This window comes from Trichosurus vulpecula, chromosome 3 (genome assembly GCF_011100635.1).
Source record: "Trichosurus vulpecula isolate mTriVul1 chromosome 3, mTriVul1.pri, whole genome shotgun sequence".
In the NCBI taxonomy this organism is placed as follows: domain Eukaryota; kingdom Metazoa; phylum Chordata; class Mammalia; order Diprotodontia; family Phalangeridae; genus Trichosurus; species Trichosurus vulpecula.
The window spans coordinates 369,844,190-369,916,278 of NC_050575.1; positions in this window are offsets into that span (position 1 = coordinate 369,844,190).

The window sequence follows — 72,089 nt, forward strand, 5'->3', positions numbered from 1 at the left end:
CAGTACAAGTCATTGACCCTGAGTTTTTTCATGAAGCAAAACCAGGTTAAAGGAGATGATAGGAGGGAGAGTATATAACATTACCTGATGTCTGGACTGGCACAGGAAGGAAAAATTGAGGAAAGGATAGACCTCTCAGTCCTTGAAAAAGCCATTACTTGCCTTATAAATTACTAGGGTGCCAACTCCAATGGGCTCATAACACATGACTGTTAGCTCTTTTAAAATTCAGGCCCTGCCAGTTGTACTTATTAAGATAGCTTATAAAAGCCATTAGACATTTAAGTCTGTCCTCTTGAACTGACTTAATGCCTCTGCTACTATTTGGTTTCTCCCAGTCCAACTTACTTGTGTTATGATCAGAAGATAACTTTTAATTTCTCTCACCCCCTGGAAAACCATCATCTGTTTGACCAAATTGCAAAGCAGCTTGGTGAAGTTATGGTGAGGAAAATCCTCCCGGTTCAATGCCTGCCCCCCATCATGACCTTCATATGCCATGCAAAATATAGAGGCTTGCCTGGGACTGAAGGACCTAAAGACTTTTGCCATTCTTTCTCCAATCAATACAGTCTCTGCCTTTTTACTATTATACTAGGAGTCAGAATAGTTTTTGAGTCCCAGGTCACATAATCACAGAGGTAGAAGTCTCTTTAAAAAACTTCTACCTTAGCCCCTTCATTTTTCAAATGAGGAAACAGGCCCAGCAAAGGGGAGGTGACTCACTTTTGGTTAAAAAGAAGCAATGTGCTCTTCCTGGGCAATTTCAGTCATATTTGCTTACAGAAAATAGTGAAACCAATGGTCTCTGCTGATTTTTAATTTTGTGTATCTCTAAATGAGAAGGGGTGAGTTGCTATGCCCCTGAGATAGAAGGGCAAATGTCTGAAGAAGTTAGATTGGGATCTAGTAAAGTCTATCCCCTCTACCTTTGCTTCCTTGTCCTCATTACAAGTAACAGGACTTGGAACTAGGTGTTCCAATTCTAAGGCCTGTGCCTTTCGTAGTGTATCACACTTCCTCTGTTAACTTCCTGGTGTAGACCTTGGACAAACTAAATGTCCTGATCCACAATTTTATTACCTGTAAAATAAAGGTATTGAGTTAGATGATCTTTGAGATTCTTTCCAGCTTTGAAATCTTATAACGCTATGGTTCTAGAGATAATAGTCAGTTGTGGTACAATGGAAAGCATATTATTGCATTTGTAGATGGATGGCAGCATGGCTTTATACCTTTTGCTTGATACATTGCCCTGTTGCAAATTATATTAACTTTCCTGAGAATGACTTTCTCCATTCATAAGAAGGGGCTAATAATAGTTTTCTTATCAATCTGATAGGGTTCTTAATAAAGTTCTTATGTTGTAATCGGCAAAATAATTTACAGACCATTCAGTGTTATATAAATGATAGCCGTGGTGCTTATCTTTGTGTCAGGTCTCTCCTCTATATACTTCGGTGTATTTCCCATGCTTCGGTATAGTCACCCACACCCCATACAATCATGCTGTCCTTGAAGCCCCAAAAGATAAATAGATTCTTATTATTTACAACAGAGTTTACAGAAAATCATGATAATGTGTTAGTCAGCTAGTCTACTTTCTGATACGGGCACTTCCCTTACTGAGGCTGCGGTGGGGATTCCTAGAGTTTGCTCCTTACTTGCTCCTCTTGGAGCCCTGTCTTTTTGCACCATTTTCTTCTGGTAGTTTTTGAGTCCAGTCCACCTCCGAAGATGTCACTTCTCCCTAGCCACTGCTACCAATTGTTGCCCACCCTAGAAGCTCCACTTCCTGCCACTTAGTCTCTTCATTTCGCTATAGGTGCCATCCTCCTCAAGCCTCCAGCAGATGCCAGTTGTACTTTTTTCTTGTTGTAAAAGACCAGGTCTCTAAGAACTGCCACATTGGTATAGAACACATCAGAGCCTCTGTGTTAGCTGGGTAAATTGAATCATCTCTGGACTAAATTGCCTCCCCTTTTCTCTGAAACACTTGCTCTATCTGTCTCTATGGCTTTCAGGTACTAGAGTTTCCCAAGAATTAGAAGTACTGTCTGATAGGTAACACTCTCTCCTGAATTTCATGTAGGCTCATGATGGCTTTGTTACCTTTTACATCTCCTTTTCTTGAGCATATGGGTCATATGTCTCCTGATTGCTGTTCTGTCTTGGTCCCCTTGCTTAGCTTCACTTCCTGACTTCCTTTAAGTCTCAGCTAAAATCTCACCTTCTGTAAGAAGCCTTTCCTGTTCCTGTTTAATGCTAATGTGCATTTATCTGCAATGCATTCTGGAATTATCTCCAAATTATCCAGTATATATCTTGTTTGCACATTGTTGTTGGCATGTTATCTACCCCATTCTACTATGAATTCCTTGAGGCCAGGTACTGTTTTGGGCCGGTTTTTTTTTTCTTTTGCTTTTTTTTCTTTCAGTGTTCTGCATTCTGCTTGGCACATAATAATAGATGCTTATTGATCTGAGTTGCCTCAATAGAACATGTGAATATCTGTCTGTGCAATGAGGCTTCCCTCAGGGCAGTTGGGTAGGGCTACTTACATTACCCCTGGGCAGTTTTCCAAAACAGCAGAAGTGATGATAGGAAGAAGTTACTTCTGTCATTTGTCACTAGCTGTTTTGAAGACCATGATGTGTAATCCTCCCTGAATTATAATTGCAGGTATTTTATTTTTAGTCAAAATCATATCTCATCTTCAAAAATAAGTATGCTAACAGCTGCTATAACTATTGTTCTGTTGTTGCTGCTACTACTAATAATTGTTATTATGATCACCAAGTCTGAAATAACCCATATTCCTCCAGTTTTGGGCCCTCGCTGTCAGGTGTTTGTAACTTGCCAACTCTGTGTATTGAGGTCCAGGCTACAACGCTAAGGTTTTTGGAGCGAATAGCTGAAATTATTAACAATCTGTATGAACACTTGCTGGGATTTGTAACAAGCTACCTAATCAAAGGGGAGACAAAGGGGATTCAGTGCTAAGGGAAATGGAACAGATGGTTAAAAACAAGCAATGTGCCGTTCCCGGACAATTTCAATTGTGGCAACATTTGCTTACAGGAAATAGTCAGTGAAGCCAGTGGTCTCTGCTGATTTTTAATTTTATGTATAAAGATTGCTAGGCGAGAAGGGGTGAGTTGTGCCACATGTGAAACAGAAGGGCAAATGTTTGAGGAAGTCAGGTTGGGGTCTAATAAAATCTACTTCCTCTGTCTTTTCTTCTTTATCACCATCAAAAGGAACAAGCTAAAAAAAAGAGTATTTTTAGTTTATTTTTTTCTCTTATTTGACTTGTTTGTTTGATTCTCCTTATTTGACTTACTGTAAGGAAAAACTTTTACCCAGGATAGATGTCTGGAAGTAGATCAGGCTGCCTTAATACATAATGAGTTCCCCATCACTGGATATGTTAAAGTCAAAGCTTGATCCCTCATCAGGGATGTTGTAGAGAGGTTACTAATTTTAATGTAGATTGGAGTTGATAGCCATGGAGGTACTGTCCAACTCTGTCTTAAAGAAGATTATGATTCTGTGACAAAGAAAAAAACTATTTCTGGGCATATTTTAAATATATTCTGGGCTTCTAGGAGATGAACAACCAATTATGCATTGAATTTATTCTGAACATTCAATTCCTAAATATTTACTTTTTTGCAGTAACAACCCATTTGATAGAAATTTTGCCACATACTCTTTGTAGAGCTGTAGATAGTGTTATGGAAATCCTAGACTGTCTCGGCTTCTATGGAACTCACAATCTGAAATAGTAATACTGAAAAGTAATAACTGTAACATCAAAGAGAATCTGTTCCAAGCTCTGCCATTAGTACCCACTATATAGCCCTGCACAAGTCACTGTTGTTCTTTGGACTGTTTTCTTTCATCCATAAAATGAAGGGTTTGGGCTCGATTACATACACAGTCCCTTCCAGGTCTAGATCTGTGAGCCGAGACTATAAAATTATGAAGATATTAAGTTAGATGATAATAACATACATTTATTAAGTTTCACAAAATGCCCTGTGAGAGGGTGCAGTGATGATTATCTACATTTTGCAAATGAGAAGAAGTTAAGTAATTTGCTCATGGTCTCACGCATAGTTCAGTGTCCAAGGTGGGCTTTCAAGGCCAGGTCATCTGAATCCACTTGTACTACCACACACTATTTTTAGTTACTTACAAAGGACCCTATCATTGTACATTCCAAAGTCCTGTTTAAATATACTATGTCCTACGGCTCTTTTTCACTTCCAACTTTCTATGAGATTTGGACAGTTATGCCCTGAATTCAAACTAATTATGGTCTCAAACATTTGTTTTCCCACAGTATAAGTAATTATGTTTGAATTATCTAGCTCATAGCCAAAATTCTTAATAAAACTATGTGTTTTTTTTCATTGCTGTTTTCAGAGGTATTGAATGATTTTCTTGTCATACAGCTACGTAGGGGTAGATGGGAAAATAATTCCTAAGTTTGAGTTCTTGATCTGTACCCCTTCAAATTTCTCAGAGTTCTTTATATCTTTCCTCCGCTCCCCTTTCCCTCTGTTAGATTGTAACCTCTTTGAGCTAGGTTTGTGTCATATTCTGAATCTCAAGACCACATCATAGTGCCTGGTACAGTAGGCACTTAGTAATTGTGGATCTCAAATAGAACCAGTTGATTCCCCTCCAAGAATATTTCTATATTACAGTAGTTAATATGGTTGCTTTACAACATGATAAGAGGAGAGCATCCCCACTGGATTGTCTAGAGTAACACTTCTCTCCTGTACTCTGGACCCTAGGTCTTAGGCCTATTTATGGGAGTAAAGGTGAGGAATAGCTTTTCACTCATGTTCCGTGGGATTGGAGCAATAATATACTTTGTAAAATTTACAACATTTAGCATTAGGAGGAAAGTGGTAGAGAAGGGAATGTCTCATTCTCTCTTTCTACTCAAGATATTTCTAGTAATTTTCTAGAATTCTGGGAGGATCTCTCATTTTGACAAACCAGTTGGTAAATGCATCCAAGTGAGTTGGATTTGGAGAGTAAAGAGATCTTGATATATCAAAATGTCACTTCTCTGTAACTATCTCCTTGTCATAGAATCTGTTTTGGGATGTTGTCTCCATGACACCCATATGCAAAACAAAAATGACACATGTTTAGATGTGTCTGGATGACCATCCCTGTTGAATTATAAAATCATTAGCAGAGCATCAATACTAATACTTGTCCTGATGAACCAAGTAGACTTGCTTTTTTTGCAGGAAATAAAGCCTTTCTAAGCTAGTCAACTTCATTCCTGACCCTAGATGCCGGATTTCTGTCAGTGCCTCTTCTCTCTGAAAGAGAATGACAGAATAGAGAATTATATGAATCTGAACATCCCCACATCAGTAAACAAAATATGTTTGCTCATGAATTTTTCATTTGGGTTGACAGATGTGATTCCCAAATAGTAAGGACAGAAGAAAGGGTGAAATTAAGATGATATCTTTGGGGGTCTGGGTGGAGATGTCATGTTGGAGACTCAAAGCACGTTTGGTGGGAAGAAAAAAGCCCGTCCCTACACAAAAACTGATGCAAGTTTTTGCTTAGTTGACTGATGGCTATTAAAAGAAATAAGAGTGTTGGTGTAGTCCTCTGTGGAAGACTGATAGGAAGACATAGTCTAAGAAGTGCTAAGAGGGAGGGGTTGTGATAGCCAGCAATAGCAGGCATACCCCAACTGATGAAATTCTAGATCCATTATCTGGGATGTTTTTCAATCAAGCAGTTGTTTGAATTGCCATCACACAAATAGATTTTTTTGTTTTAAATTCTTATTTTCAGGCTAAAATTCTCCTCCACCTATTGAAAATGCAGAAATACAATATTAATTGTACATAGGAAGTCATGTAAAACATTTCAATATGAGCTACATTGCCAAAACAAAGCAAGTAAAATAAAAGGAAAAATATGCTTCAATCAATTCTCAGAGTCTATCACTTCTCACAAACATCTGATGTTAAAGTTGTAACTTGAACATGAATCTGAACTTAAGTGCTCCTTCTACTAACCCACAAGGTCTTCGTGATGTATGAAGTATGGTGTTACTTTTGTACGCTTACTCTTGGTCAGAGCTTTCCAAGGGATGCAAGGTCAAAGAGCTTTCATTCTGATGGGAGTAGACAATACATAAAAGGGATCTGAGGAATGTATAGGTGGAGTCTGTGTGTGTGTGTGTGTGTGTGTGTGTGTGTGTAGAAGTGGTCTGGAGAGTTGACCTGAGCTGAGTTGGAAGTGAGCATGGCTGGCATGGTTACTTCCTCAAAAGAAGGTTCTGGGAAGGATCCCAACAGTCACAAGAGGAAGCCACAAGGATGGAGATGTCTTCTGAGTGAGAAGGCTGCTGGGTGGAGGTGGAAATGTAGTCCAAATAATCCAGGGCTGACCCTGGTTAGAAGATGAAGAAACTGAGGCCCAAAGAGATTCAGTGAATTTGCCAAGCTGAAATTCTAACCCAGCGGATCTGTCTCCAAACCCAGTTTTTTTTTAATATTTTTCTTTTGCCTCCCACCCATATCCAATCTTGCAACAATCTTAAATACATCTCCCTCCTTATTTTTTCATATTTTAATGGGTTCTGGGTCACAAATTAGTGAAGATAATATCCCACATTCATTGCCTAGCATTTCATTTGTCATTGACACAGTCATAAAAATTACAAAACTCTTATCAGAAATTCATTTTTCTTTTACTGATGGGAATCAGTACTGAGTCCCCATAAAGCATTCAATTAGAGATTTCGATGGACAACATTTATTCTCAGGAGTGCTGTTGAAGATTCTGGAGAAGTTGAAAATAATTCTTTAATTATTGTATGTGCGTGCGCAAGTACTTCTAGCCCTCTAATTCTCTTAGTTCATGATTTAGCCCTTGGATTGTGTTTTTGTCTTCCCCAGGGACCTGGCCTACTCCTTTTCAGAGCTCGAACGCTGAGACCCAAAGAACCAACTGGCTGTACTTCATAAGGCATAAGGTGTTGTACTGACCTGACTCAGTAACTCAATACCTGCCTACAATGTGGAATGCTCAATGAGAGACCTGGCTAGAGAGCCACAAATCAAAGCTTGAAGAAACATTAAAATGTCAGAACTGAACAGCTTGGAACTATTAATGTCCCTGTTTTACATTTAATTGGGATCCAAGCCTTAATTATTAATATCAGGGTTGTCAGTAGCTGCCCCCAGCATGCTTCCACCCCCCAGCACCCAGTACTGTTTTGGATCTTTGGAATAATTTGCATCAACAAGCCCTAATCTTGGGGGATGGGTCTCAAAGAGGAATGATGATAGGAATTGGAAAGGACCGTGGAAATGGAGATTGTTTTTCCTTTGTCAGTAAGTCTCAACTGGAGATGGACTGTGTATTTAGGAGTTTGAGAAGGGCTTACTGCCTGATGCTGAGGCTGGGAAGAGGTGAATGAAATTTAATTATCCTAACTGCTAAGATTGAGAGCAAGAGATTTCTGAGCTGGTATGGACATCTTTGTGGTTTCCCAAAGTGCCTTTTTGGAAGTGGACCTGTGAACCTGATAACAAAGTATCTGAAAATATGTTAGCTAGTCCAAAGACATTTTGACCCTGCCTTTGACTCTCTGGTTTTAAGACCTGTAACACTTGGATGAAGAAGATGTAGCACTCAGCAGAGAGCCTTGAGGGGGTGTTATGGCAATCAGTAAATGAGAAGATCTTTCCTGCCCATTCGAATAGGCTTAAGTTGGGGCCCCAGGTGGGGCCAAATAAGGGAGGTCTGATTAGATCTTTGTTCCTAAGTTTGCCCCAAACCCCTACCCCTGTTTAATAGGTGCTAAGCCAATGTGGGCGTGAAGCCCCCAGGGTCCTAAGGGAAGGTGCTAAAACCAGAGCCAATCATAGGAACTTAACTTCTGGTCACTCAGATGACTTTTTAGGATGGCTGAAACTGTACGAAAAGAGAGAAGACAGCTTGGAGATTTAGACCTGGTGAATGCAGGAGCAGCAGCAGAGGCCGAAGCAGAAAAAGCTGAAGGAGCAGCTGCTGCTGAGAGCAGGGCTGACCCCTGTGCTGACTGGAGAGTGCTGAGCAAGGGCTTGACTCCCGTGGGTAATCTTACCAGAGGGGGGAAGCACGAATATGATTTAGTTTAATGTCATAATGTTTTTCTGTAACCATCTGGTTACTCTTGTGAGGTGGACTTATTGGGCCTGGAAGCTTTTGGCCAGGATATCGAATTGGGGACACTGGTCCGTGGGTCTGCTACTTTGGAGCTTGAATAAATGCTTTAATTCTTCTGCCTTCTACTTAGAGAATTCCTTACATCCTGTGGTTCTGAACCATTCAGGCATGTATATGATTTTCTTTGATATCATGAATTCTGACTTCATGATATAGGGGGGTGGGGGTGGGGGCCTTTTTAAGGAATTTCTGGACTGGTGAAGAAGAGTTCCAAGGCCTGTTACTATATCAGGACCTATAAGAATTCAGGTCAGTGGCAGCAGCAGCAAAGTAGCAACAACAGAGTAAATTCATGAGTTTCTGAATCCAGTGGAAGAGTTCTTGGACTTAACCACATTTGGAAAAGAGAATGCTGTAGACAACAAGGATCTAGGCTCTGTTCAGTACCTACTGCTGGTCCAGGGACTGACCAGCATTTCCCTCCACCCCCTTTTCCCAGTCATAATGGAGGAAGATTACTACTAGTATAGTATCTAGATGATACAGACCCAGGTCCTATGTAGCACCTGTCTAGGCCATAGCATTGCCCTGATTCTTCCTCTTCTCTCTCAATCTCCCAGCCACATAGAAAGAGCAAGTCATAGTGTCTAAGGCCTTGTACCCTAGCCCTTGCCTAGCAATACAAACCTTGGAGACTGAACTGAGTTTATCCATTAGCCATCAATCCCTTTTCTTTGCCATCCTCCTTAACTCCATGCCAGGTCCCACTCCAACTGTACTGACGTATTCCACTGTGCCCTCTTTAGTTTTTGTTCCATATTGAATAAACTTCTCATCATTTAGACCTTTTTCACTCCTATCTACTAGCTCTTCTTCATAGGAGAATCAAATCCCTGAAAGTTGGATTCTCCTTGACAACTCTGGCCACCTTCCCCAGCAACTGTAACTTTGATCACCCAGCCCCACTCCAAGACATTCACTCTGGGAGGGGTAGTCAGAATACTCCTTGTTCCCCATCGCAACTTCCAGATTCTTTCTTTACTGCCATCACCAAGCATCCCTTTATCCTTTCAAGTTCACTTGATGACAGTTTTTCACCAAATCCAGGTTATGAGTGCTGTTATTTACTGGCCCTCAGATTATTCTTCTTCCCTTCTCAAGGTCTTCAGCACCTGGATCACTATCTTCCATCCCTCTCCAAATCCTTCCTTTATACTAGGTGACTTCAACACCCATAATGACACTCCCTTAAACATCCTAACCTCCAAGTCATTGTCTATTTTCAGCTCCTCTCTCATGCTTCCATGCTTATGAACTTCATATTATCCACTCCTTAAACACTTTGACATTCTTCTACCTGACCATAAAGATTCTCATCTCTGTCTTCCCACCCAAATCTATTTTTCCCTTGATCACACTTGCTGATTTTGCTACTCTTTAATATTTTCTCGGGCCATGACTTTAACATACCTCTTTTTACATTCTCTACCCTATACTTAGTCAATTCTGTTACATACTGTCTTCTACTCTCAAATTTCTCGCTCCCTGGTCCTATTACAAATCATTTCTTGTCAGCTCCCAATGACTTCCTTCATCCAACTCCTCTACTCCTATTGACACTATGTTGCACAGATCTGGAGGAGGTCACAAAACTATGCTGAATACATATGTATAAAAATCATGTTATACCCTGGGTCCTCACTGCAGCAAGGCAATCCTGTTAATTCCTCTCCAGCTGATGTCCTGTCTCATTTCCCACAAAAGCTGTCAAACTTTTCTGGCTTCAAGCCTCTCACGCTCTTCCCTCCTGTCTCATGTCTCAGTGAAGGGCCTTGCCCCATACTTCACTGAGGAAATTATTACCATTTGACAGGAAATCCATTTCTCTCCTTTTCTTTATCTCAGAATTCCCTTGACACCTTCCCCTTTCTTCTTTTGCCTTAGTCACTGACAACTCTTTCTTCATGTAGACTTCCTGTCCCCTCTTATCTTCTCCAATAGATTGTAACTCAATCCATGTCTTTCTCTCTCTCTCAACTTCTCCTTATATATTGTTTTTCTTTCTTGTTTTCAGAAATTCCCAAATGTTTCACATCCTTAAAAGGGGGAGGGAAAACACAAAACAAATTTACCAAATCCTACCACTCCCTCATTTTATTATTCCCTGCCCCACCCTCCTCAAGCTCCTGGAGGTAGGGCCACTATTTAAACACATTGTTGCCATTTTCTTCTGTCTTATTCATTCTTACCATTTTTGCAATCTAGCTTCTGACATGGGGTTGTCTAGAACTGATCTAAACCTGTCAAGTAATTCAGACTTTGGGATTCATGTAATAAGGCATTCATGGTCCTGAAAATGCATTAAAAACTATTTTGTTGATGAGAAATTAAAATAAGACAATTTCTAAATGCTAAAACTGTATTGATTCAAATGGAAGGCTATCCCCCCTGATTTCTTAGTCACCATAGCAACTGGCCGTATTAAGTCAGCAAAACATTTCCTAAAATTCTACAAGAGCTAAACTTCTAACAATTACTTCTAGTCTGGACTGTTTCATATACAAATCAGAAAAAGCCAAGTGACTTCCCTGACCTCCAATGGTCTAGTCTAGCCTATTGTATCAGTAATCAAGGTGGGACTGTTTTTCTACTGTTTTCTCTTTGATGGTTGGGCCTTTGTTTCTTTAATTAAATTAGGAGTCTTTGATGACCTCCTTGCCTCAAGGGAAAGCCTAGTTTACATGGGTTTAAGTCACATGTTGTGAAGCCCTTTGGTCCTGAACAGGGTGTACAAATTCAGAGATTGGCATTTTTCCTTTGGGAGCTCTCACTCACTGGAAGAGTGGCACATGACTCTGGGCAAGCTGTTGTAACTGCCCCCCCAGCTTTGCTAACCCAGATGTTGGTTTGTATTTGGTCTTTTTATAATGTATGTTTGTAATTTGTATTTGCTCTGAAATTCAGGTTGCTGGCTTTTTCTCCTGAACTAAGTGAATGATATTTGTGTGTTGGATTAAAGTGGGATTGTTAACCCCTTAAAGTTACTTTCCTTAGTAAAGCAGATCAAAAGAATCTGTGCTGGCAGCTCTTGTTGCTGGTCTTGTTGGGTCTTACTTACACACTACCGCAACTGCTAGCCGAATTGTTGTTATACCTACATGTCTTCTGAGCTACTATATGCTGTATACAAAAGAGGAAAGAAAAGGAAGAAAGAGTGGAAAGGATAAAAAGGGAAGAGAATGGGGCGGGGGTGGGGTGGGGGTTGAACGTGTTCTCCCATGCTCAGCATGGGCAGCTCCGTGTAGGCTGGTTACTCCTGAATGGTGGTCCAAGCACCCTACTTAACATTCTTGCAATTTCTCCAGAGTAGCCACTTAAGGAAATAGGATGAGCACAGCAGCAGTCAAAGCATGCAACAGGTTTGTCCTACAGCATGCTACTCCTTGGTGGCAAGGGGCATTTGTCACACAATTTTTTTTTCCAGTGTATCTTCCACTGAGGGTGATTATTCCACTAAAATAATCATAAAACCCTAGCATTAGTGGCATATATGACATGTAACAATATGAGCATGTTTTTAAAAGAGTAGGGAAATATCCAGGGTAATTTATATTTTCTGAAGTAAAAAGAATAACAATGGCCCAGGAGAAACATTCAACATGTTATACAGCATCTATAATGATACCTCCAACACTATCACTGATAACCATCTTAGGCCCAGTTCACTTGTTTCTTGGTAGCTTAAAATTTTCTTGCAAGTAACCTGTCTAGGGCTTTGGTTGATGCTGGGCATCTCCCCACATACACTCAGCATTCCCTGGTCCAGAAGCCGAAAATTTACCCTTTCCTAGACAGATCACCATAGATATCACATTTTGGCTCCTTAAGAAGTGTTTGCTGTGGGGATTCTCTATTCTGTCGAGGCTGAAAGGAAATCTCCATTCATCCAGAGACACAAAATTGTCACCAAATCACCTAAAGCATTCCTTTTTTTCCAAATGAATTCCCACTCTGCATGATTATAAAAAGACAACTTACTTTGTATTAAAAAGCACAATATTTTCTAATAGTTCCAATTCTTGGTGCACCCAAACCCTTTCTAGGAAGATGTTTTCTGAACCATGTTCAGTGGGGGAGGAAAAAGGGTGACTTTTATTTGGCCTAATGGCTCTGGATAAAGCAAAGATTTGTGTTTGAAGATTCATAGGAAATTGCTATGCAGGAAGCTAGTACAAGCAAGGGCTTTATTATGCAGGGCACAAAACAGGGGAAAAAACATTACATGGCAATATAGATAGAGATTTGTCTCAGCAGATGAAAGAAACTCACAGCATAAGGGTAAGGGAGTCATATTAGGAAATTACATGCCCAAAGTTGGGATTCAAAAAGGGAAGTTTTATAACGTCAAGATAGGTTGAATGGAGAACAGTAATTGGTGCCAGATGTGGGAGGAGGCCTTCCTAATCAGACATAGATGTGGTAGAGAATTGGGGGTGGAGTTACTTTCATATACCAGGCTCAGGTAAGGCTTAATAGAGGGAGTTATTTATTCAGACCAGAAATGAGAGAGTGTTTGAGTTGAGTGTCTGAAGCAGTAAAACAGAAGTGCCTCAGGCCAGGGGTTTTAGAAGCTGTGAGCATTAACTGCTTGACACAGGTCCTTACAGTGGAAAAGTACAAAAACTGTATTTGTCTATATGCTTTGTGGGCATCTGGACCACTTAGCCTAAGTGACTCCATACCACTTAGCCATGGCCACCTCCCAGGAATCAGTATAAATAAAAATTTGTTCTGCCCCAACTCTGGAGGCTCTCTCCCAAGCTAGCCATTCAGTCTGGCCCACTGGCAGGACTTGCCGGAATCCCATTCCTTAGGTTGTTTGTTCCTAGTTACTGGATTAACACCTGCTGAGGTCCAGTTGTGTATGCTTAAAATGAGCAGAGCAATGAGTGAATTAAACAGAATAATGTACTTCAAAATCTAGAACTTCCAGGGTAAGTTACCTGTTGGGCTAAGGTAGCTAAACTTTAGAACTGTGACTGGAGTGTCCTGTCTCCAGTAAAGTCACAGCATGTTCATGAAGTGCTCAAGTGAGAGCAATCTTGGAAGCATTATTTTCATTTAACAACTATTTTGATAAAATGCTTGGCTTAATGCTTACACTAGTCCCCAGAGAGCCTGTTTGGGTAGATAAATCTGTTTGCTCAGACTGCAACTAGGACTGCCTTGATCTCCCACCCAAACTTCAGCAATTACTGACACCTGGCTAGTAGTCTGGTAGGGACGGCTCATGGCCAAAGTCTGGCACATTTAGATGGCATCGTACCTAAAAAGCAAAAGAATCTAATTTCATCCAAAGCAGACTGGTCATAATGAGGGGAGTTCATAGGGGAGGGGCTATAAATGTAGTGCACCAAACCAATCTCTTTTTAAAATATCACACTTCCCCCTCACAACTTTCTGTCCTCCATCTGGGATATGGCATTGAGAGCATTTTTGTGGAAAAAAGTAAGCAGAACTCCCCATTTTATGTATCTGAAAAGGGACAAAAGGCAACAAACATCTGGAGCCTCCCAATTTATTCAGCTGACTTTGCAAGACCAAATCTCTAAGTTCTCTTAGGTGGTGTAACTGAACTGGAGAAAACAAGAACTCTCAATTACTTTTATTAGCTGCTGTTCTAATGATTCATATTTCCGCCCCCTGCAACTGCTTGTTTGTTGGTGGTAAAAGCCCACCTACCAAATGACCCTGTCTTAGAGAAAGTTAATCCTTGGTAAATAAGGGCCTGGGGATGGGATGAAGGTAGTAATAGGATAAGCCTGAGGATTTATTACCACCTGCTTGGGTTCCCTTCTTTGTATCCTGCCCTTAACCTTAGTTCTCACACTGTCTTCATCTTGGAAGAGTTTAATCAGAGATCCCTCTGTGACAGATACCATGCTTTCTACCTTTAGCTTATTAGTCCTTGCTTCCATTTACATTGCCCATTTCACCTCCTATGTTATTAACAGACGCATTAACCACTCTTGTGCCTTAAAGGCATAATTTTTAAAGATCAAAAACTCACTCACCCATGGTCTCTATTTGCTTCGTATGTAAGAACAGTTCATCTTCATTCTCCTTAGAGGCAATACAGCCTCTTCAAAATTACAAATAAAAGCAAGGGAATATTTTTACATTTAAGAAACTCAAGCAAGAGAGCAGGATTAACTTTTTTTTGAGATTTAATGCTCCGTTGAAAGAAAAATTTAAAAGTCCCTTTACCCTGGCTCTTTGGACATTTTCTGCCAATGTTTTCCAAATTATAAGTAATTTGAGTATCATCATGAGAGGAGTTGTGAGTGCTGAGGAAGATGATTTAATTGATAACTTGAAAGAAGTTCAGTATATTCATAGGCAAAAAAGTGGAACAAGCTTTCGGAACTATCAGTTGAGGAGATTACTATCTGGAAGGCTACAGGGACAGGGCTTACAAAGACTTAGTTTGGATTCATGGAAACATTCATTTATCAGCATCTTGTGTTAATTTTGAAGCATACCTATCAGAGTGAATGGGAGCTTTTTTATATCACATCACATATGACTCAAAAAATACTTCCTTCCATATAAAGTGCCAGATCTTCTCCTTGACTTCTCAGCTACACTTGACAACATCAGTTGCCCTCTATTTCTGTGTTGAGGATGTCAATTTTTAGGGCCTGAGACTGGGAAGAAAATGGTTTCTTCAGTTCCTTCCCCTGCTTGATAAAGGTAGTGGCCACCTGCACTGTAGTAATTTCAGATGTGATCTCAGACACTAGCTGCGTGACTCTGGGCAAGTCACTTAACTTCTCTCTGCCTTAGTTTCCTCAACTGTAAAATGAAACTAATAGGCCCTACCTCCCAGGGTTGTTGTGAGGATCAGATTTGTAAAAAGCTTTCCAAATATTAAAGTGCTATATAAATGTTATATATAGTAAAGCAACTAGGTGGCACAATGGGTAGAGCATTAGGCCTAGATTCAGAAAGATCTGAGTTAAAATGCAGTCTCAGATTCTTACTGGTTTGTGTGATCCTAGGCACGTGACTTAACCTCTGTTAGCCTCAGCACTTACTTCAGTTGTTGTGAGGATCAAATGTGATAATATTTATAAAGTACCTAGCACAGAGTAGTCACTATGTAAATGTTTATTCCCTTTCCCTTATTTCTTGGTGTTTCTAGGGTAAAATTTAAACTCTCTTGTTTAGCCTTTAAAGCTCTTCATAAGCCAGCCTCTTTGGATATTATTCTCCCTTCCATACTCTGTGATCCAGTCAAACCGGCCTTCTGTCCTTCATATAGGACCCTCTGTCTCCTGTCCATGCCTTTGCACTGGCCTTATCTCTTTCCTAGAGTGTACTACCTCCTCATCTCTGGCCCATCAAATTGCTTAACTTCCTTCAAGAGGCTGTTGAAACTCTACTTTCTCTATGGTGCTGTTCCTGCTTAACGGTTCTTGTCCTTCATTCTTGAAGAGGACCAAAATGACATCATTGTACTAGAGTTCTTTCATTGTGCCTGACTGTGGCTGATCAGACCAATACAAGCTTGGAATGCTCTACCACTGGTCAGGACAAATAGTCCTTGTGAACAATTGGGGTGGATACTCTAAATTTGAATTTGTGCATCCTGAATTTTCTTTGAGCTGTTTCAATTCTGCTTTGCTTGTAGAGCACAGCACCTTCTCTGATGTGGGCATGCCATGCTGAGGGGTCCTGTGCCAGTGTCTCCCATGTCACACAATCAGAAGTTCTTGAGATCTTGAGCGTGTCCCCGTATCGCTTCTTCTGACCACCATGTGGAAGCTTGCCCTGTGTGAGTTCTCCATAAAACAGTCTTTTCGGCAAGCATACATTTTGCTTTTGAAAAACATGACCCTCCCATTGGAGTTGTGCTCTCTGAAGCAGAGTTTGAATACTTGGCATTGTAGTTCAAGTAAAGACCTCAGTTTCTGGTACCTTATCCTGCCTGGTGATCTTCAGAATCTTCCTACGACAGTTCAAATGGAAGCGATTCAGTTTCCTGGCATGGCACTGGTAGACTGTCCAGGTTTCACAGGCATACAACAATGAGGTCAGCACCACAGCTCTGTAGACCATCAGTTTGGTAGTCAGTCTAATACCATTCCTCACCCTTACTTTCCTTTGGAGCTTCCCAAACACTGAGCTAGCTCTGGCAATGTGTATGTCAACCTCATTATCAATGTGTACATCTCTGGAAAGTACACTATCAAGGTAAGGGAACTTATCCACGACATTAAAAACTTCTCCATTTGCTGTAACTGTTAGTTCTACGTATGGATGGTGTGGTGGTGGCTGATGGAGCACCTGTGTTTTCTTGGTGTTAATTGTTAGATCAAAATTACCACAAGCAGCAGAGAATTGATCCATACTTTGTTGCATCTCAGCTTCAGAGGCTGCATTGAGTGCACAATTATCTGCAAACAGAAAATCATGCACCAGCACTCCCTCCACTTTAGTCTTGCCTTGTAGTCTTCTCAAGTTGAAGAATTTACCATCTGTCTGGTAGCTGACCTTGATGCTGTGTTCATCTTCATTGAATGCATTTGACAACATGGCTGAAAACAGCATGAGAGCAAGCACACAGCCTTGTTTCACTCCATTGGTGACTGGGAAAACATGAGAGCATTGTCCATTATTCAGAACCTGGGCAAGCATGCCATCATGAAAATGATGTTCAATGCTGATGAACTTCTCTGGGCAACCAAATTTTGACATAATTTTCCATAAGGCCTCATGACTAACAGATCTTGGTCAGGTCAACCAACGTTGTGTACAGACCTCTTATCTGCTCCTGGCATTTTTCCTGGAGTTGTGGGGCATCAAATACCATATCAACTGTTCCTTGGCCCTTTCTGAAGCCACATTGGCTCTCAGGTAGATGACCATCTTCCAATGGAAGGATCAGCCTATTAAGGAGGACTCTAGCAAGAATCTCTCCAGCACTGACTAAGAGAGAGACCCCCTGTGATTGTCACAGGGCAATCTATTTCCTTTACATTATAGAGAAGGACAATGAGTGCATCCTTGAGCTGCTGGGAGATAACCTCTTCTTGCCATATAATCCAGAAAATTTCAGTCAGTTTTGCATGAGCAATGGATCCCCCACCTTTTAAATCTCAGCTGCAATAGAATCAGCAGCAGGTACTTTGCTACATGAAAGGAGCCTAATGGCATTCAAAACCTTTTCTCCAGTTGGAACTTCAGCTAGGGAGGGATTGACTTTAACCTATGCTAAATGGTCAATGGCTTCAGCATTGATTGATGACAATCTGTTGAAAACACTATAGAAGTGTTCAGCCCATTTCTCTAGGATCATATCCTTATCATTAATCAATGTGGCTCCATTAACACTGAGTAGTTAAGATGCATCATAGGTCTTTGCCCCATAAATGGCCTTCAGGGCATCATAAAAGCACTTTGGATTGTTACTGTTGGCAAAACCTAAATTTCATCTGCCTTCTTACTGAGCCAAGAATCCTGCATCTCTCTAAACCTCTCTTGTACTTTACTTTTGATGGAATTAAATGCTGCCTTTTTAGAGATGGATGAACTATCCTGCTGGCAAACCTTGTGGATTTCTCGTTTTTCATTAGCGACTTCTGAATTTCCCCATCATTTTTATCAAACCAGTCTTGGTGTTTGCAAGTGTTCTGGCCCAGATGAGCAAATGAAGCGCTATACACCAGATCTCTGAAAACTGCCCACTCCTTTTCTGCTCCACTGTTGCCAACTGTGTGTTGGCTCAACGTTCTCTCCAAGTTAGCAACAAACTGTTCCCTCTCAGAGATGAGCTCTAATTTGTTGTCATTAATTCTTCTGGTAGTCATTTTGCCTTGGGGATGCTACTTTTGTTGAATGTGAATATTTAGCTTGGAGAGAGTAAGTCTATAATCAGTCCAGCACTCTACACCACACATCACCTTCATCACTCTCACATCCTGTCTCTTCTCCTTACAATCACATAGTCTAATAAATGCCAATGTTTGCTGTGAGGGTGCATCCATGAAGTTCTCTTGCATTTAGGTAAACAGAAGACAGTGTTTGTGATGAGGTCATGAGATGCAGAAGTCTTCACTAGTAAGTGATCATTGCTATTGCTGTTTCTAACTCCATTCCTCCTTAGGACTCCCTGCCAAGTCTGGTGCTCTGAGCCTACTCTAGCATTAAAGTCACCCAGAATTATAAGCTTGTCCTCTTTTGGCATATTGATGATAAGGGTCTCCAGGTCTTCATAAAAAATTTTCTTTGACCTTGTCAGGGTTCATCATGTTTGGAGCATAAGCATTGATGATGGCAGCATGGTGTTTTTCTGCAAGTGGTAATCACATTGTCATAAGCTTGTCATTCACTCCTTTTGGCAGGCAACCTTGTTGACTAGATTACTTTTGATCACAAAGCCTATACCAGCTTCATGGCGCTCCCCTTCACTGTGGCCACTCCAGAAAAACGTGTATCCAGCTCCAACATCAGTAAGCTGGCCTCCATTTGCCAGCCTTGTTTCACTCACGGCTGCTATTTGGATGTGATACCTGCTGGGTTCTCTTGTAACAAAAGCTGCTTGTTTTTCATGTCTACTGGATTTTGTGTTGTCTATAAGTGCACACACATCCCATGTACTGATGGTCAGTGGAATCTTCTTTGCAGGCATTTTTGTACATTTTTTTGTGTTTTGATTAGAGTGGGATTCCCTGCCTGCTGTGGTAATCAGGCTGGGGTTGTTTAAGCAGACAATTTTTAGGGCACCTTTTCTAGCCTCTTCCCCACACCAGGAGGTGAGCAGTGTGATCCTTAAAAGGCTGCTCGGACACCAGGGTGCTCCTGAATCTCACTGCTACTTCCAGTGAGAAACTGCCCTATGCCTGGGCCACCTGTGTGTAGGATTCGGAGTACAGTTCCCAGTGTATCTGCACCTGCTTCTTCAATACTTCCTGTTGCCACAGGACTTTGAGATAGGTATAATGGTAAAATGGTATGGGTGATGTTTTTTGCTTGGTGCATAAATTGTATTTCAGTGAAACAGAGTTGCACGAAGTCATCAGCCTCACTCTTTCCTCCAGCATTATCGCAGTCCAGTGGCAGGACAGAATCAAGATGACTGGAGATGGCTCAAGATGTAGTGGATGACCTTGGCATCTTTTATGTCTAACCAATCTCTAAGCACTCCACAGCACCTGCTTCAGCTGCCTTCATGGCCGTTGGAACAAATTGTTCTCATCCACCCATTCCACCCGGAGACGTCTTCATATATTTGGGATAGACACCCCCCTAACTCACCAATGGGTTTGAGACCCCTTGGTTATCCTCAGCCTGGTTTAGCCCATCTGCCAGACTGGTTTACCAGGGTGTGGCTTCTGTGCATGCTACAGCTTCTTGGAGCTACAGGTGAGAGTTGGGTGGAATAGGTGGACACCAAAGGGGTAGAGCAGCCCTGAAAAGGCCTTCATACCAGAGGTACTAGTCTTCCCTGAGCACACCTGTCATAACAAACTACACTGGTATATCCAGGATGGCTGCTAGTGCAGGTTCTTTAATCTACTTTACTAAGGAAAGATAGCTGCTTCAGGGGTCAACAATCTTTCTTTATAATCACATAAATACGAACACAGGAAATACAGAGAAGAGAATAAGGACCAATCAACAGGGCTGTACTTCCTGAATCAAAGCTTTACATCCACCACTGAATCAAGAGAGCCTTTACCTCTGAGGAGTCAGGGAGCTCTGAACATACAGCCACGCAGAGTCTCAACCAGGGAATCACAATATTTTTCTCATAATTGAGCCCCCAATGCAAAAGCTCACCTCTTAGAGTATATACTCTTTCAGTCAATAGGCTTAGTGCCTAATTAGAAATTAACAAAAGGTGCGTAAGCCTTCCTACAAGCAAGTTTCCCTTAATGGGCTACACATGAGGCATATTGATGGGTGGGGAAGATCTTATTCCCCATTAACCTTATAACACCCTACACCCCCTTTCCTGCTGCCTTCAAATGGGAATGCCCTCCTTCCTAAATTATACTTAACTACTTCATATTGTTTCTATTTTTTCTCTTCATTTTTATTTTGCATATATGTTTTGGGTTCCATATTGGAATGTAGGTGTTTTGAGAGTAGGTATTATTTAATTCTTTGTATTTCTATCTCCAGCTCTTAATATAGGCCCTGGTACATAATAGTTTCTTTAAAAAATACTTGTTGCATAGTAGTAGGTACTTAAAAATGCTTTTTTGCTTGTTTGTTTAAACCTGAGTCTTTCCTGGTTCAAGTTGAGAGCTGCTAGAGATAGAACCAAGAAACAATAAGATGTAGACGTGAAAGAAAATACTGACTGTTCTCTATACTGGTATTGTGAGTCCAATAGTCTTTTTTTTCCCAATAGTCTTTTTATGTAAGTTGGTAGGAAGGGAACAACTTTCTGTTGAACCTGAGTTCTTACCCTTCCTGGGCATGAGTGCCCAGTCCAAGGATACTGCTTTAAATCCAGAGTGACTGCATGACTCCTTGAACAAAGCGGGGTTCCCTAGAGGGGAAAGTTCCATAGGATTGTCTGTGAGCTTATATGTAAGTTCTCTCTGTATTCACTATTGTATATAATAAGCACTTTTTTATGTTCTATACCTCTTGACCTAGGTGCTTGCATAGGACTTGATGACTCCTAGACAAACCTAGAAAGAGATCAAATTTATATGTTCCTGTGGCAAACACCCATTTAGAATGTAAACAAGATATTTACGAGAAACACCCCCAATATTGAAACTGGTCTGTCAATGGGTGGAAGGGAGATAGGGAGCTAGAATTGAATTTTGACTTGCATATGAAAGAGGCCCATTAATTAGAGTTGTGGGCCTGTAATTAGAGTTCTGGGCCTGAAGTCAGGAAGACCTGAGTTTAAATCCAGCCTCGAATACTTATTAACTGTGACTCTGGGCAAATCACTACCCTGCTTGCCTCGATTTCCTCATTTGTAAAATGAGCTGGAGGAAGAAGTGGTAGACCACTCTAGTATCTTTGCCAGGAAAACCCCAAATGAGTTCATGAAGAGTTAGACATGACTGAAACAGTTGAATAATGGAAGAGGAGATTGAGGATCAGAGAATTTAAGTAATTTCCCCAATGTCACACAGCTAATATGTGGAAAATGTAGGATTTAGACCAATTTTTGTCTTGCTTAAAATCTACTGCTTTCCCCATTCAACCATACTGAGCAAATATGCAATGCTTATTAACTTTGTCGGGGCACAGATGATTGTATACCATGCAGTGTGTGGATTCCTTCCCTGCAATGCTTTCTATCTTCAGAGACAGGTCAAACTTAGAACTTGACAAAGTCTTAAAACTTGCTTTCTGTGGTAAAAACAAAAGAATCAACCTTACCCTCCCACCTCCCTCTTTCCCCTCCCCCCAATATTTTAGAAGCTAGACTTTAAAAATGTAACTGCACAGTGGCTAATGAAATGCCTGTTGTGCAGCCCCAGGCTAAATGGTTATTGCAGATTTGCCTTAAGTGATAAAATGTATAACCAATCCGCGTCTTTACAATTATGAACCAATGGGCCTTAGGCTATTCTGAAAATAAGTCTCAGAGCTGTGTTTAGAGCGCTCTGGCCAACCTTTATTTTCATAGATTTTAGATGTTCAATCCTCTCCCACCATGCGCCCCTCATCCCTTTACCACCATTTTTTTTTTTTGCTTCACTCTCCAGTTTGGGCGAGGCAGTTATTATTAAGGCAGAAGTGCCCCTTCCAAGAAGTAGTTTCCACATTTATAGACTTCATGTCCCAGGCCATATGTTCACCATGCCCCTGGAAACAGAGACTCATTGAATCTCAGAATTCTAAAGCGACTTCAACGTGTGCTTAGGCCAGTCTACACCTAAGCAATAGTCCCCTCTAAATTAGCCCATACTAGTAGTTCTTCAGCCTTTGCTTCAAGTCCCATGTTGCCATAAAATGTGCTATTTTTTGAACAGCCTATTCCAGTTTTCAACAGATACAATTGTTCGTAGCAACCCCAACCCTTGCATTAACCAAAAATCTGTTTTTCTTCTATTTCTCCTAGTTCTGTTCTCTGGGGCAGAATTTTATACATCTAAATATTATACATAAATATTTATATAGGTGGTACAGTGGATAGAGTGCCACGTCTGGAATCAGACATATCTTTGTGAGTTCAGATGTGGCCCCAGACACTAGTTGTGTGACCCTGGGCAAGTCATTTAACCCTGTTTGTCACATTTAGTAGAAAGGAATGGCAATCCGCTCCAGTATCTTTGTGAAGAAAACCCCAAATGGGGTCACAGAGTCAGATATGACTAAAATGACTAACAACATTTATAGATAAACAAGTATATATATTTAAATAAATACATTTGCATAAATATATATGTATATAAATCTCTATATATCTTATGTGTAATAGCTATCGTATTCCACCTTCTCCAACACCCCAGAACTAATCTTCTTTAGGCTAAATAGCTGGAGTTACTTCAACTGATCTTCATGTATGTAACATGTTTTCCAGACTCTTTATTGTCGTCTGTACCTTCTCCCACTTGTGGATATCCCTCCTAAGATTTCCTGACCAGAATGTAACGATATTACAGAGGAAGCTGGGTGGTGGCATAGTGGATAAAGTGCTGGATATGGAGTCAGGAAGGCCTGAGTTCAAGTCCAATTTCAGACACTTACACAGTTGTATGATCCTGAGCAAGCAATTTAACTTCACTTAGATTCAATTTCTGCATCTGTAAAATGGGATGATAATAGCATATTGCTCCCATGTTATTGTGAGATTCAAATGAGATCACATATATAAAGTGCTTTGCAGACTTTAGAGCACTAAATGAGTGTTAGGGATGGTGGTGATGGTGGTGGTGGTGGTGGTGGTGGTGGTGGTGGTGGTGGTGATGGTGGTGATGGTGATGGTGATGATGATGATGATGATGATGATGATCATGATCATGACAGGACCCGTCATCCTAGCCATTAAATAAATTCGATCTGTTTGCAGTAGTGGGTATTTGGAGAACCTGGCTTATTTCTGTTATGCCACTTAGTCTAAGCAGCTCCACCATAACTATGAATGCCTTCTGCTGCATATCAAATTCAGTGCAACAAAACCCTATTAAGTACCTACTATATATGAACCAACTGTACTCCTAGGTAGTTGGGAAGTTACAGAGTTTGGATGACATACGTCACTGTCCTTAAACATTCTCCTACTAGATTGCAGAATCTGGTAAGAGAATGAAATGGGAGCACAGGTAACTTTAATATACTATTTCACTAGTGTGGAGCAAAGTGCTTTTTCACGTTTCGAAGGAAAGGATATTGCTGCTGAGGGGTCAAGAAAGGCTTCTAAGAGGAGGTGAAACTTTAAAGGATGACTAAGAATTCAGTAGGTGAAAAAGGTGGAGGAAAATGGAGACATTTGAACAAAGACACAGAGAGGCAAGAGTTCAGGATGTGCTTCTGGGCAAAGTGTTGTCTAATTTGATTGGCTTATGATATTGATGGAAAGAGTAATATGTGATAAATTTGTAAAGGAGGGGTGAGATTCAGATTCAGCAAGGCTTAAATGCCAGCCAGATGACCTGGAACTTCACTAGGCAATGGAAAGTCACTTCATGCTTCCTTCCATGGGCCTTGGAGGTCAGGCCTTGAGTTAAAAATCAGGAGTCATCTGCATAAATATGGTAGTTGATGCCATGGGGTTGGATAAGACCTCAAAGGAAGAAATCAGGAAAAAGGGGAAGCCACAGGGAAGGGCTTTTTGAGAAATACCCACATTAAAAAGGTTAGGAGATGGTTAGGGACCTGTGGAAGGAAACAAAATGTGGTTAGTGAAGGAGAGTGTAGTACCTCTGAAAATGAGAGGGAACAGATTATGCACAGAATCACCAAATTTCTGAGTTTGAAGGGAACACAGAAACTATCTAAGCCAACTCAACTCAACAGACACCCCTGCTACTTGATCCCCAGCAGCTAGTTATCCACAATCTGAAGATATCTAGTGAGGAGAGAAAATCATGCTTTATGAGGCAACTGATTCCATAGGGTCTGAGTGTTGAAAGACACACAGACACACACACACACGCACACACACACACATTTATATCAAGTTAAAAGTTGTCTCTGAAACTTCTACCTCCTGTTCCTAGTTCTGCTCTCTAGGGCCAAACACAATTATTTTAATAGCTCTTCCACCTGGCAGCCCTTCAAACCTCTCAAGAAAGCTATCATGTCCCCTCTAAGTGACAGTGACAGTGATTCACTCATAGTCTTAAGCTCCACTACTCACCAAGATCTGGGTGCCTTGATTCCCCACCTGCCTTTCCTCCTCCCTATCCTTCAACCCTGGAATCCTAACCCTGTATATGTGTGTGTATGTATGTATGTATGTATATACACACAATGCTACATGTATTTTACATATACATGTGTATATATACATATACATAAATATATACATATGCACACATATACACATGAAATATAACTTTGGAGTTGCCAGGTATTTGTAGAACCTGATTGTCTCTGTTTCCATTATACCACTAAATCTAAGCAGTATACTTACCATGTATAGACTAGTATACTAGGTAATAGAGAAGACACAAAGAAGATACTATATACTATATATAGTTTGGGGCAGCTTGGTGGTGGAGTGGATAGAGCTCCAGGCCTGGTAGTGATTAAGTGATTTCTCCAGGGTCCTACAGCTACTGAGTATCTGAGGCTGGATTGAACTCAGATCTTCGTGACTCCAGGTCCAACACACTATCCACTGAGCCCACCTAGCTTCCTGTAAACCCAATGCTATGTGGTGACTAAAAAGTTTCCAGAAACATAATTTTGGGGTAACTTAATAATTTTATTTGTAATGTAGGCATTTTAATAAAAGGATGATCATTTGGCCTTCTCTGTCTTAGACCACAGACAATCAAGGCTCACAATTTATATGCCGGTTGGAAGACGGGTGTCCCTGAAGGTGGCAATCAACTCTGGTTAACAATTAGTGAGAGGATGTATATTACAATGGGGGGCTGAACTTTGATTATAACATTACAACTTCTTAAGCCACTCTCAGCCTTGGGCAATCTATTCAAATAGAATACAATGACTTTCTCACCTCGGTGGGGTCTGGATAGAGGAGAAGGTTAGCTCAGTCTTCAGACACTGAGGTCCTGAGGATAAAAGAAAAAGGGGGGAATCTCCCCAAATCATTGGTTATTAATAATCATTTTTCTTAGGTTATTACCAACATTCACTACTGAAAGAAATCCTAAATTCCAGTTAGAATTAGTGAAAATAAAGATAATTTGTTTTTCCCATTGAAGTTCCCTGACCTCCTGAAATCTAGCTATCCAAGGTTTAGAACCCCTGATCCAAACCTTTCATTTTATAGATGAAGAAATGGAAACTCAAGTAGCTTGTGCCTTGGTCAAAATCAGGGATTAGTAAATGGCAGAGCTAGGACTTACACTCAGGTTTCCTGCCTTCCAGTACAGTGGCATTATGGCATTATGGCACGTCCGTCCCCCGCCCCTCACCCCACAAAGTGCATCTACCAAGGCAGAGTGGGGTTGGGATCTGTACTGGGGAAGGGACTGGCAATGCTAGTGATATCATAGGTGTTCTGAAATATGGAAGCAAGCTTATTCAGTGTTTTGATGTTTTGGAAACTGCTTCTCCCTTAGGAATAATTCCTCTTAGAAAACTGTTGACCCCCTGTCAGGCAGAAAGGGGAGGGAGCCTTTTTCCCCAGCCATCAGGGAGGTTGCCTCCTTATTCAATCCATCATCCTTGAAGGGTTCCATAGCCAGTGGTGGCAATGTCTCCTGGCTTTCCCCAAAGAGCGCTGTGTGTTGTTCCTTGTCTCCCTCAAGGACCTATCTTCTTCCATTAATGCTTTGTTCCCAAATGACAACTTGCAAATGAGGCGTTTTCCTTTAAGGCTTTCTTTTTTCATCTTGAGGGAATAATTCATCCAAGCAGAAAACACTTCCTTTTCCTCCCCGGAGCATTGGTCACCAAGTGCTACCTTCTTGCATTTCAAAGAAATACCACAAGGAAAATTAATGTGCCAGGATTTCCACTTGAAATACTGAGAAGGTGATCTTGTTATTCCCTGGCAATAGAAAACTGGCTGGAGTGAGTAATCATGCATGATACAGTACTTCTGGCATTCACTTCCTCTGGACATGCCCTCTGATGTGCTGTTCAGAATTGCACCCTATTATTTATTCAGTCTTAACCTTAATGAGGATTTCTGACAGTAATACAATAGGCAAAAGGAATTAGACTCAAACCGAAGAAGTGTCTATAGCCTTTGTGTCATGTGGTGAACTGAGTATCATATTGGGAATTAATTTGTTACATATGCAACCTTTTTCATGGTAAGTACTTTTGCTACCAACAAGATAAACACATTTTTAGTAAATTCTGTTTTCTGACAGGCTAGTCTTGAAGGGAAATGTTGAAAGGATCGTCCCATCCTTCTACAGATAAATGATAATCGATTTCTATTTTCCAATGTTCAGCCTCTTTACTTTAAAAAAGAATTCGTGCCAACTCTAATGGTAATAATAGCTCACATTTATATAGCACTTACTGGTTGATGAAGTGATATATATATATATATATGTACATATGTACATATCTCTACACATATTTAGATAGGTAGATGTATGTATATGTGTAGTATATCTATGTATGTGTATATCTATGTATGTACGTATGTATCTATCTTTGATCTTCAGAATAGCTCTGCTGTTTCTCAAGTGTAATTAGCCCCACTTTGTGGATGAGGAAACTGAGGTGTAGAAAGGTGATATGAGTTGTTCCAGGGTTAGGGGAGTGGGCAAAGGAACACGCATTTATTAAATGCCTACTATGTGCCAGATACTGTGCTAAGTGCTTTTATAAATTGATTAAATTAATTAATTTGATCCTCATAACAACCCTATGAGTTGGAGCTGCCATTATTATCTCTGTTTTATAGTTAAGGAAACTGAGGCAGAATGACTTGCCCAGGTTCACACAGCTAGTAAATGTCTGAGGCGAGATTTGAACTCAGATCTTCCTGACTCCAGGCTCTGTGCTTTTATCTATGGTGTCTCCCAGTAAGTTGGTGGCAGAGGCAGGACTCGGGGGTGGAGCTTGAATTTCCAATTCTTTTCCCTCCCCCAACCACCACCATACTGCACTTCGCAACACATACCAGGTCACTGAAAAACATAGTGTGCATAGTACATAATCATTGATATGAATTATTAATTTTATCATTTCAGTAGAGAGAAGCAATACGTGTATATGTACATGCTACATATGTATTATATATATATATGTGCATACACATACACATACATATATATCATAAAGATGCTCACAATATTCTGAAAGAGAAAGAATCAGACACAGAAGTATCACAGGGTCGCAGGTGGAATAGACCCAGAACTGAATCCCATAGGCCTGTCAAAATATTCCAGTTGAAGCTGGTAGTATTAGTAGGAGAAAAAGGACAAGCTACTTTGTCCAAGGGGGCCACTTCTAACTCAAAAGCCTCTAGAGCTCTATCCTTTGTGCTTTGTGGTTGCTTCAGAAAAAAAAAAATCCTTCCTAGGATTTAAAGCTGGATCCATAGAAATCATTTAGTCTATCACCTTCATTTCACAGATGAGGAAACTGAGTCCCAGAGAGGACAAGTAACCTGTTCCATGGAGGGTAAATTAAAAATGCTGATTACTTGGGAAATTGTCTCTCCATTAGAAATGAAGAAAGATCCTCTCTTGAGGCACAGGGTTTGAAGGCCAAACCTAAGGGCACAGCATAAAGCCAGTGCCTTAGGCATCTGTCCACATATGTATGTGTGTATTGACATTACATTAAAATAAATCTTGGCAGCTTCTTTTAAAGACAAAAGAACCATATGAGATGGCCCCACTCTGCTCAGATGGCAAAGATTTCTTTCTTCATTTCATAAACCCACATGTCAGAAATGTGGAGGCAGCCGGCTCCGGCTATTTTGTAGCTAATTTAACTGTTCATAAGCACCTGCTGGGAGAAGAGAGATAAAGTAAAGCAATGCCACTTTTAGTAGGAACAAAAAGGGATTACGGAGTTGAAATCCATACTGGATTCAAAAATATGTTCAAAAGTTTTCCCAGTGTATTAGTGTGTGCCTTACCACCGCATAAATGCTGACTGCTTTTCCAAGTGATGTCGATTTTCCTCCCTTAAAATAGATTTGAATTCATTTCCAATGGGGCACATAAGCAAGGAATATGCAGCAGAAGCGATCTAAAAGGAAAGCTTCTCAGGCATAGGAGACTGAAGAGATGCAGGAGGTAAAAATGTTTCGGAGAGGGAGAACAAAAGAAAAGATTACATTTTTTCAGCATTTTTTTTGTCAGAAAATGCAATTTATAACAAGTTCTATTGTCTGTAGAAGATTCCCTATTGCAGTTCTAATGTGCTTTTTTAGTATCTGAAACATAAAAGCCCATCAGAATACATCATGTGCAAACCATGGCATTAAACAGATTAGAAAACGAAATGTCATATGGTAACATGGCCAGTTCTTGTGCGGTTAATTTAGTAGAAAGACAGAGAAGCTCTGCAGGAAACACTTTCTCTAGATATGCACCCTGCAGCTAAAATACCTTGTATACCTTTTTTTGGATGGAACAATAATTTTACCAAAGTGATAAATTTAAAGCTTGTGTGATTTTAAGATGGCACCTCAGTTAAATTAGTCCAGAATGAGTCTGTTCAAGTAAATTTAAGGGAAAAAAAAGTGTCAGGTCCCCTTTCTTTTTCCTACTAAAATATGCCTCATGAATGCCATCTCTTAGCTTTGTACTCTGAATGAGGGATGTAACTATGTAGAGGAAAGAGCCCTAGATTTGGGGGTCAATATACCTGGGTTTGAGCCCTATCTTGGCCATTTGCTCTGTGAACAGCTTCAGTATCCGGGCCTCAATTTCCTCGTTTGTAAAATGAATCTAATGCCCCTTGCCCTACCCATTTGATCAGTCAGTCACCTAGTATTTATTTAGTGCCTATTATATACTGGGCACTGTGCTAATCGATGAGGATATAAAGAAAGGTTGCTCCTTGTAAGTCTCAAAGTGTTCTACAAATGTGAGCTGTTATTAAATGAACACTTTGAGCCTGACCTTCTACTCTACTCTCGTTGACACACTCAGAAAAATGGTATTTTTCTCCTTTTGTTTAAAAATACATTGAAATCTGGCATTATCTGGCCACTAGGTTGGGGGAGTTAAATTGAGCATCCTATATTCTCTCAGGGTCTTAAAGTAAAGTCCATCATTCTTCTTAATTAGAGCTTTTTATATGAGCTCTGACTGAAATCACCTTAGTTGCCTTCTCAAGCTCTCACCTGATTCTAATTAGTCCCCTTGGAACATTAACCCAGCTCCTCCCCCCATGCCCCCCCATGATTCATCTCATTAGAAAAACAGATAAGTGGGCTACTAATACCCGCTAGGTAAAAAATACCAGGGCGATCTACGCAACTAAGCAGTTTCCTAATGATAAAGAATAGTGCTCCATATGGACGTGCATTATAGAGTATCATTGTCCATTGCCCTTTAGTTTCAGTAGTTAAGCATGTCAACAATGGGGATGATTATTTCACGATGGGGGGCAGGGAGAACCTGGAACACCATGCTCAGTGATTTGGCTGAGTGTGTCTCCATACGAAGGATTTCCGTGGTACTTAATTAGTCTTTTTTCTTTTCCATATAGTAGCAGTATTTTGCTGACCCTAGCCCCTACAATGTAATGTACACAAGCTTGTATTTTATCTTTTGCGAGAGCTGCTGAGTACTGCGTGGAACTTTAAAAAAAAAAAAAAGATAATGTATGGGTAGAGGAAGCAGCCCTATCTCAGTGACCTTGCTTCAAGGACCTGGATTCTACACCATTACCTGTCTGTGTGAGTTTGGGCAAGTCACTGATGTCCTCTAGGCCTCAGTGTCCTAATCAGTAAAAATAAGGATGTGGGACTAGATTATCTCCAATGTCCCCTCCTAGTTTAGCATCTTACGTAGGAAAAATCACTTAGTTTCTTTTCATACAGTGTTATGGTGAATGTCTTTTCCCTATTAACATAAGAATAATATTCTTGTGCTTTGAGATGGTTACACAACTACTCTTCTCAAACATCTCGTGTGATTTTTTTCTTTTTTTAAATAGTATTTTATTTTTTTCCAATTACATGTAAAGAATATTTTCAACATTTACTTTTATAAGATTTTGAGTTCCAAACTTTTTTCTCCCTGCCTCTCTCCTTCCCTAAGAGAGCAAGCAATCTGACATAGGTTATACATGTATAATCATATTAAACATACTTCCACATTAGTCATGTTTTGAAAGAAGAATCAGAACAAAGGGGAAAAACCAAGAGAAAGAAAAAAACAAAAGCAACAACAAGGTAAAAATAGTATGCTTCAATCTGTATTCAGAATCCATAGTTCTTTCTCGGGATGTGGATAGAATTTTCCATCATGAGTCTTTTGGAATTGTCTTAGATTATTGCTAAGAAGAGCCAAGTCTATTTATGTTGATTGTTGCACAGTGTTGCTGTTATTGTGTACAATGTTCTCCTGGTTCTGCTCACTTCCCTCTGTATCAGTTCATGGTAAGTCCCCCCGGGTTCTTCTGCAATCTGCTTGCTCATAATTCCTTATAGCACAAAGCATCCACTACATTCACATACAACAGTTTGTTCATCCATTCCTCGATTCATGGGCATCATCTCAATTTCCAGTTCTTTGCCACCAGAAAAGAACTGCTATAAATTTTTTGTACATGTGGGTCCTTTTCCCCTTTTTTATGATCTCTTTGGAATACAGACCTAGTAGCAGTATTGTGGATCAAAGGGTGTGCACAATCTTATAGCTCTTTGAGCATAGTTCAAATTGCTTTCCAGAATGGTTGGATCAGTTCACAACTCCACAACAATGCATTAGTGTTGCAGTTTTCTCACATCTTCTCCAATATTTATCATTCCCTTTTATGTCTTAGTAACTAATCTGATAGATGTGAGGTGGTACCTTAGAGTTGTTTTAATTTGCATTTCTCTAATCAGTAAGTGATTTAGAACATTTTCTTCTATTCCACTGATCCACCACTCTATTTCTTAGTCAGTACCAAATAGTTTTGATGATTTCCACTTTATAATATAATTTTAGATCTGGTATGGCCTTTAAATTTCCTTTTAATTTCTTTGAATTTGAATTTTTTTCCTTTATCATTTCATTAATTTTTTTCATTAATTCCTAGATACTCTTGACCTTTTGTTGTTCCAGATGAATTTTGTTATTATTATTTCTAGCTCTATAAAATAAAATTTTGAAAGTTTTATTGGTATGCCATTGAATAAATAATTTAGGAAGAATTGTCATTTTTATTATATTAACTCAGCCTACCCACGAGCAACTAATATTTTTACAATTATTTAGATCTGACTTTTTTTGGTGTAAAAAGTGTTTTGTAATTGTGTTCATATAGTTCCTGGATTTGTCTTGTCAGGTAGACTCCTAAATATTTTATATTGTCTACAGTTATTTTAAATGGAATTTCTCTTTCTGTCTCTTGCTGCTGAGTTTTGTTGGTAGTATATAGAAATGCTGATGATTTACATGGGCTTATTTTATATCCAGCAACTTTGCTAAAGTTGTTTAATTGTTTCAAGTAGTTTTTTAGTTGATTCTCTAGGATTCTGTAAGTATACCATTATATCATCTGCAAAGAAGGATAGTTTTGTTTCCTCATTACTGTGCTAATTCCTTCAATTGCTTTTCTCTTCACTTATTACTAAAACTAACGTTTCTAGTCCAATATTAAATAATGGAGGTGATAATAGGCCTCCTTGCTTTCACCCTGATCTTATTGGCAAAGCTTCTAGTTTATTCCAATTAATTTAATGCTTGCTGATGATTTTAGATAGATACTACTTATCATTTTAATGAAAACTCCATTTATTCCTGTGTTCTCTGATTTTTTAGTTAGGAACGGGTATATTTTTTCAAATGCTTTTTCTGCATCTATTGAGATAATTGTGTGATTTCTATTAGTTTTGTTATCGATGTGGTCTATTAAGCTGATGGTTTTCCTAATACTGGACCAACCCTGCATTCCTAGTATAAATCCCACCTGGTCATAGTGTATTTTCCTTGTGATAAATTGTGGTAATATCTGAGTTAATATTTAAAAATTTTGCAACAATATTCATTAGGGAAATTGGTCTATAATTTTCCTTCTCTGTTTCAGCTCCTCCTGGTTTAGGTATCAACATCATAATTGTGTCATAAAAAGAGTTTGGGAGGACTCCTTCTTTGCCTATTTCTCCAAATAGTTTCTAGAGTATTGGTATTAATTATTCTTTAGATATTTGGTGGAATTCACTTGTAAATTCATCTGGCCTTGGTGATTTTTTCTTAAGGAGTTTGTTGATGGCTCGTTCAACTTCTTTTTCTGAAATGGAGTTATTTGAGAAATTTATTTTCACTTTTGTTAATCTGGACAATTTATATTTTTTGTAAATATTCACCTGTTTCACTTAGATTGTCAAATTTATTGGCATACAGCTGGGCAAAATAGTTCTTAATTATTGTTTTAACTTCCTTTTCATTGTTGGTGAATTCATTCTTTTCATTTTTTTAATTTTTAAAAATTATTTATTTAATATTTTTAGTTTTCAGCATTGGTTTCCACAAGATTTTGAATTACAAATTTTCTCCCCATTTCTACCCCCCCCCCACTCCAAGATGGCATATATTCTGATTGCCCCATTCCCCAGTCAGCCCTCCCTTCTGTCACCCCACTCTGCCCCATCCCCTTTTCCCTTGCTTTCTTGAAGGCAAGATATATTTCTGCGCCCCATTGCCTGTATATCTTATTTCCCAGTTGCATGCAAAAAAACTTTTTTTTTGAACATCTGCTTTTAAAACTTTGAGTTCCAAATTCTCCCCCCTCTTCCCTCCCTCCCTACACTCCCTAAGAAGGCAAGCAATTCAACATAGGTCACATGTGTATCATTACATAAAACCCTTCCACAATATTCATCTTATGAAAGACTAACTATATTTTGCTCCTTCCTATCCAGCCTCCCTTTATTCAATTTTCTCCCTTGACCCTATCCATTTTTGAAAGTGTTTGTTTTTGATTACTTCCTCCTTCATCTTCCCTCCCTTCTATTGTCCCACCCTTTTTTAAATTCCCTTCCTCCTCCTTTCCTGTGGGGTAAGATACCCAATTGAGTGCGTATGGTATTCCTTCCTCAAGTCAAATCCGATGAAAGCAAGATTCACTCATTCCCCCTCACCTGCCACCTCTTCCATTCCAACAGAACGGCTTTTTCTTGCCACTTTTATGTGAGATAATTTACCCCATTCTATCACTCCTTTTCTCCCTCTCTCAGTATATTCCTCTCTTATCCCTTAATTTGATTTTATTTTTTTAGATATCATCCCTTCATATTCGACTCACCCTGTGCCCTCTGTGTGTGTATATATATATATATATGTATGTATATGTGTGTATGTATATATGTATATATACATGTATGTGTGCATATACGTGTGTGTGTATATATGTGTGTGTGTGTGTGTGTGTGTGTGTGTGTGTATACATACACATACACACATATATTCCCTTCAGCTACCCTAATGCTGAGGTCTCATGAATTATAAACATCATCTTTCCATGTAGGAATGTAAACAAAACAGTCCCTTACTATTTCTCTTTCTTGTTTACCTTTTCATGCTTCTCTTGATTCTTGTGTTTGAAAGTCATATTTTCTGTTCAGCTCTGGTCTTTTCACTGAGAAAGCTTGAAAGTCCTCTATTTTATTGAAAATCCGTATTTTGCCTTGGAGCATTATACTCAGTTTTGCTGGGTAGGTGATTCTTGGTTTTAGTCCTAGCTCCATTGACCTCCGGAATATCATATTCCAAGCCCTTCGATCCCTTAATGTATAAGCTGCTAGATCTTGTGTTATCCTAATTGTGTTTCCACAATATTCAAATTGTTTCTTTCTGGCTGCTTACAATATTTTTCCTTGATCTGGGAGCTCTGGAATTTGGCGACAATGTTCCTAGGAGTTTTCTTTTTGGGGTCTTTTTTCAGGAGGTGATCGGTAGATTCTTTCAATTTCTATTTTACCCTATGGCTCTAGAATATCAGGGCATTTCTCCTCAATAATTTCCTGAAAGATGATATGTAGGCTCTTTTCTTGATCATGGCTTTCAGGTAGTCCAAAAATTTTTAAATTATCTCTCCTGGATCTATTTTCCAGGTCAGTGGTTTTTTCCAATGAGATATTTCACATGGTCTTTCATTTTTGCATTCCTTTGGTTCTGTTTTATAATATCTTGATTTCTCATAAAGTCACTAGCTTCCACTTGCTCCAATCTAATTTTTAAGGTAGTATTTTCTTCAGTGGTCTTTTGGACCTCCTTTTCCATTTGGCTAATTCTGCCTTTCAAGGCTGTTTTAACAATCCAGCTAGCAGCTCCTGCTAGCAGCTCCTGTGGGGGCGTAAGATCCTCCCACAGCCAGCACCCAGGAGGCTGCTGGGAAAGCACAGGTTCGTTTTATCTGCTTAAACAAGGAAAGCACGGTGAAGGGGTTGACCAGCTTACTTTAATCCAGCATTCAGTTAGCATACAGACAACATTCATTTAGTTCAGGGGAAAATGCCAGCATTCATTTAGCATTCAGTTAGTTCAGGGGAGCAAAGAGACAAGCATCAAGAGACAGACCAAATACAGATTCATTCACTTACTTCAGGGGAAAAAGCCAGCACCCTGAGGTTCAGAACATTCATTTAGTTCAGGGGAAACGAACCAGCACCCCAAACCTCCAAACCAAAATCCAAACAAATTACAAATATCAACAGACAGACCCAATACAATTCATAGTTACCAATATCTGGGCTCGGCCTGAGAGCCAGGGCTGGCCCAGAGTCACGCTTGCCACTGCTCCCGCACCAACCGGAAAAGGAAAGAGGAGTCTTCAAGCCATCTTCTCCCCTCTTATAGAGTTTTTGACATCATCAAGTGCCGCCTGAATGACCAGGGCCCATTGGTTCTTGAGTTGGCCCCTTCCCCTAGGTTAACACCAATAGGACGTGGCTCTGGAGTCAACACCTCCCCTCAGCCAGCCCCATGACTCATCACACAGGAAGTTCTCTGCTTCCAGGCATGGTCTCTGGGCTTCCTGCCCCAGAAGAAAAGCCCCAGCACCCGCAAGGCTCAATGAGGTAAGCTGAGTCATTCAAAGAAAACAAAGGCCATTCTGGTCACAAAGGCATTCTTCTCCTCATTGGTTTTTTGGAGCTCTTTTGCCATTTGAATTAGTCTATTTTTTAAAGTGTTATTTTCTTCAGTATTTTTTTGGGTTTCCTTTAGCAAGTCATTGACTTGTTTTTCATGGTTTTCTTGCAGTCTCACTTCTCTTCCCAATTTTTCCTCTACTTCTCTTACTTGTTTTTCCAAATCCTTTTGGAGCTCTTCCATCGCCTAAGACCAGTTCATGTTTTTCTCGGAGGCTTTTGATGGAGGCTCCTTGACTTTGTTGACTTCTTCTGGCTGTATGTTTTGGTCTTCTTTGTCACCAAAAAAAGGTTCCAAAATCTGAGTTTGAGTCTGAGTCCATTTTCGCTGCCTGGCCATGTTCCCAGCCAGCTACTTGACTGTTAGGGGTCCCTGACCAGCAAGGATCCCAATCTCAGTACACAATGATGAGGTGGGAGTCAGGGAAGATGCAACTCTGATTTATTGGGAGACATTATCCAGTTTTATAGGGTTTTGCACTACATGAGCAGAAGCAGGTGTTCAAGGGGTAAGGGGATGACAGCATGGGAAGATCGATATCAGGTGGGAAGAATCTGGATTGTTGTAAACTATGATTCCTACAAGCGTATGGGAAAAAACTAGGGCTATAGTAAGGTAGTTTCCATGGGAGTATGGGAACAAAGAGGGGTGCTGTCCTACAGTATCTACGGAGGCATGGGAAGGCTCAGGCATGTAGCCAGCTAATATCAGAGCTGTATGAGCTATGTGAGGCATGGGGCAGGATGCCCTTGTAAAGTATCAAAGATGTTCCAGTAAGTAAAGTATCAAAGCATTGTTGTCTTAGGCACTGGTTCAAGAGCATTAGGTAGTGGCCAGCTGGGTTCCTCCTTCTGGACTTGTGAGTCCCTGGTGAATGGACTCTGCGTGCATGAGAAGGGATGGCTACGAGAGCGGGAGGGGGGCTGTTAGAGGCAGAAGTCCTTCCTCTGGGCGCTTGCCATTCCAACTCCTACTAAGCCTGTCTGGTTTTACCCAGGAAACAGGCCAAGTGCTAGGGACCGAGCAGCCCCGGGGTTGGCACCAACTCCCTACACTTGACCCTTGAGCTTTTTGTCAGGGTACGACTGCTTGTAGAGAGTTCTTTGTCCCAAGCTTGAGGAGCTGTGCTGCTATTTTCAGAGCTACTTCTACACAGCAAGCTCTGCCACAAGCTCTACCCCACGAACCACCAACCAGGATTGCATCCCAGATCCAGGCAGGGCAAAGCAGGCTTTGGTTTGGGCATTTGTGGGTTGAGAAGTCTGGTAACTGCATGTTCCACCTAGCTCCTGGTCTGGTTGGTCCTGGTGCAGCCCACCCTGGGCTCTGCTCTGCTCCTAGCTCCATGCAATAGACCCTTCCCAGTGACCTTCCAGCATGTCCTGGGCTGGAGCCCTGCTTCCCTCTGCTATTTCGTGGGTTCTGCTGCTCTAGAATTTGTTCAGAACCATCTTTGGAGGGATCTGGGGAGGTGCTTAAGGAAGTCCCAGTTTTCCAGCTGCCATCTTGGTTCCGACCCCCACTCTTTTCATTTTTGATATTGGTAATTTTGTTTTTTTTTCCCTTTAAATCAAAACAAGCAAAAGTTTACCTCTTATTGATTTTCTCATAAAATCAACTCTTCATTTTATTTATTAGATAAATAATTTTCTTTCTTTCAATTCTATTGATCTCTCCTTTTATTTTCCCAATTTCTAATTTGGTATTTAATTGGAGACCTTCATTTTATTCCTTTTCTAGCTTTTTCAGTTGCGTGCCCAATTCATTGATCTCCTCTTCCGCTATTTTATTCACGTAAGCATTGAGAAATATAAATGTCCCCTAAGAATTGCTTTGGCTTCATCCCATAAGTTTCGATATGTTGTCTCATTATTGTAATTCTCTTTGATGACATTATTGATGATTTCTATGATTTGTTTTTTGATCCACTAATTCTTTAGGATTAGATTATTTAATTTCCAGTTAATTTTTAGTCTCTCCTTCCATGGTTCTTTATTACACGTAATTTTTATTAACGTCATGATCGGAAAAGCATGTATTTAATATTTTTCTTTTATGCATTGGATTGTGTAGTTTTTATGCCCTAATACATGATCAGTTTTTGAATAGGTGCCATGTTCCACTGAGGGAAAAAAAGTATATTCCTTTCTATCCCCATCCACTTTTCTCCAGAGGTCTACCATATCTAACTTTTCTAAAATTCTATTCACTTCTTAACTTCTTTCTTGTTTATTTTGTGCCTAGATTTATCTAGTTCTGAGAGGGAGAGGTTGAACTCCCCTCTAGTATAGTTTTGCTGTCTATTTCTTTCTTTAATTCACTTAACTTCTCCTCTAAGAATTTGGATGGCATATCACTTGGTACATATATATTTAGTATTGATATTGCTTCATTGTTTATGGTACCTTTTAGCGAGATATTGTTTCCATCCTTTTCTCTTTTAATAAGATTTGGATGATTTAATTAGATTTAGAAAAAATTAATTTTGCTTTGTCTGAGATCAGGATTGCTACTCCTGTTATGTTTTGTTTTGGTTTGGTTTTTTCCACTTCAGCTGAAGCATAATATATTCTACTCCAGTCTTTTACCTTTATTCTGTGTGTCTCTCTGCTTCAAGTGTGTTTCTTGTGAACAACATATCCTATGATTATGGTTTTTAATCCACTCTGCTATCCACTTGCATTTTATGGGAAAGTCCCATTCACCCTCACAGTTATGATTACTATCTGTGTATTTACCTCCATTCTATCTTACCCTCATTTATACTTTCCTCTCTCCTTTCAACCTGTCCCTCCTCACCAGTGCTTTGCTTATGACCACTGCCTCCTTCAGTCTGTCCTCTCTTGTATCAGTCCCACCTCCCTTTTCTTTCCCCTTACTCCTCCTACTTCCCTATAGGAAAAGATAAATTTCTGTACCCAACTGTGTTTTATTCCCTCTTTGAGACTAAGGTTCTGATGACAGTGAGGTTCAAACAGTGCTCACCCTCGCCCTTCTTTCACTCTCTTGTAATGTCTTTTCTGCCTCTTCATGTGATGTAACTTACCCTATTTTACCTCCTCTTTCTTTTTCTCCCAGTACAATCTTTTTTTTGCCCCTTAATTTTTTCTTATATCATCACATCAAAATCAGCTTATACCCACACCTTCTGTGTATGTATACCTCTTATAACTCCCCTAATAAAGATACAATTCTCAAGAGTTACATGTATCAGCTTCTTGTATGGGGATGTAAACAGTTTAAGCTTATTGAATAATATGTTCTTTTTTTCTTTCCTGTTTACCCTTTTATGCTTCTCTTGAGTCTTGTATTTGGAGACTGAATTTTCTGTTCAGCTCTGGTCATTTCATCAGGAATGATTGAAAGTCCCGTATTTCATTGAACGCCCATCTTTTCTCCTGAAAGATAATGCTCAATTTTGCTGGGTAGTTTATTCTTGGCTGTAATCTAAGCTCCTTTGCCTTCCAGAATGTTATATTCGAATCCTCTGATCCTTTAACGAAGAAGCTGCTAAATCCTGTGTAGTCCTGACCGTGTCTCCACTGTTTGAATTGTTTCTTTCTTATTGCTTGCAGTATTTTCTCCTTGACCTGATAATTCTGGAATTTGGCTACAATATGCTTTGGAATTTTCATTTTTGGGATCTCTTTCAGGAGGTGATCGGTGCATTCTTTCAATGACTACTTTACTGTCTAGTTCTAGGATATCAAGGCAGTTTTCCTTGATCATGAAAGATGCTGTCCAGGCTCTTGTTTGGATCATGGCCTTCAGTCAAATAATTCTTAAATTATCTCTCCTGGATCTATTTTTCAGGTCGCTTGTTTTTCCAGTGAGTTATTTTACATTTTCTTCTATTTTTTTCATTCTTTTGATTTTGTTTGACTGATTCTTGATGTCTCACAGAATCATTAGCTTCCATTTGTCCAACTCTAATTTTTGAAGAATTATTTTCTTCAGTTAGTTTTTGTACCTCCTTTTCCATTTGACCAATTCTACTTTTTAAGGAGTTGTGTTCTTCAGTGAATGTTTTTTTTTTCTACTTGGCCAGTTCTGTTTTTTTTTTTTAAGGAATTGTTTTCTTCAGTCAATTTTTGTCCTTCCTTTTCTCTTGCATATTTCTCATTTCTTTTCCCAGTTTTTCTTCTACCTCTCTTATTTGACTTTTAAAATCCTAGTTAAGCTCTTCCAAGAAGGCTTTTTGGGCTTGAAACCAATTTTTATTCCCCTTTGAGGTTTCGCATGTAGGCATTATGACATTGTTATCATCTTGTGAGTTTGTGTTTTGATCTTCCCTGTCACCATAGAAGCTCTCTATGCTTATGGTTCTTTTTTGCTTCTTGCTCATATTTTTGCCTTTTCGTGGCTTTTAAAGATGAGTTCTGCTCCTGGGGCACAGGGGGTACTATCCTAAGCTTCTTGTTCCTGGGGGCTAGGGGCTGGTCACTGGCTTTATGCACTGGGGCCTCAGATGCTGGTAGCTTGCTCACAGCCCTGGGGTGCCCTGGCCTAGTCCTGCCTGTTGTTGCTTGGTTTCTGGGGCTGGCAATTTGCCTTATGAGCTGGGGCTAGAGGCCTCATAGCTGGCCTGCTACACCACTGGCCTGCTGATCCAGGACTGAGGGACCTCAGTTGCTGATCTGTGCTGTGGCTAAGAGCCTTACTGGCTTTCCTGGACACTGTCTGTGCTGGGCTGTCCTCCTCTTTTACCTAAGTGAGACTTGTTTCCTGAAGTCCTTCTAAGTTATCTTAAGCTGGAAAATAGTTTCACTCCATCTTTTTGTAGGTTCTGTTGCTCCAGAATCAGTCTAGACGCTTGATTTAACGTGGTATTCCGAGGGAAACTGGGGAGAGCTCAGGTAACTTCCTGGCTTCTCTCTGCCATCTTGGCTCTGCCCCACTAGTGTGATTTTTAAAATTGCTTTCTAAGTAAAGTTCATAATTTTTCCCTTTAGAGGTCATCACATCCAGGTGATGAAACTCCATGGGGAAAGGATACTTTGCTTTCCTTTTCAGTGGTATAGTGCTGAGTTACAAGTACCTACTTTGAGTAAAGGGATGAATTTGTAGGCTTCCCATCTACCTTCCTCTTCCCCTTCTCAACTCAAGTCTTGCCCCTTGACTAGGCCTTCTTGCCCCCTTGGCTTTACCAATATCCTTGCATGAAAACCCTAAGGTCACTAGGTCATCCATCCACCTTCCTGCTGGACTCTCAGGCATTCAAGGCCTTGATATCCATCCTACTATTGTGCTCTTTGAACCTCTGGATCTTTCCACCTACTTATTCTGGAGCTGATTTCTCCTATACTTCTCATTTCACATTAGCATGTAAGGTACTTAATCAGGGATTTTCTGGCTTTTAAAACTTGTATTCATAATGCTTAGCACAGTATGCACTGAATAAGTGTTTTTCATTCATTTATTTATTCATCTAACTTTTTTAGCTCTATTCCATTTACAAAGACCTCATATGGCAATTTTTCTCACATATCTTTTAAAGCACTGTCTTGTAATATTTCTAAAATTACCTAGTCTATCCTATTCAACCAGCATTTATTAAATCAGTGCTATGTGCAAGACTGTATTAAACTAGTATCTTATCTGACCACTGGTAAATTCTGTGAGGTCAGGTGACATATCTCATTGAAATTTCTTTCTTAATGCCTAGACACAGTGCTTTGTCTCCATAAGATACACAGTCTGTTGGATGAATAAGGGATTTTTTGAACAATGCACCCCATGTCTAGACTTCAGGCATTTTCACTGTCCTAGAATTGTCATCCTTCTAATCTCTGCCTCCTGTCTTCCCTGGCTTCCTTCAAGTCCTGGCTAAAATCCCACTTTTCCAGTTCCCCCTCAATTCTCATACTTTCCCTTTGTTGATTATTTCCAATTTATCCTGTCTGTAGTTTGTTTGTACATGGTTCTTTGCAGGCTATCTCCCCTGTTTGACTGTGAGCTCCTTCAGGGCAAGGAATTTCTTTTGCCTTTCTCTGTATTTTCCATTGTTAAGTACAGTGCCTGGCACATAGTAGATGCTTAATAAAAGATTGCTTTTGATTGGCTGAATATTCCTCTTCCTACCCTATAGATAATCAGAAATATAATTATGCGACAAAATAATGTATTTTGATTTCCTAAAAAGATAAGAATCTGAAAAAACACAACCAATGTTTGATAGGTCATGACAACTTAGAAATTTGGTAAAGGACAAAAATTGATATTTCTGAAAAATGGACTAAAATTAAATTGTTTTAGAGAGGTGAAAAAAATTGCGGTCATGTCATCACATTGGTAAATGAAAGTTTCTTCTTTGCCTTTTGAACTGTTATTTTTTAACTTGGATTCCATTGTAGTCCCTAGCAACATCTGGAGTATGTCTTTACTACAGATATTCTGAAACCATGGATTAACTCTGCAAAAGACTTTTGGTCTGTCCTTCCCTTCCTCTCCCCCTCATTTTATAGATGAAGAAACAGAATCCCAAAGTGGAATCACAGAATCACAGTTTGAGTGCTGAAAGGGAATTCAGTGGTTCCCTAATTCAATCTATACAAGAAATGATTGCCCACTGTAACACACCTATCAAGAGGTCCTCCAGCCACTACTTTAAGACCTCTCAAGAGGGGGAACTCACCATCTCTTAAAGCAATCCATTACATTTTTGGACAGCTCTAAGGGTTAGTAATTATCTCCTCTCCCTGATACTGAGTTTAAATTTCCCTCTTTGCAACTTCTAGCCACTGCTTCTGGTTCTGGTACCTGGAGCCAAACAGAATAAATCTTATTGATTTCCCTTAGGGCAATCAAAGAGTTGAAGATGGTTATCATGTCCCCTTGAGTTTCCTCTTCTTCAGAAAAAACATCCCCTAGTGCTTTCAAAGTGTTACAGACAGTAAGCAGCGGAGCTGAAATTTTAATTCTGGCTTTGACTTCTAACCCAGAGTTCTGCTAGCCAGCCTGTTACTGGCTGGGACCTGTCTGGACCTGTGTTTTCTCCACCACTTCCAGTTAGCGAATCTGCTCTTAACTTATAGTCTTAAAGAGTTGTATGGGACATTGAAATGTTAAATGACTTGCCCCCTGGAGTCACACAGCTAGAGTTTTTTAGAGATAGGACTTGAACCCAGGTCTTCCTGACTATCCAATTGTGCTTGCCTCCTCTCGCCTCTGTATATAATAGGCACTTATTGTTGTTGCTAATAATCATAATAAGAATAATACATTTATATTGTACTCTAAGGTTTGTAGAAATCTTTTATTCATCTGAATATCTCCCTAGTGACTAGTACAATGTATACTATGTTGGTTATTGTTGTCATGAGAAAAAATTATTTTGATTTACACTACTGTATCCTTTTACAGTTGTTACAAAGTATTTTCACTCTAACATCTTAGTATGTAAGCAGTGAAAGTAACGCTATTCACATTTTACTGGAGAGAAAATTGAGGAGAGGTGATTTCTTGATGGCCACACAACTAGTAAGTGTCAGAGCTAGAATTCAAACTCTGGCTCGGTTTTCTAATTCCAAAACCAGCCCAGTTAATGAAACGTTCATTGAATGAGTGAATGAATAAGTGAATTGCAGATCAAATTCCATTACAGAAATGGCAAAGAGCTACTTAAATGTTATTCTTTTGCATTTTGTTTTGCTTGAGCAGAGTTAGCTGTCAGTTCAATTCTGGCAATATGTGGTTTGACAGTGATTTTGTTGGCTGGTATTTGTTTTAGTGGCATTTGACCTGTATTATGATAATAGATTTATTGGCCTTTTTTTTTTTAGTGTGACTGTAGGTAGGGCACTTCATTCTTTGGTGTTTCTCGATCTAGTAAATAATAACCATATGAAAGGTGAAATGTTTCTGTGCTCTATTTCTCAGGTGGCTTTTGGCTTATGAAAAGTGAAAACTGAGCTTAAAATGTAACACTGAAAAATGTAATTTTAAAGCAAAATCTTTTCCCTTTGTGAGTATAAAATATCAATCATTTTCATCATAATTTACTTTTCTTCATCATTTTAAGATTTACAAAGAATTTGCCACAGTATAACTCTGGGAAATAAATAGTGCAAGTATCCTCCCCTTCATTTTACAGATGAGAAATCTAAGACACAGAGAAGTCAAAGGAGTAGCCCAGGTCCACATAGCTATTGATTATTGGAACCAGAGTTTGGACATAGGCTTTCTGAATTGAAATCCAGACTCTTGGTTATAGAAACCATATAAATATGATAGGATACAGGAGCTTTAGAAATTTTCTAATTACAGAATCTTTGTGTCAGAAAGCACCTCAAAGGCATCTAGTCCAACCTGCATTGGAATCCCTTCTATGACATTTCCAACAACTAGTCATCTAGCTTTTGCTTTCATGCTTCCAGTGATGGAGAAGCCAGTTCCTTCCCAGGCAACCCATTCTAATTTTGTACAGTTTTCAAAACGTCCTTATTTCAAGCCTTAATATATCCCTCTACAACTACTACTTGATGTTTGTAATTCTGCCCTATAGCAAGTTGTAAGAATAAATATTATGTACTCATTAAAGACATGCAAATTAAGACAACTCTGAGGTACATCTCACATTTATCAGATTGGCTAACATGACAGAAAAAAATATGACAAATGATCTAGGGGATGTGGAAAAATTGGGACACTAATGTATTGTTGGTGGAGTTGTGAACTAGTTGAACAGTTCTGGAGAACAACTTGGAACTATGCCCAAAAGGCTATCAAACTCTGCACATAGCAATACCACTACTAGGTCTGTATAACAAAGATATGAAAGAAAAGAGAAAACGACCTATTTGTACAAAAAGAAAGTATTTATAGCAGCTCTTTTTGTGGTGGAAAGAAATTGGGAATGGAGGGCATGCCCATCAATTGGGGAATGGCTGACCAAGTTGCGGTTATATAGTTATGATGAAATACTGTTGTGCTATAAGAAATGATGAGCAGAATGGTTTCATAAAGACCTGGGAAAGACATATATGAGCTGATGCAAAGTGAAGTGAGCAAAACCAGGAGAACATTGTACACAGTAACAGGAATATTATAATGGTGATGAACTGTGACACTTATTTAGGTACTCATAATGATTCAACCCAATTCCAAAGGCCTCATGATGAAAAATGCTATCCATCTCCAGAGACAGAGAACTAATGAACTCTCAAAGCAGACTGAAGCATGCTCTTTTTTACTTTCTTTATTTTTTTCTTATTTTTGTGTATCTTTTCTTTTGAAATATAGCTAATATGGAAATATGCTTTCAATGATGTCATATGTGTAAATGATGTCAAATTGTTTCCTTTCTCAAGGAGTGGGGAAGGGTGGGAAGGAGAGCATTTGAAACTCAAAATTTTAAGAAATCAGTTTTATAATTTTTTTCATGTATTTGAGAAATATTTAATAAAATGAATAATATATATATTTAAAAATAATAAACATTATGTCATTTCCAATGATAGGGCTTCACATGTCTGCCTAAGCTCCTTCAACCAACTCTCATATGGCATGGTATTCTGACTTTTTTCCATAATGGTTGCTCTCTCCTCAAGTGAAACCTATTCTAGCTTATCAGTATTTTTGCTAAAATGTGGCACCCAGAACTGAATATGAAGCTCCAAATGTTCTTCTATAGCCATTCTGTCATCTCCCCTATTTGATACTCCATGTCTCTTAATGCAGCCTAGGACAGTAGTTACTATTTTGGCTACCTCTTCCTACTGTGGACATCTATTATGATTTAAGTGCATTAAAATTTCACAAAGGAAGAAACTTATTTCCACAAAAGAGTAATGACTTGTCCATGGTCATAGACCTAGTTAATAAGAGATCTAGAAGTATAATCTAGATCTTCTGGCTGAGTTCAGTAATCTTCCTCTCGTACCATGGTGCTTCACATGTTGATACTACTGAACGGGCATTTATTGTACAGAATATGCTATGCATTAAATGTTTTTTTTCACGTTTTATTTTTAACTGTGACGTAGAAAAATATGCTTTATTATATTATTTCAGTGGATTGGTGGGAAAGAGAAAAAGAAAGAACTGAGAATGAATGAGAGATAAGAGAAGAGGGGGGAGAGATTGAGATGCTGATGCTGTATATATAGTAATGTGAGGATTATGTGGGATACATAACATTTCTGTTTAATTTTTTTAAACAGAAATGGTCATGCCTGGGTGCTTCTTTGGACAATAAGCTGAATCAGAATGTTTGACTTTGACTAGAAACTGAACTTAGCTGCTTTCCTCCATTAGCTAGTTTTCTTACATTTGAACAATGGATTATTTATTTATTTTTCTAGGAACATATGCTGAATTGTTCTCTTTTCTTGAATTTTTAATTCATTTTTAAAAGGTATATTATTGCAAGAAAATGCACAAAAGTTGCAGATCTTAAAGAGTACACTTCAGTGACTGTAAGAGATATTACACTAGGTATTGGGGTAGAGGGATCAAGTGGTTCCAGAATTACTAAGTAATTAAACAGGATCAATCTTAGTGAAGCACACAAAAAAGTTTGTTTAAAATGAAAAAAAAGATAATACAAATCATTCCTTTGAAATAGCCTTACTAACCCTCTGAAAACAAGAAAAAGAGATTTAAAGGGACCTAATGACAGAAGGAGTTGCTTAAAGGTTCCACTTCAGTGTATTGTAGACATCTTAAAGTTAGAAGAACAGTGAGAAGACCAGTAGAAAACTATCTTGTAACAATATGAAGGAAGGAAAAAAAGGCTTGTCATGGGCAAAACAATGACTAGAGTACTAAAGAATGAAAAAAAAGAAGCAATTTTTGCTGATGATACTAACATGTTTCCTTCAAGGCTATAACAAACCATTGTCAGAACAAGTCTTGGTAGTCTCTAAGAGCTAGGTATCTTGATCATACTACAGAATATCTACCTGCTCAAAAAAATGTTTGCATCATTTTTAAAACATCCAATAGTCCTAAAAGTTTAGTCTCATTTAGGCAATAAAAGACCCCAATAAATATACTGATTTAATGAGAAGCAGAATTGTTCATGTGTTGGAGAGGTTCCCACATGGAAATAACCTTGCCTTATGTCATGTTCCATATAAGGTTGCTTTTTCCCCCTAGCGATGATGATAAATATATTTCAGTGATTTTATAACTTGCTAAAAATCCATGAACTATAAACAAGCCTAGACTTGGAAAAAAATTAACTATTCACCACATGTACACTTTATATCCAATTTGCTCTTCTGGGTCACATGACCAACAAGACGGAGGACTAGGTATTTTCTCTAATCTTCACATTCCTTCAAATCTCTCCTAAATAGGAATTAAACATAAGACATAAAGCAATTTCACCTCTCTTCATGGTCTCTAGAAAAGCACTAAGAAGTGAAATGAAGTAAAAACCCCTTGAACTAATAGCAAATCTCTAGCCCCTGATGTGCTTACTCATCACCCCACCCATCAACATCCGTCATGCTAACAGGGCAGCATAAGCTGACCCAAACACTTGCAATAGAACTCAACTTTCTCCTTTCTTCCTCCTTTTTCTAGGGAAAACTAAAAAGGAGATACTTGTCCTCGCTGGAACAGCAGTGTGGCAGAACTCTGTTCTGCAAAAGAACCTCAGCCAAAGGATTGTGGGAGAAAAGGAACTGGGGCAAGATGTGTATGTGTGACTATATGGTACTCCACCAAGCTTGAGGGAAAGAGCCCAGAATCCATCTCAGGCCAGTTCAACCCTCACAGAAATCACATGGGGCAGAGACTGAGGAATACGAAACAAGAATTGCCTAGCTTGGGAGGAGGTTAAAATGGCTGTGAGGCCCAGTTCTGACGTAAACTGCCTTCAAGAGGTAAGGAATCAGAAGGTGAGCAATAGGGCAAAATAAAGGGTTTGGAATGAGACTAAAATGACTAAAGCTATCACAAGGAAGAAACCTCAATTAAAGACCTTGAATATAAACCAACAGGGAAGACATAAATAACAAAAGAGAAAAAATGATCTTCAGAACAGCTAAAAGAGTTCAGACATCTATCAATAAATATTATAGGAAAAAGGACAGTGAATTAACACCCAATGAAACAGATGACCCTGTGGATTCTCAAAAGAGTATCAGCCCACAACAGGATGTTCCTGATGGTTTAAAAGATAAATAAAAATGATGAAAGTAGAATTTATGGCCTGCACAGCAGAAACTTGGCAGAATAGGAAAAAAATAACTTGCAGAGACAAACTTCACCAAAGAGAGCATGTAGAGACAACTTAAGGATTTTAGGTCTCCCAGAAGAACCCAAGTCAAAATACATGAACGCCATAATGTTAGAAACAATATAAGAAAACTGCCCAGAACTTCTAAACATAGAAAAAACATGTTGATTGAAAGAATTCACAGATTACCTCTAGGAGAAAAACAGAACAGAACAAAACAAACAAAAAATCCTTGATTGTTTAACTGAGAGGGGAAAAAAGAGGGGGAGAAATAAATAATTAGAGAAAAGGATAAAAGATAAAGGAACTAGTGCATTAAGCAAAACTTTAAAATTTGTAAAACATGTAACACAAATCAGGGCAAGGGTTGAAGCGAGGGAAAGGGGGTACAAATAGGGTTACCTTAAAGTAGATTAAGCTAAAATAACTGATGAGACAAAGTATTATGTTTAGAGGAAGAGCAAGAAAAAAATCCTAATTTGGAAAAAAATAGAGACAAATGTAGGAAAATGTAAACCTAGATCACAATTGTAAATGTGAATGGATTAAACAATCCAATAAGATGAAAAAGAGTGACAAATTGGATAATAAAACAAAACTACACAATCTCTTGGTTACAAGAAACATATTTAAAAAAATACTTACATGGAATAAAAATGAGGGGCGAGGGAAAAAAAATTACTTTTTAGCAGGTGAATCCAAAAAAGTAAGATTTGCAATTATGCTATCAGATAAAGAAAAAAAAACATAAAAAGAGAGAATCAAGAAAACTACATTATGCTGAAAGGAACCATAGACAAAGACACAAAAACAAAAGCAATATCAATATTAAACTCATATCTTCTAAAAGATTTAGCATTCAAATTCATAATGAGCAAATTAACTGAGCTACAAGAATACATAGATAATAAACACAATAGTGACAGGAAATTGCAGTATCTCTTTCTTACTTTTGGATAAGTTTATCAAAAAGATAAATAAAAATGAAAATACAGAACTGAACAAATTATTGCAGAAAGTAGGAATAAATGAATTATTGCTTATTGTAAGTGAGTCTTCTATAGAATATACATATATCTCAGAACCACATAGAACTTTTGCAAAAACTGATCATGTATGAGGGCACAGATATATATTTAAAAAATAAAAAAGGCATACATAATAAATACAAAAATGTAATCAATTCAGAGAGTACGAATAAAAGACACAAACCCAAATGGAGACTTAATGAAATCCTAAATAACGAGTGGGTCAAAAAACAAATCATAGAAACAATTTATGATTATGTGAAAGAGAATTACATGAGAAGACAAAATATTGCAATTTCTGGGATGCAGTTAAAGCAGCCCTTAGGGAAGAAAAAATCACATACCTATCACTCAATTAATAAGCATTTTTAAAGTACCAGGCACTCACTAAACACTAGGTATTCAAAAAGAGGTAAAAAATAGTTCCTGCTCTCAGGGATCTTACAATCTAACAAGAGAGATAACATACAATCACATATATATGGACAAGATAGAGACAGGCTAAATAGGAAGTAATGAACAGCGGGAAGGTATTAGAATTAAGTAGATTTGGGAAAGATTTTCTATAGAAAGATGGGGATTTAGTTGGGACCTAAAGGAAGGTAGAGAGTTCCAGGCATGGGGGACAGTTTGAGAAAATGCCCAGAGCTGAGAGCTGGATTATCTTGTCAGTGGGACAGTCAGGAGGCCAGTGTCACTGGATCAAAGAGTATGTGGTGGGGTGCAGAGTATAAGAAGATTGTAAATGTAAGAGAATCTGTAATGGCAAGCAGGGTGGGACTTTTGCTGTTTTTTGTTTTGGAGTGCTTCTCAGCACTAAGGCAATCAAGTTCCTTTGAGTTTTGCTTTTGTTTCAATCAAAAGTCTTTGATTGAATCTGGAGTCTTTGATGACCTACTTAAGTCATTGGAAGGCCTAAGTCATGTGGGTTTGAGTCACATAGTTGTGATACCCTCTGACCCTGAAGTAGTGTATTTGTACTCTGAGGTGAGCATTTTGCTTGGGGCTCACTCATTGGAAGAGTTTTGGTGTGGAGACTCTGGGTAGCTGTTAAGGAGCCCCTCCACCCCCCTCCCCCACCGCCTGCCGGGCTTTGAAAACCCAGTTGTTGGTGCTTCTCTCTCTGGTAACTATGTATGTATTGCAATGGTCAGACAGAAGCCTATCTGTTGATTTTGTGTTATTTGTTCTGTTTATATAATTTCTGCTTGTAATTTCTGTTTGTGTTTTCTCTGAAGTTCAGGGTGCTGACTTTTTCCCCTGGATTAAGTGAATTTTATATATATATATATATATTATATATATATATATACTACACACACACACACACACACACACATATATATATATATATATGTATATATATATATATATATGTGTGTGTGTGTGTGTGTATTTGATTAAAGTGAGATTGTAAACCCCTTAATGTTGCTTTCCTTAGAATAGCAGATCAAAGAACCTGTGCTAGCAGCCCTCCTGTGTGCTGGTGTGATTGGCCTTACACAGCCACAGTAGCTGCAAGTAACATTGTTGCAGCATCCTAGATTATGAAGGACTTTGAATGCCAGAAAGAACATTTTTGTATTTGATTCTGGAGGCAATAGGGAGCCACTACAGTTTATTGGGGGTGAAGAAGGGAATGACATGATCTGACCTGTGCTTTAGGAAAATCACTTTTGTGGCTGAATGGAGGATGAATTGGAGTAGGGAGAGACTTGAGGCAGGCTGTCCCACTAGCAGGCTATTGTAGTAATCAAGGTGTGAGATGATGGGAGCCTGAACTAAAGTGGTGGCAGTATGAGCAGAGATAAAGGGATGTACTTGAAAGACATTGCAAAGCTGAAATCAACAGGCTTGGGCAACAGCTTGGATATGGAGAGTGAGAGATAGTGAGGAATCCAGGTTGACTTCTAGGTAGTAAGCCTGAAGAAGTGGGAGGATGATGGTGCTCTCTACAGTAATGTTGAGGTCAGAGTTGGGAGAGTGTTTTGAGTATGAAGAACTCACTTAGATGACATTCTTTTAGCCTTCAAGAGCTGCTTTTGTTTATATAAAAAGCACATGGACCTTTTTAGCAAAAAACTAATTGAGGCTCCAATATTTGGGGGAGTGTAATAATAATTAAGGTGGGACTTTTTGCTGTTGATCTTTAATGATTCTAGCCTTTGTTTGAATGGGGTGGATAAAGTGGGATGTTTTTGTATTTCTCAGCACTGAGACAATTGGGAATCATTGATTGATTTGTATCTGATGTGATATTGGGGGTGGGGAACTTTTCCACACCCAGCCTGGGTGAGGTCAGGGCCCTCGGGGCCCTGAACAGGATATATATGTGCAGAGGTTGGCGTTCTGTCTTGGAGCTCTGAGCTACAGCAAGAGTGGTGTGTGACTCTGGGCCAGCCGCTGTAATGAGCTCCCCGGCTGAACACTCAGATGTTGATAACTATGAATTGTATTTGGTCTGTAATTCAGGGTGCTGGTTTTTTCCCCTGAACTAAGTAAATGATATTTGTATGCTGGATTAAAGTAAGATTGTTAACCCCTTAACGTTGCTTTCCTTAGGAAAGCAGATCAAAAGGACCAGGGCTTGCAGCATTCTGTGAGCTGGTTGTTGTTAGTTTTACACCCCCACAGGAGTTGCTAGCTGGATTGTTGAAACAGGGAGTTGGGTTTATGTAGAGATTTCAGAATGATGAAATACTTTTAGAGTTTTTTTTTGAGGGTAAAAGATTAAGGACAGCACAAGAAAAGATTTTATGACATAGGAAGGGGGAAACAAAAGTAATTTTATGTGGTCCAGGATAAGTTTTTTATCACTTTATGGTGGGTTAAAGATTGAGGATAGGGCAGGGGGACATAGGTTAAAAATTAAGAACAGGACAAGGGGGTCATAAATTAAAGATTAGGGACAGGGGGAACACAGGGGAAAGGAGATAAAAAGCAATTCTTTTGGTACAGGTTAAGGATAAGTTTTATGGTATTTCAAGACAAGGGAAAAAGGACTTTAGGATGCTTTCAAGTTACAGGATGAGGTACAGAATGATCCCCTCCTCAGGAGGTACCTCACAAAGTATTGGAAAAACAACCCTTAATTACTTAATTTAATAATTTAATTAATTAATATTGTTCTTAACCCCTAAGGTACCATTTGTGTCCACACCAGTAATAAGGAAGAGGAGATGAAGGAAGATTTAACAGGAAAGATAATGAGTTCCATTTTGAACATGTTTGGTTTAAGATGTCTACATCCTTACATACATATTTTAACAAAATGGAAAAAAAACTTAATGAACTAAGCATACATTAAAAAATTAGAAAGTCAATAATAGGACAAAGATAAAATAAACATAAAAAGAAGATATTAAAAATTAGAAGAATACTAGATAAATTGGAAACCAAAACAGTCTTATAGAAATGATAAACAAAACAAAAAGCTTGTTCTTTAAAAAAATAATAAAATTGATAAATTTTTAGCCAATATAATTAAAAAGAAGGCAAAAATCCCAATCAACAAAATAGTAAATGAACAAGGTAAAATCACAGCAGAACCTGAAGCAATAAAAACAATTATTAGAACCTACAATGTGCAGTTATACGTTTAAAAAAAAAACAGAACAAAAAAGAACTAAAGCGAAACTTTCAAAAGTATAAAATATCCAAACTAACAGAAGCCCAGATAGAGATCTTAATAATCTTATCTCAGAAGAAGGAACTTGAACTAATTGTAAAGAAACTTCCACAGGAAAACAGTTTTTGGTTCTGATTTATTCACAAAAGAATTCTGTCAAACTTAAGGAACAAGTCATAGCAATACTGCACAGATTATTCTTAAAAACTGAGAAAGCATATTTTCAGGTTCCTTTTCTAAGAAAAGTATTATCCTAATACTTATAATTTATTGACTTAAATGTGTTAAAATGATATTATAATCATTTATAATTCACCTCAGGGAAGATCTTACCAAGTTAAAATATAAAAATAACATCATTCAATAATATTTATTACCTCTGTGACCTTGTGTAAGTCTTTTTGAGCCTCAGTTTCCTTTTCTTTAAAATGAGGCAGTTAGGCTTAACACCCACCTCTAGCTTCATATGTCTGAACCTATGACATCCTGAGGTACCCTCTGAGCTTTTTGAATGGGTTGTAGGGAGATACGAAATTATTAGAAAGCTCAAAAATCCTGCCATTCAGGAGCTTTCACTTGTACAAACTTTGGATTTTGTATTTTTTTGTTTTTCTTAAATTTCATGTGAGTGCACAAACTTTTCCCTAATCACCTCAGTGGAGAATGTATTTTTCCCAGAAAACTGTGGATCATAAATCCATTATTCCAGAATTCAATTTGGGGAATGATTGCATATAGACTTCTGAAAGGTACTGAAAAAGATTAGGGATGTATGTTATCTGCATGGGGGAGCTGCTATGAGACTGGAGGTAATGGACAGATTTCTACATTTCTGAAAGTCAGTGTTTGTTTACTTGTGAATTGACATCATTTTTACATTCCTAAGGGAAATCGGATCTTGCTCTGCCTCAGCATTTGAGAACCAAACCATTGCAGAGGAAGGCTCTTTTAAATATTGAGAATGGACCAATATTTCTATATTGTACTTACAATAACTTTCTTTTGATAATAAACCTTGTTGGTACCACTACCACATGGTCACCTTTAGCCTGCATAAACCCTTACACACAGTAAGAGATGCATAAAGAAGAAAGGAGAGAATGCTGTGTAATCATGCCCTTATTATTGCAGTTCATGGGTAGGTTCTGGGCTATGAATTATTTTGTCCCTAATCTAACATGTGAAAAACAATGATAAATATGAGTTCTCTAAGGAAAAGATTAGATATGAAGTTGAAACTGGAACCTTTTTTTAAAAACAAATTATATTTGGTGAGATTATTTTTTCTGTTTTATTATGTTTTATTTTTCCCTCTAGAATGGTATAATGAGTTTTGGGGAGATTCTTGCTGAGCACCTCTGTGGAAGATGTGTTTAGAAGGTCTATTTATGGGACTAGCTGATAGGGCTACAGGGAGCTCTTGATGGAATGTACCAGGAGGAAGTCTTAAGCTTATCTAAGCTTATCCTGAGAGATTACAGAAACTCAGAGAACCAGGATTTCTACTGCCTCAAAGAAAATATTTCAGTTGTGTGCAAACAAGGATTTTATGTTATAATTTAATTTCATATAGAGGGGTATTTGGGGGAACTAAATCACGGGCCACCTCAATTATATTGACCCAAATGGAGAGGGAACTTGAAAATGAGGGGATTGAACTAAATAGACCCCGAGGTTTCTAGACTGATGTTCTATAATTTACTTCTTACTCTAGGAAGATGAGTTGAAGGAACTGCAAATGTTTGGGGTGGGGGAGGTGGAGGGGGGAAGGAAGGAACAAGCATTTATCAAATATGTCCTATGTGCCAGGCAGTGTGCTAAGTGCTTACAAATATTCTCATTGGCTTTAATTTGATTTGAGATTATAATTCCATTTACCCTGGAAAAAGGAGATGTTGGGCAGGTGGGTCAGAGGAGGGAGAGTTCACTATAGCTTCTTTAAAACATTTGGAAAAAGGAAAATTACTCTGTCTTTATAAATTAAAACTATAACCAGTATGTGGGAATTATGAGGAGAGAGATTGCAGCTCAGTATGAGGCAAACCTTTCTAATATTCATTCAGCAATCATTCATCAATGAAACTTAATGAGAAGCAATTAGATGACTACTCGTAAGGGACACTTTATAAAGCTTTCTTGTATTGTGTGGGGATTTTGGCCAGATTGCCAATTCCAAGATTTGATGAATCTATGAATAGATGATATGGTGTTAATCATCAAAATAGGATCTAATTGCTATTAAGGATTTGAGATTTCAGATGCTGGTTCAATCCCTATGTGCTTTCACTAAGGCATTTACTACAATAACTATCTCCTTCCCTGCCTTTAAAACATCTAGAAGAACTGAAGACTATCTGGGACTTTGGCCCATGATATCAGTATGAGGGGAAGTGTAGTTTTGGGGTCAAGGGAGGAGGACAGCATAGCCATATTAGGGGTATGTTGGAAACAGATGTGGTTCTGAGCCAATTGTTAAATTTTCATAGTAAGCATTCAGTTTATACCTGGGTAATTAAAAATCCTATGAATCAGAGATTGATTTATTTTTTTGTTGATTGTCTACAGTTAAGAAAGTGATGGTGAAAATGCAATCATGCAAATTAAACTTAAAAGTATGTCGTAACAGTACATACCCCACTCGCCCTTTAAGCTGGTTGTTAAACATTACAACAACACTGCCTATAATTTCATAAGCCCCAAGACACACTGACTCCCTGTGCAATTGAATTGTCGAACTGTTGCCCCTCCACAGCCTGTCCCTCTAATTGTCATCAGAATCACTGCCCCTCTTCAGCTATTTTTGCTTCAGGTGAAACAATTCCTCCTCGTTATGGTTTGACTTTAGTAGCATTTTTCTTTTTAATTGATAACATTAATTTTTTAATAGATAATGCTTACTCTTACCTAATTTTTTTTCAACCATTACCCAACTGATGGACATCCCCTCAATTTACAATTCTTTGCCACCACTAAAAGAGCTGATACAAATAGGTCTTTTCCCCGATTTATTTTTCTAGCTCTATAAAATAATTATTTGGTGGTTTGATTACTATGGTATTGGATAAGTAAATTAATTTAGGTAGAATTGTCAGGTGTTTTATACTGGCTCATTCTCCTCTTGTTTAGTTCTGCCTTTATTTTCATGAAAAGTATTTTGAAATTTTATTCATTTACTCTCTGGGTTTGTTTTGGCATGTAGACTCCCAAGAATTTTATATTGTCTGCAGTTATTTTAAATGGAATTTCTCTATCTCTTCCCATTGGATTTTGTTCATAGTATATAGGAATGCTGATGATTTAAATGAATTTATTTTATATCCTTCAACTTTGCTAAAGTTGATTGTTTCAACTAGTTTTTGAGCTGATTCTCTAGAGTTTTCTAAGTATACCATTATATTGTCTGCAAAGAGCAATAGTTTTGTTTCCTTATTGCCTATTCTTATTCCTTGAATTTCTTTTTTTTGCATTATTGCTATAGATAGCATTTCTAATGCAATGTTAAATAATGGAGGTGAAAATGGACATCCTTGCTTCACCCCTTATCTTACTGGGAAGGTTTTTAATTTACCCCCTTATAGATAATGCTTACTCTTAGTTTTAGATAGGTAGTACTTGTCGATTTAAGAAAAAGCTCCATTTATTATGTTTTGTTTTTTTAATAGCAATGGATATTGTGTTTTGTAATAAACTTTTTCTTGTATCTATTGAGATAATTATATAATTTTTGTTGCTTTGTTATTAATATGGCCAATTATGCTGATAGTTTTCTTAATTTTGATCCAGCTCTACCCTTCTGATATAAATTCGCCCTGCGATGTATTGCTGTCATCTCTTTGCTAGTATTTTGTTTAATTTTTTTTCATCAACACTTGTAAGGGAAATTGGCCTATAGTTTTCTTTATCTCTTTGTACTCTGCCTAGTTTAGGTATCAAAACCAAAATTTATATCATAAAAGGAATTTGGTAGGACTCCTTTACCTTTGTTTTTTAAAATAATTTATGTAGTATTAGAATTGTTTCTTTTTAAAATTTTTTTTATTTATTTTATTTTTAATTTATGGAATGAAACAAACTTTTCCATACCATAATAAAATATGGTTGCACATGAAACTGCGAATCTATTACATACAACTTGATATTACTTTCAAATATATGATCAAATTACCATGTAAATTCTCCACACTCCCCCAACCCTTTTTTCTTCCTTAAGTTTTTGGTAGAATTCATTTGTAAATCTTTCTGATTAGGGGCAGCTAGGTGGTGCAGTCAGCAGAGCACCAGCCCTGGAGTCAGGAGGACCTGAGTTCAAATCCGGCCTCAGACACTTGACACATGTACTAGCTGTGTGACCTTGGGCAGGTCACTTAACCCCAATTGCCCTGCCAAAAAAAAAAAAAAGCAAAAATAAAAAAAAAATCTTTCTGATCCTGTGGATTTTTATTTCGGAAGCTCATTTATGGCTTGTTTAATTTCTTTTTGTAAGAAAGTGTTATTTAATGTTTAATTTCCTTTTCTGTTAATATGGGCAATCTATATTTTTGTAAATATTCATCCATTTTACTTAGATTGTCAGTTTTCCTGGCATATAATTGGGCAAAATAGCTCCTAGTGATTGCTTTAATTTCATCTTCATTGATTGTGCATTCATCCTTTTTTTATGCTGGTAATTTGGTTTTCTGATTTTTTAAAAATCAAATTAACCAGTGGTTTATCTATTTTATTGTTTTCAGGATTTCCATTTTGGTGTTTAATTGCGGATATTTGGTTTATTCTTTTTCTAGTGTTTTTTTTTTTTGTTGTTGTTGTATGCTCAATTCATTGATCTGTTCTTTCTTTTATTGATGTACACATTTAGAGATATAATTTTTTGTCTAAATACTGCTTATTGGATCACAGAAATTTTGGTGTGTTCTCTCACTGTTGTCATTTTGTTTAACAAAATTATTGATTGTTGTAATGATTTGTGCTTTCTCCCACTCATTCTTTAGGGTTAGATTACTTAGTTTTCAATAAGAAGATTAGTTTTTAAGTTTATGATTCTGCAGATCTTTATTGGAAATAATTTTATTGCATTGTGGTCCAATTAAAGCATGCTTAATAGTTCTGCTTTTATGCAGTTTTGTGAGTTTTTTATGCTAGTCTAACACATGGTTAATTTTTGTGAAGGTGCCATATAGAATTGAGTGTAACAACAATGTTGCTAGGAGCTACTGTGGCTGTGTAAGACCAAAAACAACAGCACACAGGAAGGGCTGCCAATACAGTTTCTTTGATCTGCTTTTCTAAAAAGGGTTAATAATCTCAGTTTAAACATACGTATATCATTCACTAAGTTCAGGGAGCAAAGATCAGCCCCCTGAACTCCAGGGCAAATACAAACAAAAATTACAAGTGTACATTATAAACAGATCAACTAACACAAACCAGTCTATCCATGGCAATATATAGTTACCAGAGAAGTGCAACATCTATCTATCTGTCTGGATTACAAAGCTGGGGGTGGGGGTGGGGGAAGCAGTTCAATGGCTTGCCCAGAATCTCATCACCCACACTCTTTCAATGAGTGTACCCCCAAAAGTGAAACACTAACCTTCCAGTACATATATGGTGTTCAGGGCCCTGAGGGCTTCAGGCTCACCATATACAATTCAATGACTCTCTATTGTCTTAGTGCTGAGAAAGATTCCAAGACAAAAAATATCCCACTTTACCTGCCCCATTCAAACAAAGGCCAGACTCATTAAAGGCACTTAAGAGAAGGACAGTAAAAAATCCTGCCCTGATTAACATTACACTGAGATAAAGGCATAACATTCAGGGAGGGTTAGCACCTTTAGAGTGAGGGCTTGCCAAGCACTTTTCAGATCTGCTCATCCAACCTTGGTTGTCCACCTTCAACTAAATTCACCTGTGGCTTTAAGAAGCACTAACATGTTCAGTGGCCACACCCTGGTAAAACCATCTAGGCAGATGGGCTAAACCAAGATGAAGGCAATTGACAGACCTTGAAACTATGGTTGGGTTAGGGGGATACATACTCCAAGCATGCAAAGACTTACCCCTGTGGAATGGGCCGATGAGAACAATTTGTTCCCACAGCCATGAAGGCACCTGAAGCAGGTACTATGTAGCACCTAAAACTTGGTCAGACATCGAAGATGCCACAGTCATCCACTGCATCTAGGGCCAGTCATCTTGACTCCTGTCTTGTTTCTGGACTTCTATGACTCTGAAAGAGAGTGAAGCTTATGACTTTGTACAACTCTGTGTCACTTAAATCTAGTTCTTGTACAAGTAAGACACTTCATCTGTGATGTCACTGGTCTTCCTTAAAAACAAAGGATGGATAACTACACTCAGTCTATATGATCCACCACTTCCTCAATGACACAATGCATTAGAAAAACTGATCCTGGCATCCACTATGACAAGTTGCAGTTTTCCCTGGTTGGCAAGACCATGACTAGAAGACTTTGGAATTGCTTCCTGCCTACTGATAGGTATCCTGAGCTACAGGATTCCTGCAAATTCCCCAGTGAGGTTTTACAAGTGTGGTCTTCATGACAAATTGTGTTCAAGAAAGAAAAAACAAGGAGCATGAGCTCTTACACCTGTTATTCAAAATATTCAAGATTCTCCATAATATTGCCCTACTACCTTATTCTATCTTATTTCAGGGTACTCCCCATCCCACCCTATCTGCTTTACTCAGTACACCCTGGATATGCCATATTATTTCCAAATCTAAACCTTATTCTTGTTGCTGCCTGCACATAAGATGCTTGTCTCATGCCTTTCCAAATTCAAAACCCAACATACATCGTATCCTTTCCATAAGACCTTTTGCAGTTTCTCCAATACTGGCCTACTTCACTAAATTCTCATCACATGGTGGGGTCTAGTGAAGTATAAGGCCCTGGATTTTAGTTCTGTCTTCTCTTTTGTAAATTGGGGAATTCTCATTTATAAATTGGGGATAATAATCTCCCTGGTTATTATTATCCCTAGTTTTGATGCATAATCTTAAATGCACTTTAATATCTGGTAACGATGCAGTGTGCTATAGTTAAAAAAAAAAGATTCACTTGAAATCATGAAGATCTGGTTTTGAATCTCAGTACTGGAGCTCAGTAGCTTTGAAACTATAGCTGTGTACTCTAAACCTCAACAAAGCCATAACTGCACTAAGACTTTTGGGACAGCACGTGCACCTACATGTAGATATATTTGTTCAGAAATTTTAAAATATAAATGTATATATGCATATATACATATATACCATGTATATTATATTATTAATTTGAGGTGGCCAGGAAACACTTGTTGAATGATGAAAATCCATCTAAAATCACCTCACCTTCTCCATTCCCTCAAGACCAGGAAATAATAACCTCAGTGAGTTTCTTTAATTCCAGAAGGATCAGAGTAGATCATTCTTAAAAAGTGTCTATGGGCCAGACTTAGACTTCAAAATTGGACATTTGATTATAACAGCACGAATACCTGGTTTTTTTTTTACTTTGAATGCATCAGATAATAATAGTTATTATGAAAACTAATAATAACCACTATGTATAATTGTGCTTTCAGGTCTGTAAAACACTTTATAAATATCTAATTTGAGAGATAACAACAATCTTCAGAGGGTGGTGCTGTTATTACTGCCACTTTACAGATGGGGAATCTGAGGCAGATAAAAGTTATCTGAGGCTGGATTTGTACTCAGGTCTTCCTGATTCCAAGTCTAACTACTAACTGCCTATGATGATGCTTCACTATAGCAGGAAGTGACCCTGGATTCTTGAAAATTATGCCAAGAGAGTGCAAATCTAATTGGTCTTAGCAAGCTAAAAAGCCACTAGTTATAGGCCTGGGGACTTAACTGTATCCATGCCATTTGAGGACTAACCTAGCTAAATTCTGAGCTGTTCATTGACAGGAAAGTGACAGGGGATATTGATCTAGAAAGATTACATTTTTTTGGCCATGCTCATTCTTTTTATTTTTTATTTTTTTGTTAATTTATTTTTAGTTTTCAACATTCACTTCCACAAGATTTTTAGTTCCAAATCTTTTCCCCATCTCACCCCTCCCCCCACCCCAAGATGGCACACATTCTGATTGCTCCTTCTCCCAATATGCCCTCCCTTCTATCACTCTCCCCCATCCCCTTCCCTTCTATTTTACTGTAGGGCACAATTGATGTCTATACATACACAATTGCCTATATATCTTATTTCCCAGTTGCATGTAAAAACAATTTTTAACATTCATTTTTAAAACTTTGAGTTCACCATTCTCTCCCTTTCTCCCTCCCCACCTACACTTATTGAGAAGGCAAGCAATTTGATATAGGTTATACATGTGTAGAAATGCAAAACACTTCCATAACATTCATGTGGTGAAAGGCTAACTATATTTCCCTCCATTCTATCCTGCCCCCCATTTATTCTATTCTCTCCTTTGACCCTGAACCTCCTCAAAAGTGTTTGCTTTTGATTACCCCTCCCCTCATTTGCACTTTCTTCTACCATCGCCTCTGTCCTTATCCCCTTCCCCCCTACTTTCCTGCAGGGTAAGATAGATTTCTATACGCAATTGAATATGTATGTTATTCCCTACTCAAGTTAAATCCAATGAGTATAAGATTCTCTCTCATCTCCTCACCTTCCTCTCACTGTGAAAGCTTCTTCTTGCCTCTTTTATGTGAGAAAATTTACTCCATTCTACCTCTCCCCTTCTCCTTCTCCTAGTACATTCCTCTCTCACCCCTTAATTTTATTTTTTAGATATCATCCCTTCATATTCAACCCACCCTGTGCCCTGTGTGTGTGTGTGTGTGTGTGTGTGTGTGTGTGTGTGTGTGTATTCCTTCCAACTACCCTCATACTGAGAAAGGTCTCCTGAGTTACAAATATCATTTTTCCATGTATTAATGTAAACAGTTCAACTTTAATAAGTCCCTTATGGTTTCTCTTTCCTGTTTGCCTTTTCATACTTCTCTTGATTTTGTATTTAAAAGTCAAATTTTCTCTTCAGCTCTGGGATTTTCATCAAGAATGCTTGAAAGTTCTCTCTTCCATTGAATGTCCATTTTTTCCCCTGAAGTATTATACTCAGTTTTGCTGGTTAGATGATTCTTGGTTTTAATCCTAGCTTCTTTGACCTCTAGAATATCATTTTCCAAGGCCTCCAATCCCTCAATGTAGAAGCTGCTAAATCTTGTGTTATCTTGATTGTATTTCTACAATACCTGAATTGTTTCCTTCTGGCTGCTTGTAATATTTTCTCCTTGACCTGGGAACTCTGGAATTTTGGCTATAATTTGGCTATGAAATTTGGCTAGGAGTTTTCCTTTTAGGATCTCTTTCAGGAGGTAATCAGTGGATTCTTTCAATTTCTATTTTTCCCTCTGGTTATAGAATATTATGGCAGTTTTCCTTGATAATTTCTTGAAAGATGATGTCTAGGCTCATTTTTTTTAATCATGGCTTTCAGGTTGTTTAATAATTTTTAAATTATCTCTCCTGGATCTATTCTCCAGGTCAGTTGTTTTTCCAATGACTTATTTCACATTGTCTTCTATTTTTTTCATTGTTTTGGTTTTGTTTTATAATTTCTTGATTTCTCATAAAGTCATTAGCTTCCATTTGCTCCATTCTAATCTGTTTTTATTTTTATTTAATTTATTTAATATATTTAGTTTTCAGCATTGATTTTCACAAGAGTTTGAATTACGAATTTTCTCCCCATTTCTACCCTCCCGCCCACTCCAAGATGGCATATATTCTGGTTGCCCCATTCCCCAGTCAGCCCTCCCTTCTGTCACCCCATTCCCCTCCCATCCCCCTTTCCCTTCCTTTGTTGTAGGGCAAGATAAATTTCTACACCCAATTGCCTGTGTATCTTATTTCCTAGTTGCATGCAAAAACTTTTTTTTGTTATTTTTGAACATCTCTTTTTAAAACTTTGAGTTCCAAATCCTCTCCCCTCTTCCATCCCCACCCACCCTCCCTAAGAAGGCAAGCAATTCAACATAGGCCACATGTGTATCATTATGTAAAACCCTTCCACAATACTCATGTTGTGAAAGACTGACTATATTTTGCTCCTTCCCAACCTATCCCCCTTTATTCAATTTTCTCCCTTGACCCTGTCCCTTTTCGAAAGTGTTTGTATTTGATTACCTCCTCCCCCCATGTGCCCTCCCTTCTATCATCCCCCCTTTTTTATCTTCTTCCTCCTTCTTACCTGTGGGTAAGATACCCAGTTGAGTGTGTATGGTATTCCCTCCTCAGGCCAAATTTGATGAGAGCAAGATTCACTCATTCCCCCTCACCTACCCCTCTTCCCTTCCTACAAAAATGCTTTTTCTTGCCACTTTTATGCAAGATAATTTACCCCATTCTCTCTCTCCATTTCTTCCTCTCTCAATATATTCCTCTCTCTTCCCTTAATTTGATTTTTTTAGATATTATCCCTTCATATTCAACTCACCCTGTGCCCTGTCTACATACACACACACACGCACACACACACACACATGTATGTATACATATATGTGCATATTCCCTTCAGCTACCCTAATACTGATGTCTCATGAATCCTCCACATCATCTTTCCATGTAGGAATGTAAACAAAATAGTTCAACTTTAATAAGTCCCTTGTGATTTCTTTTTCTTGTTTACCTTTTCATGCTTCTCTTGATTCTTGTGTTTGAAAGTCAGATTTTCTATTCAGCTCTGGTCTTTTCACTGAGAAAGCTTGAAAGTCCTCTATTTTATTGAAAATCCATATTTTGCCTTGGAGCATGATACTCAGTTTTGCTGGGTAGGTGATTCTTGGTTTTAATCCTAGCTCCATTGACCTCTGAAATATCATATTCCAAGCCCTTCGATCCCTTAATGTAGAAGCTGCTAGATCTTGTGTTATCCTAATTGTGTTTCCACAATATTCAAATTGTTTCTTTCTGGCTGCTTGCAGTATTTTCTCCTTGATCTGGGAGCTCTGGAATTTGGTGACAATATTCCTAGGAGATTTCTTTTTGGGATCTATTTGAGGAGGCAATTGGGGATTCTTTCAGTTTCTATTTTACCCTTTGGCTCTAGAATATCAGGGCAGTTTTCCTTGATAATTTCTTAAAAGATTATGTCTAAGCTCTTTTTTTTGATCATGGCTTTCAGGTAGTCCAAAAATTTTTAAATTCTCTCTCCTGGATCTATTTTCCAGGTCAGTGGTTTTTATAATGAGATATTTGACATTGTCTTCCATTTTTTCATTCCTTTGGTTCTGTTTGATAATATCTTGATTTCTCATCAAGTCCCTAGCTTCCACTTGCTCCAGTCTAATTTTTAAGGGAGTATTTTCTTCAGTGGTCTTTTGGATCTCCTTTTCCATTTGGGTAATTCTGCCTTTCAAGGCATTCTTTTCCTCGTTGGCTTTTTGGAGCTCTTTTACCATTTCCGTTAGTCTGTTTTTTAAGGTGTTGTTTTCTTCCGTATTTTTTTCAGTATTTTTTTGGATCTTCTTTAGCAAGTCATTGACTAGTTTTTCATGGTTTTCTTACATCATTCTCATTTCTCTTCCTAATTTTTCCTCTACTTCTCTAACTTGTTTTTCCAAACCTTTTTGAGCTCTTCCATGGCCTGAGACCAGTTCATGTTTTTCTTGGAGGCTTTTGATGTAGGCTCTTTGACTTTGTTGACTTTTTCTGGCTGTATGTTTTGGTCTTCTTTGTCACCAAAGAAAGATTCCAAAGTCTGAGATTGAATCTGAGTGCGCTTTCACTGCCTGGCCATGTTCCCAGCCAACTTATTTGACTCCTAAGTTTTTCGTTGGGGTATGACTACTTGTAGAGTAAAGAGTACTTTGTTCCAAGCTTGAGGGGATGCGCTGTTGTTTTCAGAGCTATTTCTATACAGCCAGCTCTGCCACACCAGCACTCCTCCTTCCCCAAGAAACACGAACCCAGACCTGACTCAGATGTTAAGCAGGCTGTGCACTCCTGCTCTGATCCGCCACTTAATTCCTCCCAGCAGGTGGGCCTGGGGCCAGAATTGCAGCTGTAGTTCTGTAGCTGCACCACCTCTCCTACCCCTGTGGTGGTGGTAGAACCGTGAACTCCTTTCATTCCCTGCAGCTTTTCCCACTAACCTTTTCTGTTGTCTTTGGTGTTTGTGGGTTGAGAAGTCTGGTAACTGCCACAGATCACTGATTCAGGGCCCTAGGTCCAGTTCCGCCTGGCCTCTGGTGTGGTTGGTCCTGCTACCACATAGGCATGCCTCCCCTCCCCTCCGCTCCCAGCTCCCTGCATGATAGACCTCACCCAGTGACCATCCAGGCTGTCCTGGGCTGTAGCCCTGCTTCTCTCTGCTATTTTGTGGCTTCTGAAGTTCTAGAATTTGTTCAGAGCCATTTTTTATAGGTTTTTGGAGCGACTTGGCAGGGAGCTCACACAAGTCCCTGCTTTCCAGCTGCCATCTTGGCTCGCCCCCCCTTTCTAATTTTTAAGGAATTATTTTTCTTCAGTGAGCTTTTGGATCTCTTTTTTCATTTGTCCAATTCTGCTTTTTAAGGCATTCATAGGCTTTTTGGACCTCTTTTCCCATTTGGGTTACTCTATTTTTTAAGATGTTATTTTCTTCAGCATTTTTTTGTGTCTTTTTTAGCAAGCTGTTGGCTTGTTTTTCATATTTTCTTGCATCACTCTTATTTCTCTTCCAAATTTTTCTTCTACTTCCTTTCCTTGCTTTTCCAAATCCTTTTTGAGCTCTTCTATGGCCTGCAACTTATTCGTATTGTTTTTTCCAGAGGCTTTGGATGTGGGAGCCTTTACTTTGTTGTCTTTTTCTCATTGTATGTTTTGATCTTCCTTGTCACAAAAGTAAGAGTCTGTAGTCTGATTTTTTTCTCCTGTTTGCTCATTTTCTTAGCCAGTTACTTGCTTGATTTTTTAGCTCTTTGTTAAGGTTGTACTCTGCTTCCAGTGTGGAGGATATACTATCCCAAACTTCAGGGGTTTGGTGCAGTTCTTTTCAGACATACTTCCAGGGACCTATGAATTTTCAGCTCTTCCAAGGTGGTATGATTAAAGGAGAGGTGTTTACTCCTCTCCTCATCTGTGCTCTGGTCTGTGAGTGACCACCAGCACTCTTTTCTGCCCTAGAACTATGAGGGAGATTCTCTCTCCACTGCAGCCACAAGCTCAGCCACTCCAGTACTTCTCTTTCACCCCCAGGACTGCTACCTAGGACTGCGACCCAGATCCAAGCATGGGCAAAGCAAGAGAATCCTTCCTCAGCACCAGCAAAGAGATCCCTGCAATTTACCTCTTATCAACCACTGGATCCCCCCACCATCTGTGGGCTGAGAGCTCAAGAAGCAGCCACTGACTTTGCCACCACTGCTGCTGCCATCACAGTCACCGCCCTGGGGCTGGAGCCAGACCGGACTTTGCTCCTCTCACCCAGGTCCAACAGCCCTTTCCTACTGAACTTCTAAATTGTCTTTAGTGTTTGTGAGTTTAGAAGTCTGGAAACTGCCACAGCTGCCAGTGATTCAGTCCCCTAAGGCCTATGTGGCCCCAACTTTGCTGGCGAGGCCCATGCTGGACTGCTCTTCTCTCCCAGCCCAGTGCAATAGACCTTTCTTGTCCACCTTCCAGGTTGTCTTGGGCTAGAAATTTGTTTCACTCTGTCATTTTGTGGGTTCTTGTGATGCTAATCAGTGATTAAAGATCTTTCCTGCCCATTCAATAGGCCTCAGGTGGGGTTAACACAGGGAAGCTTGATTAGAGGCAGGCCCACACCTTTGTGATGCCAATCAGTGATTAAAGACCTTTCCCACACACTCAATAGACCTCAGTTGTGGGTAATTAAAGGAAGCTTGATTAGAGTTTGTTTGTAGGCAGGCTTACTCCCTTTATATACTAGGCACTAAGCCTTAGGCCCACACCCTTTTGCTGATTGGGTATGAAGCCCTTGGGCCCTAAAAGGCAGTATATACACCCAGAAGGTACCCATTGAGAACTGAGAATTCAGAAGTCAGAAGGGAAAATTCAGAATCCAGGGCAAGGAGAAGTGCCCGGAGATGACAGAGCTGCAGAAAGAGTGCCTAGTGGAGAGTGGAGTGGAAACCAGGGAGCTTTGGAGAGCAGAGAACTTCGGGGATGGGGAGCGGGGAGAGACCACAGCCAAGTAGATGGGATTCCTGAGTGTTTGCGGGGAGGCCTCAGCAGGGAGGACGGTTACAGCATGACTTGGTTCCTCTGGCTATCATACTGTGTTATAATTTTCCTGTTGCTACATTGAGGTAGGCTTACTATTTTTTGGAGTATAGTTACTGATATTTCTAATTGGAGTTCTTGGTCTTGGGATTTGATCCTCTGGAGTCTAAATACATGTTATACTTCCTCTGCCTTCTACCTCGAGAGTTTTTCATACTTTGTGATTCTGAACCATACAGGCATGGTCATGGTCATCCTCAAGGTCATGAATCTTGCCTTAATGATACAGTTCTTCCACTTGAGAATTTGTTTAGAGTCATTTTTTATAGGTATTTGGAGGGGTTTGGGGGAGAGCTCAAGCAAGTCCCTGCTTTTACTCCACCCTCTTGGCTCTACTCCCAGTCATACTCATTCCTAAAAGACCATTTACAAAATCATTGAGGCCTCTGGCTAGGAAGGACCCTATTAAATTGGAGTGTGTCTAGCAGAAGAGGGGAATCTGGGCCTCAAGGTCACATCTGGCCTTGAAGGCACAGGTCCCCTACTCCTGTTCTAGAGTAAGGCAAGAAAGATGTTAAAAGGCCTGGAGATATTAATATGTTATGAGGATCAGGTCAAGGAATTGGGTATGATCATCCTGAAGAAAGGGAGTTTTGGGGCTGGGAAAGGAGGAAAGCTAGCATTTGAAAGGCCATTATATGGAAGATTTATTTTGCTTGGCACCAGAAGTTAGAACTAGGACTAATATATGTAAGTTGAAGAGATGTTTCAAGTTAGATGAAAGGAAAATTTTTCCTAGCCCTCTGCCATCTAAAAGTACCTTGGAAAGGTGTTAGGTTCCCTCTCAATCATAAAAGACCAGATGATTCGCTGTAGAAAATTCTGTACTTATATGATAGCACTTTAAGATTTGCAAAGCACTGTATATCTGGTATTTTATTTGATCTTCACAGCAACCCTGGGAGGTAGGCACTATTATTATCCCATTTTACAAATGATGACACCAAGAACAGGTTAAGTGAGTTGCTTAGAGTCACACTGCTAGTAATTTTCTGAGGCAGGATTTTGAACTCAGATCTTCTTCACTCCAAGTCAAACAACTTATCTATTGCACCACCTAGCTCCTTAGGAACTTGTTGGACTTGATGGTCCCTGAGGTCCTTTCCAACTCTGAGAATGTGTAATTCTTTTCAAAGATCTTTATGCAATCACTAATTAATTTTCACCTAATTTTTCTGTGTATGGCACCATGGTTGGGTGCCCATGTCTCTGTTGTCTTTTTTCCTTTGCACCATTTACAGCCACAAATATGTTTGGCCCAGGTTAAACACACACACACACACACACACACACACACACACACAACTAAGAGGAGTTAGTTTTCTTCACAGTTTTACATGTGTCTCTCTCTGACCAGGATTTCTGGGAACCAAAGCCAGCTCCAAGGTCAGTCAAAACCCAAAAGGGAAGGACCTCTAATGGTAAATCCAGGAAGTGTTCCCCATCTTGATTTAGATAAATCACCTCACCAGTGTGAGACCCCTGACCTTTTTTCCCCAGTGGAGTGTCTGACTCAGAAAAACACTGGGGATGTCACAGCTTGAGGGAAATCCCTAGGGGTGTATTGCTGACCACCGCTGCCTGTTACTACCGGTTAAATATCTTTCATTTCTTAATTTATTCTAATTATTCTTCATCACATCCCTTTTTTTTTCATCTTGAGTAATTCATTTACTTCTATCTTATTTGTAACCAGATTTTTTTGACAGCTATGCCCCTTAGACTTTTTTCTTAGCACATTCTTAATTGCTTTAATATCTCCTCATAAATCAATCTCTGGAGCCTTTAAAACATTTCTATTGCCAATCATGGAATGCCCTCTGATTACATGGAGCTAATAATGAATTACCCCAAACTGAAAAATGTCTTTTGGTCTTAGTCACTGAGTTATTTAGACAGATTCCATTACCTCCCTGCTATCTATCATAAGATATCCATATAAGAAGCCTCAAATCAGAGTCCTTTTTTCCTATAGACTTTTGAGTATTTCAGACATTTCTCATTTGCTATACTCCAATCTATAGGCATTGCTGCTGTGTGAAATTCTATTTTGCTATTGCTGTTTATTGATTTAGCATCTTGAATTTTACAAGAAGTTTTCTTGAAGCGAGATGATAGCATGGTGTTCTTCAAAGAACACTGGATTTGCAGTCAGGTCAATGAAGGTCATGTCCCAGGTCCACCATATATTAGCCATGTGATCTTGGGCAAGTCAAAGGAGACTGGAATTTGAGTTTCACATATTTAGAGCTGGGAGAGAACTCAGAGATCATCTAATTCAAGACCTGCCCAAACCTTGTCCATTTTACAAATGAATAACCCTGAGGCCAGAAAACTAAATGATTTGCCTGATATGTGCTCAGGTAATTAGCAAAGGAAATTTCAATGGCTCCCTCTAACTTCTAGAGTCAAAAAAATTCTAAAAAACAAATTTCCTCTGTTTGTTTTTAAGCACTTTGCAAGCTGACTCCAACCTATCTTTTCAGTCTTATCGTATATTATTTTCCTTCATATACACTCTGATCCAGGCAAAGGAGCCTTCTTGCTGTTTCTCACACTGTAATGGCAAGCAAAGTGGGACTTTGTGCTGTTTTTTTCCTTCTCAGCACTGAGGCAATCAAGTGCCTTTGATTGAGTCTTGCCTTTATTTGATTAAAGAGTCTTTGATTGAATCAAGAGTCCTTGATTGGAAACAGTATATATACTCTGAGGTTAGCATTTTGCTCTGGGGCTCACTCATTGGAAGAGTGTTTGTGTGATTTGGTCAGACAAGAATCTGGGTAGCAAGCCCCTCAGCTTTGAAAATCCAGATGTTGGTGCTTCTTTCTTTGCTAACTATGTATGTATTGCTATGGTTAGACAGTCAGAAGCCTATCTGTTGATTTGTATTATTTACTGTGTTTGTAATTTGTTTGTATTTGCTCTGAAGTTTAGTGGTGCTGACTTTTTCCCTTGTACTAAATGAATGATATATGTATGTTTAATTAACATAAGATTGTTATCTCCTTAAAGTTGCTTTCTAGCAGATCAAAGAACTTGTGCTAGCAGCCCTCCTGTTTGCTGGTGTTATTGGCCTTACACAGACACAGTAGCTTCAAGTAACGTTGTTACACACATGACACTGTTTTCCTGTCTCTGCCTTTTTGTTGGTCATCCCCCACATCTGGAATGCATTACTTCATTCTACCCCTCCCCCCACATATTAGAATCTCTTTAAGACTTAAGTTCAAGCAGAACCTTTTCTGTGAAGCTTTTCTTGATGGCCCTGGGTCCTAGTACATTTCCTTTTATTCACTATAGATATAATATATAGTATATACTTCACTGAAGCACATTTGATTTACTTGAGAATTAGAAGGGACTTCAGCAGCCACCTATTCTAACCCGTACATGAAAAAGATGTCCAGTGTAATATACCCAGACAAGTGGTAACCCAGCCCTTGCTCAAAGATAGGTAGGTAGCACAGTAGTTAGAACCCTGTGCCTGGAGTTCATATCCATCAGGAAGTCCACATCTGGCCTCAGACATTTACTAGCTGGGTGAACTTACTAGCTGGCAAGTCACTTAAACTCTATCTGCCTTAGTTTCTTCAAGTATAAACTGGGTTAATAATAGCACTTACCTCCTAGGCTTGTCATGAGGACCAAAGGAGATGTTTGCAAAGTGTCCCTGGTACATAGTAGGTTCTTAATAAATGCTTCTTTCTTCCCTTCCAGAGAATGGAACCTATCACCACTAAAGCAGTCCATTCTGCCTTTCAATGGTGCTAATTATTTGGAAGCTTTTCCTAACAATAAGTCTCAATTTCTGCCCTTCCAACTTCTACTCATTATTTCAACCAATAATCATATGACCTGAACTCTAGGCCCTTAATCATCCTGGTTTCCCTTCTCAGGACATTCTTAAGCTTATCAATGTCCTTTTTAACTATGGTCCCAGAAGTAAAAACAAAACTTCAGATGAGGTCAGACAAGAACAGAGTAGAAAAGACATTAACACCTACACATTCATGGAAGTTGTACCTCTTTAAATGCAGCCCAAAGTCACATTCCCTGTAACTGACTGCCCTACCATACAGCTGAGGGCAGCTAGGTGGCCCAGGGGATGGAGTGCTGGGCCTAGAGTCAGGAAGACTTCATTTCCTGAGTCCAAATCTGGCTTCAGAAACATACTAACCATGTGACCCTAGGCAAGTCACTTAACTCTGTTTGCCTCAGTTTCCTAATCTGTAAAGTCATCCTGGAGAAGGAAATGGCAAACCACTCCTGTATCTTTGCCAAGGAAACCCCAAATGGGGAGACGCAACTGAAATGACTGAACAACAAAACCATACAGGTGACTAATATTGAGCTTGCAATCTGTTAAAACTCTCAGAAAGGCCATTTTCTAGCCATTCATTCCTCCTCCACCTTGCAATTATAAAGTTGATTTTTTTATCCAGTGTAAGACTTTATATTTGTACTTGTTTTACCCGTGCTCAAGTCATAGTAGATGCTAACTAGATGCTTTTTGATTGATTTGGTTTGCATTTCATTAAATTCAGCCCATTAAGAGGTTTTTGTATCCTTATTCTGTCATTCTGTGTCTTTTCTGTTCCTCACAGTTTTATATTCTTTGAACTTTCGAAGAGTGTTCCATGCATTCGAGTCATTGTTAAATGCAATTTATTAAACATATTAAACAGCACAAGACAAAAGCTAAGTACCTGGAATTGGCCACTAGAGACCTTTTGCCGTGTTGACATTCAGTCATTAACGGCTACACTTTAAGTTCACCAATCCAACCATGCATATAAATACCTGTGATCTGCCTCATTACAATGTAAACTTCTTGTAGTCAGAAAAATATTTTGCTTTTGTCTTTTTATTCTCATCACTTACCACAAGGCCTGGTACATAGTGGAAAATTAAGGCATGTCTGTTACTGATTCAACAAAATCTGGGCCTCTGATCCCAAACCTAATAGTCCAATACTTAATTATAACATTTTAGTCTCCCTGATGAGCCATTGGACCATGGGCAGTTGACACAACTTAATCTTTCTCTGCCTCAGTTTTCTGGAAATTCCACAATCCAACATTCAATTCAGCTATCATTTATTAAGGGTCTACAACTTTCACTTTGTTTGCATGGCCTTTACAGACCCAACTTCAATTCCATGCCACCATGATCCATAGAATATTAGCTTCTTAAGGGCAAGGACTGTTTGATTTAAAATGAATTTGAATGAATGAATAAATAATAGCTAGATAAATAAGTAAATGAATTATTTGTATCCCCAACACAGTATAGCATCTGGCACATAGTATGTATGTAATAAATGTTTTATTGATTGATTGATTAACTGGT